Source organism: Acipenser ruthenus, unplaced genomic scaffold (genome assembly GCF_902713425.1).
Source record: "Acipenser ruthenus unplaced genomic scaffold, fAciRut3.2 maternal haplotype, whole genome shotgun sequence".
Lineage (NCBI taxonomy): Eukaryota > Metazoa > Chordata > Actinopteri > Acipenseriformes > Acipenseridae > Acipenser > Acipenser ruthenus.
Window position 1 is genome coordinate 1 of NW_026708459.1, and position 54,092 is coordinate 54,092.

General features: G+C 39.9%; 4 protein-coding genes, 1 long non-coding RNA gene and 1 pseudogene across 5 annotated transcripts; all 6 read right to left on the reverse strand.

Moving 5' to 3' along the window:
- Positions 1 to 13,398: 13,398 nt before the first annotated feature.
- LOC131733196 (olfactory receptor 6N1-like) lies at positions 13,399 to 14,431 on the reverse strand. Its single transcript, XM_059021158.1, has one exon. The coding sequence runs from the start codon at positions 14,429 to 14,431 to the stop codon at positions 13,517 to 13,519; it is 915 nt and encodes a 304-aa protein (XP_058877141.1). The 3' UTR covers positions 13,399 to 13,516.
- A 5,089-nt stretch (positions 14,432 to 19,520) lies between these two features.
- LOC117968335 (olfactory receptor 6N1-like) lies at positions 19,521 to 20,860 on the reverse strand. Its single transcript, XM_034915985.2, has one exon. It carries the CDS (start codon positions 20,835 to 20,837, stop codon positions 19,872 to 19,874), a length of 966 nt encoding a protein of 321 aa, XP_034771876.2. The 5' UTR covers positions 20,838 to 20,860; the 3' UTR covers positions 19,521 to 19,871.
- A 4,827-nt stretch (positions 20,861 to 25,687) lies between these two features.
- LOC117968334 (olfactory receptor 6N1-like) lies at positions 25,688 to 26,725 on the reverse strand. The gene has a single exon (XM_034915984.2). It carries the CDS (start codon positions 26,651 to 26,653, stop codon positions 25,688 to 25,690), a length of 966 nt encoding a protein of 321 aa, XP_034771875.1. The 5' UTR covers positions 26,654 to 26,725.
- A 1,297-nt stretch (positions 26,726 to 28,022) lies between these two features.
- On the reverse strand, positions 28,023 to 32,776 carry LOC117968361 (uncharacterized). Its single transcript, XR_009326103.1, has 4 exons — positions 32,705 to 32,776; positions 30,144 to 30,318; positions 29,174 to 29,412; positions 28,023 to 28,953 (listed from the first exon to the last, which is right to left on the reverse strand). It is a non-coding gene; the product is annotated as an uncharacterized LOC117968361 (long non-coding RNA).
- Positions 32,777 to 34,850: 2,074 nt separating this feature from the next.
- On the reverse strand, positions 34,851 to 35,943 carry LOC117972925 (olfactory receptor 6N1-like). Its single transcript, XM_059021157.1, has one exon. The coding sequence runs from the start codon at positions 35,941 to 35,943 to the stop codon at positions 34,978 to 34,980; it is 966 nt and encodes a 321-aa protein (XP_058877140.1). The 3' UTR covers positions 34,851 to 34,977.
- An 11,609-nt stretch (positions 35,944 to 47,552) lies between these two features.
- LOC131733195 (olfactory receptor 6N1-like) lies at positions 47,553 to 49,938 on the reverse strand (annotated as a pseudogene).
- Between the last annotated feature and the right edge of the window lie 4,154 nt (positions 49,939 to 54,092).

Sequence of the window (54,092 nt, forward strand, 5' to 3'; positions counted from 1 at the left end):
AAGATCACATTATACATTATTTCACATTATACAGATATCACTTTTTTTTTTCCATACAATTATCCATTTATACAGTTTTTTTTTTTACTGGAGCAATCTAGGTAAAGTACCTTGCTCAAGGGTACAGCAGCAGTGTCCCCCACCTGGGATTGAACCCACGACCCTCCGGTCAAGAGTCCAGAGCCCTAACCACTACTCCACAAATTCACTGCCTCTTGTCTGTTTCAAAGAGCTGAAAAATGGTCACCTGTGTTCTGGGGTCGCTATGGAAATTCTGTTCACTCTCTCGACTGTTCAAATCCCCTGTTACAGCTTTAGGGCAGAGGTAAATAAGATGCTGCTTGTATGCTTTCTGCTAGTCTCTAATCTCTCTCAGATTGTGTAAAAATACACATAAAAGAATGGATGCAATGGTTTGAATTGTTTAAAAAAACAAATCCATTGGAGACCAAGATTTGCACTGAATCTGTTGAGAATACCCAAAATAAATATAACATAAAAATAAATAATTATTTTAAATGATTAATTGCATTTGACACCGGGCCTTTTTCACAGTTTTAACTTAATATTAAAAATAAAAAGAAAAGATTTGTATCAATTCAATCAGGTTGATCTATTATGTACACAGAAACAAAACTGAGATAGCACTGAAACACATGCTGTGAAGAAAAGACTTCTTAATGTATTTGTCTAAATATAAACATGTTGCCTATGCCCATAGCCATGCTTTTACCATGTTCCACCTTTTTGTCTTTCTTAGAATTGTATCCAAAATGTCTTTGCATCACAGAAAATATTACTAGGGTTCACACTCGTTTGTTTAATATTTTTAAAAAGTCTGTGGTCAAGTGACCCAAAGGCTCTATTGACAGGGAAAGCATGCTTGCCAAGGCCACTCTGTCTGCCCAGGTGTGTTTCCCCTCTGTCACTTAGCAACTGGCAACATTTGAGAAGAACAATGCAGGGAATTGAACTGCAAGGGGGTGTGTTAGGATAGCTAATTAGTGCAGGACAACCATTACGCAAGACTACATCACTCTTACCACTTACTGACTACAGTGTCTACTTAGAATAATTGATATATTAAAAAGCTGGTATCATAAGTTTGAAATGTACTGACAGTCAAATCCAGCAGCTACTGTACCTAACTCTATTGTGTGTAATACATACACTCTTCTAATGATGTACAGCCTTACCAGTGTTCCATATTAAATTATGAAGAAGTGCCTGGCTTGTTGAATTCAGCATAATTACATCCAATATTTTGCCTCTAACTTTATATAACTTGATAATATCATGCACCCAAAATAGTCGTGTACTTACTGTCCCAGCAGGGGGTGCAATCCCCTGCTATGGGGATATCATGGGATCATAGGTAGGTAAGCACATATTTACGTCATGCTGTCCAATTCTGATGAAACTTTCTAAACACCTTCTTTAGCACAAGTTACTGAATGTAACATGCAACAGTTGTATCATTCATCCAGATAACTGCTTATCAAGTTATTAAAGTTAAAAAGGACATTCTTTACTAAATCTTATTCAGAGTATCAAGATCGGATGGGCGGGGGGGGCAGGTGATGGGGGGGGTTTATATAGTGGTCTCCCTGTCTGTATGTCAATACAGTATGTCTCAATTTATTTTTTACATATTATTATTCAATTGTCATTAAACACGGTTTGGCAATCTTTAGCACAAGGTGACGAGAGTATCAAGTTAATATAGTGTATCTGAGGCATCTGTCTGTCTGTCAATTTTAAATGCATATAGCTTATTTAGATCATGGTAATCTAAATGTTACTGATAGTCATCATTTTGTATTTTATTATTATTTATTTCTTAGTAGACACCCTTATCCAGGGCGACTTACAATTGTTACAAGATATCACATTATTATTATTATTATTTTTTACATACAATTCCATTATTTTTTTTTTACACATTATTTTTACATACAATTACCCATGTATACAGTTGGGTTTTTACTGGAGCAATCCAGGTAAAGTACCTTGCTCAAGGGTACAGCAGCAGTGTCCCCCACCTGGGATTGAACCCACGACTCTCCAGTCAAGAGTCCAGAGCCCTAACCACAACTCCACAAAATCACTGCCTCTTGTCTGTTTCAAAGAGCTGAAAAATGGTCACCTGTTTTCTGGGGTCGCTATGGAAATTCTGTTCACTCTCTCGACTGTTCAAATCCCCTGTTACAGCTTTAGGGCAGAGGTAAATAAGATGCTGCTTGTATGCTTTCTGCTAGTCTCTAATCTCTCTCAGATTGTGTAAAAATACACATAAAAGAATGGATGCAATGGTTTGAATTGTTTAAAAAAACAAATCCATTGGAGACCAAGATTTGCACTGAATCTGTTGAGAATACCCAAAATAAATATAACATAAAAATAAATAATTATTTTAAATGATTAATTGCATTTGACACCGGGCCTTTTTCACAGTTTTAACTTAATATTAAAAATAAAAAGAAAAGATTTGTATCAATTCAATCAGGTTGATCTATTGTGTACACAGAAACAAAACTGAGATAGCACTGAAACACATGCTGTGAAGAAAAGACTTCTTAATGTATTTGTCTAAATATAAACATGTCGCCTATGCCCATAGCCATGCTTTTACCATGTTCCACCTTTTTGTCTTTCTTAAAATTGTATCCAAAATGTCTTTGCATCACAGAAAATATTACTAGGGTTCACACTCGTTTGTTTAATATTTTTAAAAAGTCTGTGGTCAAGTGACCCAGAGGCTCTATTGACAGGGAAAGCATGCTTGCCAAGGCCACTCTGTCTGCCCAGGTGTGTTTCCCTCTGTCACTTAGCAACTGGCAACATCTGAGAAGAACAATGCAGGGAATTGAACTGCAAGGGGGTGTGTTAGGATAGCTAATTAGTGCAGGACAACCATTATGCAAGACTACATCACTCTTACCACTTACTGACTACAGTGTCTACTTAGAATAATTGCTATATTAAAAAGCTGGTATCATAAGTTTGAAATGTACTGACAGTCAAATCCAGCAGCTACTGTACCTAACTCTATTGTGTGTAATACATACACTCTTCTAATGATGTACAGCCTTATCAGTGTTCCATATTACATTATGAAGAAGTGCCTGGCTTGTTGAATTCAGCATAATTACATCTAATATTTTGCCTCTAACTTTATATAACTTGATAATATCATGCACCCAAAATAGTCGTTTACTTACTGTCCCAGAGTATCAAGATCGGATGGGCAGGGGGGCAGGTGATGGGGGGGTTTATATAGTGGTCTTCCTGTCTGTCTGTCAATAAAGTATCTCTTAATTTATTTTTTACATATTATTATTCAATTGTCATTAAACACGGTTTGGCAATCTTTAGCACAAGGTGACGAGGGTATCAAGTTAATATAGTGTATCTGAGGCATCTGCCTGTCTGTCAATTTTAAATGCATATAGCTTATTTAGATCATGGTAATCTAATTGTTACTGATAGTCATCATTTTGTATTTTATTATTATTTATTTCTTAGCAGACACCCTTATCCAGGGCGACTTACAATTGTTACAAGATATCACATTATTATTATTATTATTATTTTTTTTTACATACAATTCCATTATTTTTTTTTACACATTATTTTTATATACAATTCCCCATTTATACAGTTGGGTTTTTACTGGAGCAATCTAGGTAAAGTACCTTGCTCAAGGGTACAGCAGCAGTGTCCCCCACCTGGGATTGAACCCACGACTCTCCAGTCAAGAGTCCAGAGCCCTAACCACTACTCCACAAAATCACTGCCTCTTGTCTGTTTCAAAGAGCTGAAAATGGTCACCTGTTTTCTGGGGTCGCTATGGAAATTCCTTTCACTCTCTCGACTGTTCAAATCCCTGTTACAGCTTTAGGGCAGAGGTAAATAAGGGGTAGGACAGACATTATTTAGGAAGGCTTCACTTAATTGCTGGTGGAGGAAACATATAACAGATATTTAAATAAATGTTATGTTTTAGTTTATAAAAATGTTGTATTTCCAAAATCCTCAAGATACCCAGTATGAATCAAAAGCTACCTACTTGTTACTAATCAGCATGGGCACCAGAAAGGCTTGTCTGTTTTTTTTTTCTCTTTCATCTCTCATCTCTCAGAGGGGGCTGCCTGTGTCAGTTCTGTTGTGTGTGTGTGTGTGTTTGTCTCCCTCTTCTGGTTCCATGCATCATGTTTCACTATATATTTTGGACTTTATATCACAGTATCCTGACTTTAAAGATGTAGTGCTCAGATGTGTTTCTAGTAAAATGTTATCAGGTTTATACAAATGAGATACATTAAAAAATAAATACATTAAACAGTGCAACAGAGCCACAAGACAGCCTGGATCATTAAACAGAGCAGCAGAGCCACAGGACAGCCTGGGTCATTAAACAGTGCAACAGAGCCACAGGACAGCCTGAGTCATTAAACAGTGCAAGAGAGCCACCGGACAGCCTGGGTCATTAAACAGTGCAACAGAGCCACAGGACAGCCTGGGTCATCAGGAATTTCATCATTTGTAAATGATGAAAAATCTTCACAGTGCTTCCGGTTACTTTGGTCTGATTTCCATTGCCATTTTGTATCCTGTCAGCTTTTTTTATTTATTTATTTTTTAAACGTGTGTGTGTGGGCAGGCCCACCGAGAGTGCGGGGAGGACGGGGAAATTTCCCCGGAGCCCAACGCCTCTAAGGGGGCCCAAGGCCCGAAGGGGGGCCCTGATGAAGGGGGACTTTTTTTTTTTTTTTTTTAATATATATAAAATATTTTAAAACAACTAGCCCTGCACAACAAACAAGCCTTTGCGTTCCCACCGCCACATTAAAAAGAAAAACTCCCGTACTGCACACCGAGCCGATGTGCTTCTTTTGTGTAATGACCGTGTACTTCTAGGCATCGTTGACAGTTTCCTTCAAACCCATTATCAAAATACTGTATCGGTTGAAATGATCTTCCTCAGACACTGCTAAGATTGCAAGTATCATTGCTTGGTTTAGAAGCTTGGTTTAGACTACAGTATACTACAAAGTCGGATGAATGTAGTACCATGGGGGGCAGTGGGACATACCAATCCTTCTCCGGGGCCCATGACGGCTCTCGGCGGCCCTGTGTGTGGGCTGTGTATATAAGGATGTGGGGAAAATTACATGTCTTCAGTGTGAAACGTCAATGGAGTATCCGTTAAGAACAGTGGTTTCCAACCTGTGGTCCATGAGTAAACTCCAGGTGGTCTACAAATAACTCAAAAAATTCGGTTTCGCAATTCTTGCAAAAACCAATTTCTATACAATCACATGTTTTGCTACTAATATTACTATGCAATACAACAAATATCTTTAACCACATAATATATAATTATAAGATAAGTATGTAGTCTGCATTTTTCCCCTTTGTTTGCTTTTTTTTATTACGGGTGTGTTTTTAAATGAATATGTATTACGGCACCCTTTGATGCAACACCAAGCATCGCCTTCAAAGCCACCAATACTTTTGGGAAAGTATGTCAAAGCCGTCGTGTGAGTGGACAGCAGATGAGGGACGTCTCACTACCACCAAACTAATCTTTGTGGTGTGAGCGTGCAACCTCAAGGACCCTTGTGCCTAATGAAGGCATGGAGGGATCTACCACATTGAGTCGGTAGAACCTGGTGAATGTATGCGGAGTAGCCCAGCTAGCTGCAGTACAGATATCAGTCAATGTGGCACCTCTAAAGAGGGCCCATGACGTAGTCACTCCTCTGGCAGAGTTCGTGGCCACCTTCCCAGGTGGGGGTTGGCCAGCATCAGTATATGAAGTCGAAACTGTGTCCACAATCCAGTGGGACAGTCGCTGCTTAGAGAGGGCTTGACCCAGGGTCCTTTCACCATGACAGACAAACAGCTTGTCAGACTGACGCAGCACTGTCATCCTATCCATTCTATCCACATAACCAAGAAATAAATAATAATAATAATAATAAAAATACATAACATCTCAATGCCTGAACCGGGCAGAGGGAATTCAATCTCCAATCCTCTTCCGAAGAAAAAGGAGGGGGGTGGAAAGCCTCTAGTTCCACTGATTGATTCAAGTGGAAAGCCATAACCACCTTAGGGACCTTAGTGAGAGCCTCCAATACCACTTCTAGACTTCATTCAGAGAGAATGTCCTTCCTAGGAGGACGTAGCCGCCAAACACCCTGTAGAAAACGGGTAGCCAGAAAATGAGTGCCTGGGGAAACTGAGTCAATGGGGAAATGGCATGCAGATATAGCTGCTAGATACACGTTCAGTATAGAGGGGGGACCTGTCCACTTCCAGCAGATCTTGTAGGAACTGTAAAATAGTTTCCCCGTCCCTGCGGGTGGCCCCAGGTATTAGCTGTCGCGGGAGCCTGCAGGCGATGCCTCAGGTCACCACATGGCGCAGTGGGGATTGGGACTGTCAGGGTTACCATGGTTACGGGCAGACTTTATTGATCATGTAACGTGAGTGTGAATTGCGTGAACTGTCGCTAAAGGAATTTAATTGTTTTGCTAACTACAGTGGAACGTCGCATATCCGACCGTCGCATAACAGCCTTGATCAATTAACCGCCTCGCTAAATAAATAAATAAATAAATATTAAAAGTAGGCTACGAGAGTAATGGCATTGGCAGCAAATGCAGCTTCCGCAATCAGCCTTTTGGTGCGTTCCCCTTTAAGAGAGGCGGGCTGTGTGCATGTGTCAGTCAGCTGCGTGTAGCAGTGATGTTTCAGTACACCAGTTGAGAAAGCTTTTTTTGTGCAGTGTGTTTGTATGATGTTTGTTTAAGATAGCCGAAGCAATATTCAAACCGAGCTGCTTATCGGCTGTTGGCAAAGTACCGTGACAGAGATATTAAGAAAGCAGAACCAGGGAGGCAGGGACTTCTAGAGTTAAGAAAGAAGCCATCAGTTGCAGGTTACTGTACATTTACCGTTTGTTTTGTATTATTTATTTTTTTTAAAGCTTTGCATGGAGATGGCTTATAACAAACCGCATAGCAACACTGTGTATTTGTAGCCTAATTAATCTTGTTTACGTTTGCTTACTTTTAAAGCAAAAAATGTTTAAAGCAGTTTGCATGTTGTTTTTGTTCACTAACCGATTTATGGATGTGCAACTGCTTTTTCTATAGATGTTCACAAATCCGACTTTGACTTATCCGCCTATACCCCAGTCCACAGGGGGTCGATAGGCGATGTTGTCCTGTAGTTACTAAAAGCACACACCTGTCCAGGGGTGGGAGGATCGTTTCCATCAATTAGCTTGCTGATTTGCTGTATTTGTCTGATTGGCGCAGGATTGTGCGAAGCATGAAGAAATATTAGATAAATAGAAACTTAACCACAAGGTTAAACGAGAAAGAGTGTGGGTGAGTGCATAATTCTTTTGATAGCTATTGTTTACCATATAGAATTTCATGCAATACAATTAATACATGCTGTAATGCTCTCCTAATAGAATCACCACTGCAATTGATCAATTAAACACATTTATTGAAGCTGCTCACGCAATTCACTCAAATCGTATTCTCTTGTTATGCAAAAAATAACCATGTTTTTCTGCCTTCCGTTTCCGCTCATGATCTAAGTCCCACAAGGTGGCAGCTGTGAGTTGGCCTGCTCGCTCTGTTCCGTCAGGACTATTCATTTCTTCAGCTGCATGCCTTAGCTAAGTTTTAGACTGGAGATCTGTCGCACAGCGTCGCGTTGCCCGAGCAACGAGATGCAACTCGGGGCGTTGCATGCAGTGACATACTGGACACACACGATATGATTCTTCTTACATGCAAATATACACTACCGGTCAAAAGTTTTAGAACACCTCCATTTTTCCAGTTTTTATTGAAATTTACGCAGTTTAATGTCTCAATGTACTCTGAAATTAAAGCACAGAACAAATAAACAATTGGAGATAAAAAAAGAAATCATGGAATCGTTTTGTTTAACAAAATTTAATCTAAATTTTTGACTCATCAAAGTAGCCACCTTTTGCAGATATAACAGCCAAACACACTCGTGGCATTCTTTCTACAATGGAAATCAAATATTGTTCGTAAAGTTCTTCCCAACACTGTTGCAGAAGTTCCCACAAATGTGTTGCACTTGTAGGTTGCTTTGCTTTCAGCCCAGTTCATCCCAAACCAGCTCGATGGGGTTTAAGTCTGGAGACTGTGCTGGCCATTCCATGATTTGAAGCCTACCGTCTTGTTCTTTTCTTCTAAGGTAGTTCTGACATAGCCTGGAGGTATGTTTTGGGTCATTATCTTGCTGAAGGATGAACCCCTGACCAACTAGGCATATACCAGAGGGTATTGCATGGCGCTGCAAAATGCTGTGGTAGCAGTTTTGGTTCAGGGTGCCACTCTGTGCAAGTCGCCGACTCTGGATCCAGCAAAAGAGCCCCAGACCATCACGCTTCCTCCTCCATGTTTGACAGTTGGTGTCACACACCGAGGAACCATCCTTTCGCCTACTCGACGGTGTACAAAAACCCTGCGTGATGAACCAAAGATTTCAAATTTTGATTCATCGGTCCATAAGACCTTCTTCCAGTCTTCAGTAGTCCACTGATGGTGCTTCATGGCCCAGGCAAGCCTCTTTTTCTTATTTTGCCATCTTAGCAATGGCTTTCTTACTGCTACTCGACCTGTCAAACCTGCAGCTCGAAGTCTTTTCTTCACAGTTGAAACTGAGACTTGTTTACTTCGACCAGTGTTAAGCTGTGCTTGAAGCTGTTGTCCTGTGAGCCGCCTATCACGCAAGCTGTTGACTCTCAGAAACTTGTCTTCTGATTCTGTTGTGGCTTTGGGTCTGCCAGACCTCTTCCTGTCAGAGTTTCCTCCAGTTTCCAAGTGCCTTTTGATGGTGTAGGAAATTGTACTCACTGACACCTTGGCTTTCTTTTCAATTTCTCTAAAGGAAAGACCTACACTTTTAAGGGTTATAATGGTCTGTCTGTCTAACTTTGTTAATTGCCTTTTTCTCGCCATTATGAGAGCAATATACTACTTCCTGCAGTACAATACTGTCCAAATAATGCTTAAGAGGGTGTAGTAACACAGTCTGTTCCAACACTGCTTTTTATACAGACAGACATTTTAGACAGAGGGTTTGTAAGTAATCGACAAAAGTTGGGACACTTGTAGGAATTGTTAGCATCAACTTTCAAGGCTTAATTTACTTCCATTGCTGCAGAACAGCTGTAAGTTGTTAACCCATTACTTGTTCCCTGAAAAAAGGCCTTTTTGTATAACTCTGAAATGTACATTATTTTTCAGTTTTTGGTAACCTAAACTTTTTTTTTTAACCTCTGGCAGTTTACCGCTTACCTTTGTATTATTTCATGTTATTCACTGGACTTGAACTGCTTAAATTTCAATAAAAACTGGAAAAATGGGGGTGTTCTAAAACTTTTGACCGGTAGTGTATGTATATATATATATATATATATATATATATATATATATATATATATATATATATATATATATATATATATATATATATATTATACTAATTATAATATTATTGTTTAGATTTTATTTTTTTGTGTGAGGTATAGGGCATGCAATGCAGCCGTTGCATACATAGACAGCTCGCCACTGCCTTTGGTATACAATTTGCTTCTTAAAAAACAAAAGTATTACTAAGACCTGATATCAATTTCAGGGTAGCAAATTATATTTATCACGCAACATTGTTATCAAGAGGCTCAGCAAATATATAAAAAGCCCTAAAAGGAGGCTGTGTGGTTCAGTGGTTAAAGAAAAGGGCTTTTTACCAGAAGGTCCCCGGTTCAAATCCCGGCTCAGCCACTGACTCATTGTGTGACCCTGAGCAAGTCACTTAACCTCCTTGTGCTCCGTCTTTCAGGTGAGATGTAATTGTAAGTGACTCTGCAGCTGATGCAGAGTTCACACACCCTAGTCTCTGTAAGTTGCCTTGGATAAAGGCGTCTGCTAAATAAACAAATAATAAAAGGGAAACAAAAAAAATGAAAATAATTAAAGTCAACTGGTTATTTTATATCTAACTGTAACAGGGATGTTATGTTAGAGTGTGGGGATCCGCTGATAGATGAGAGAGACACAGAGGCTGACATTGAAACACTGCTCAGGCGTCCAGGTTTTATTAAGTTCACAGGCAATTGCAGTAAGTGGGGGCTGCCAATAGGATACCAGCAATGGTAGACCTAGTGCAGGAGGATATACACCCAAGTGTACAGGAGAATTATACAATACAAAAAGGCAAAAATGAAACACAGTGGAAAAACAGCTAACTGCTGGTATAAGAACTGTTGTCTGAGTAAATCAGATTTTTTTGACAGTGATCCATTTTATGTAATATAGGTGTTCTTGGTATTATTTATTTTTTAAATTAACATTAAGTTCTAAACCATGTGTTGTGTTTGTTTCTTAACAAAAGGCTCTAAATTCATAAAATCACTCAGGTGAAAGAATGTTTTGTATTTAAAAAAAAACCAAAAACACTATAACACTTTCACGTAGTGTTATAGGGTCCTTCACGTAACACAATACAATGTTTTTGTACATTTATCGCTTTGAAACCCCACAATATAATTTCAGTAGACATTTTAAAAATGTAGGTTTTTCAAAAATATCTGATTTTTTTTTTTTTTTACTTATTGGAGTGGGAAATCAGCAAAAGTACTTTTTATAGCTCCTATATTGTATAATATTCTCTAGAGTGTCCTAAACCAAAAAATACAATTTTCAATTCTACTACTAAAAATAGATGTTTTGATGAATTTCAAAGATAGAAAGGCAAAGTCAGCTAAAAATGTGTAAAAAAAAAAATAAAAAAATCATAAAATCACTCAGGTGAAACAATGTATTGTAGTTTGCCCAAACATTAATATTTTTCAGCAAAACTTCCAGGAATTGTTCTAAGGTCCCTCAGGTCATAGAATAACACGATTTTATACATGTATCTCTTTGAAAACACTAAGGGAAATACAGAATAAGTAAAATAAAAAACAACTAAATATAGTGTTGAAAAAGAAAAAAGTTTGTATGGTTTCTGAAGTACTTTATAATGTTCCCCAGAGTGTTCTGGAAAACTGACACCAATTCCAAGATGCTAATATAAAAAATAAAAAAATAAATTGTGAATTCTTATAGGAAGAGTCAAATACAGCCAAAAAAATGCGTGGCAGCCCTGCCATATCCAACAAAAACTTTATTTCCAAATTATACAAATGTTATTTACAAACCCAACAAAACACATTATGTACCTGTGCAGGGCCGCTGGCCTGCCACAATAACATAAACAACTTTTTTTATTGCTCATTATTTTTTATTTACTATTGGAATGAACAATATGAACTTACAATAATTTCAAATATACCCATCCCAACCGATCCCTTTTATATATTTTAGATTGTACTCTAATACATAAACGACATTAAAAAAGTAGCCTTAGTTATGATGTCATTTTACATACTGATAACGTGTTAGAACATAATACCATTATTGATTATTTATTTCACAATCATTTATCAAATTAAAAACATATCTTAAAAGCAGATAAGCAGTCACGAAAGCCAATCCATTTTCTATTAATCAATTGATTTTCGTCATCATTTTCGTCATCATTTTTCTGTGTTTCGGTTTGTTGTTGTTGAAAGATGCTGTCTGAGCTCCAGTCTGACTCTAGGCCTGGTAACTCCTCACCTTCATGCAGATGATACAATGCAGGTTCTTGTATATCTTTGGTCATCAAGGAACTGAACAGAGCTTCGTTGCTATTCCACAGTTCACTCAAGCTTATTTAATACAACAGCTTCAAGCAAGCGGCACTGGAACATGTAATAGAGTACAAATACCCGGGCATATGGTTGGAAAATGCTTTTACTTTCAGAACACATATTACTTCTGTTAAACAAAAAATCAAGGCTAAATTGGGTTTCTTGTATCATAATACAATTAATTTTACTCATTAGATTTGTAACCTGAGCGCCCTACCAAACCCATCACTGTGATGTGTATGAACTGCTACATTGGCATTCTTTAACTACTTGGCTTCTTAAAGCCTGTTAAATGTTTGTTTATATTACAATAACTGGTAAAGTGCTAGCCTATCTCTGGAATGTACTTACCTTTTCTACTTCAAACTATCAGCACTTTTGGTTTTTACTTTTGGTAGCACTTGTTTGAATTTTCAGCAGCAGATAGTTGGAATGTTTTACAGAGGGATTTGAAATTGACCGACCTTTTTAGTCATAAACTGATCCTTGCAATTGTTAAATCTGCATCGAAAGGGCTGGATTGTATTGTTTTATTTTACTTATTTTAGTGATGTGTTGTGATTTAATGTATGTATTGTTTTATTCTGTTACATCAGTATTGTTTTTAATTATTTTGTATGATGGATGTTAATTATATGTTGTCTTTGCTGCAGTTTGAGCCTTCTTGACCAGGTCACCATGGTAAATAACAACTTGTTCTCCACTGTTTTTTTTTGTTTTTTTTTACCTGGTTAAATAAAGGAATTACATTGAAAGAATTACAGGCTATTAATTGAGGAATGGTCTTGTATACCCTCAGAAATATTTCAAAAGCATGCAGACTCAATGCAGTTGCTCTACAACCAGTTGACAAATATACTTTTTTGTTCATGAAAAAAACACACATATTTTGTAGAAATAAAGCTTTAATGAACAGATTCATTTTTTTACACTAGCCCCTTAAATAAAGAAGGTATGTTCCAAGGAAAACAACTAGGAGGCTGTGTGGTCCAGTGGTTAAAGAAAAGGGCTTGTAACCAGGAGTTCCCCGGTTCAAATCCCACCTCAGCCACTGAAATTGTGTGACCCTGAGCAAGTCACTTAACCTCCTTGTGCTCCATCTTTCGGGTGAGACGTAATTGTAAGTAACTCTGCAGCTGATGCATAGTTCACACACCCTAGTCTCTGTAAGTCGTCTTGGATAAAGGCTTCTACTAAATAAACAAATAATAATAACTTAAAATATACAGTCATTTTTTATTTCTCTCATTCTGTGATAGCAGTTGGAAATCCCTGTGGCACATAGTGAATGTTACATACACTGCACATCTGTTTCTATCTATTTTCTGTCTCAGCCACGACTTTTTTCAAACACAACATGTTTCAGAATAAAATCCGAACTGTTGCCATATACGTTACAGTTTTCTGATAGGGTACCATGTTTTGTAATTATAACATACCTGTCATCATTATGCACTGAAAGTGAATAATAAGGCATTTCAATCTATTCACCTATTTGTTATGATTACCTGTAACTTCCAGTTGCATATTGGATTGTAGACTGCAGATGGAACGAAGTAGCAGCCGCAGTTTGATATGAGAATGAAATTAATTGAGTCTTGATTTCTGGGTCAATTTAAATTGAGCTCAAGGCCCAGCTTCCTTACACAGGTCAGTTGTCCTGACTCAAGAATCATGCATAGTTAAAATAAAACAAATGTACTAAATATTAACAAACTAGGTTTTGACAGTGTGTGGAATGTTACATAGTGCTCTAATTTGCTTTCTTTGGCGCATATTTACAACCCTTTTGCGTACCTCTGGCAGGTTAAGACCGTACATGAGTGGGTTCAAAAGCGGAGGAATTATTAGAAACTCTAATGACAAGGTGATAACAACAATTTGGGGTAAAGCCTTAGAGTCTAAACGGCTAAGAACTATTTCACAAAGCATGGTGATAGAATAGCTGATCAGTGTAGTTAAATGTGGGAGACATGTTTGGAGAGCTTTCCTTCTGAATTCCTTGGAGCTTTTCTGACAAACAATAAGAATTTGTACATAGGAAAACAATATAAAAAACAGAGGTGGAAAAATTGCACAAATAGTAACTACAAAACCAACAACATTGTTTAGAGTAGTTGGTACACAAGATAGTTTAACAACTGACCAGTTGGAACAATACAGTCTTTCAATGTGGTTTCCACACAAAGGCAGTCTTGAAGAAAACAAAAGAACAAGGGCCATGCTACAGAATGGAGATAGCCAGGCACCAAATAGTAATTTACAAACAACTCTATCTGTCATGATATTTGTATAGTGTAAAGGTTTACAAATGGCCACATATCTGTCATATGCCATCACTGTTAAAATGGTAAATTCAGCAATTGCATAACCATAGATAACAAATATTTGAATGAAACATCCAGCATGAGGAATCACTTGGGTCTCTGATAGAAGATCAGCCAGAAGTTTAGGATAGAAACCAGCAGTTCCATAAAGGGCGTTAACAGATAAACTACAGAGAAAGATATACATAGGCTCATGAAGGCTTCTTTCCAGAAATATTACTAAAACAAGAACTATGTTTACAAAGACTATCAAGAGGTACCCTATAAGAGCAAAGACAAAATATACATATTTTGTATTACCCATGTCCCCAAATCCAGTGAGTGTGAAAGTTTCAGTGTAAGACATGTTTTCCATTTCCGTTTCATGTGTTCAGAATGTCCCAGCCAAGGAGTCCTATTGATTAAAATACAGGTGGAAATATTGAGTCAGAACTCCTTGGTATGTATTCCAGGCAGGCAACCCTTTAAAATATTTTAAAAATCTGATCTCATAACACTGTGTTAAAACATTTATTTCAGCCACTAACCAACTTTTGAAAACACATGCCATAGTTGTTATGTTGCAATAACATGTATTACTTAATTGTAATGGGAGTGTCACACACTCACAGTTATTTTATTAAAAAACAAAACAAAACAAAAAAACCTTTGTATTATACAGTTTGTTTATACAGTTATCTTTTTATTAATGGACTGTAAACTACTATTTTTAATGACTACTAGAGTGACAAATCTTAAAAACATGCTATGATATGAACAGCTTTATAATTTGAATGAAACATTTACAGATTTTAATGTGACATTTTTCACATGCCAGTACAGTCAAATTAGTTGTCAGAATTACCTTCTAGACAGCATGCCAGTGGTTTTCAACCCTGGGCCTCCCGTAACCAACAGTCTGGATTTTTGTTTCAACCAGGAACTGCATTTTGTTTTAAACTGGCATTGTTTTCCAGTGCGCAGCAGCCTCTGCAGTGTTGAACAGTGTTTAGATACAGTGATTTCCATGATGCTAATGCTGCTTTCGATGTGTTTTTTCTGTATGTTTATGGCCCACAAATGCAGTTAGAGTTTTTGCAACATTGACATATAATGTAGATGAAAAGGTTAAATATAAAAATCTAGCAATTAACTTGCTACCGAAACATACGACCACAATAACACCTCTGTCTGTGGTTATATTGTATTGTCTGTGGTCTTTGTAACCACCTGCTTAATGTTTGAAATCATTTAAAAAAAATGTAAAATATAATTTACCTGTCTTCCAACAGCCTTAGTCCGAGCACTCTGCAACAGATAATACAGATGCAGTGTGTTGTCAAATAGAGCATTGTGCGGCTTTATATCCTTCACTCTGGGAGGTGCTGTGTTCAGTTTCCATGTTTAAAATATCCAGGAGTCAACAGGGATCAAAGCAGTTTGTGTCCAAAGGCCCTGAGCACTCGGCTGACTGGCTGGGGATATCATTAGCTAACTTTGTACCTATTATACATGTTTCCAGTAAGTTCACATTCAAGATATGCCTTACTTTACCTCCTTTGTATCCCATGCTGTCTGTATATATTATTTCAACCCAATCCCACTTGTTTTTATATTTATTCGTCTATCTTGGGCCCTATTCACAAAACTTTCAGGACTGTTTAAAGGAATGTTTTTTCTAAATATTTGATATGCCAGAATGTTTACAAACATTCTCCTAGGTTACATTTCTCAAGTTTTCCTCAGGATCAGATAACACTTTACATTAAGTGCATCTAATGACTGTGTATTTACATAGTAGTTACTTCATAAATATATGTGTCCTATTACATAATTTCAATATTATTATGCACAGTAACAGTGTACTTAATGTGTAAATATTTTTGCACGATATAACCCTCTGACACGATGGCTTGTGTGGTGACATCAGGCCAGGAAATAGACAAACAGTTTTGGTGATTGAATTGCGCTGTTGTGTAGCTCTCCTGTCCCAGTGTGTAGCTGCACGGTAGTGGGCTCCAGCCGGACTCCGGCGGGGAACACATCAGGACTGACCAGAGTCACTGTTGAACCGGTGTCCACTAGAGCAGTACATGGAACCTCCTTGACTTGAATGGGGACGTGGCAGAAGTCCCCTGCAGTGGTCCTCCCAACCACTATGGCCGGGCCTGTGCTGTCCCTCTATGCAGACCCCTTGGCGCTTGCCCTGCAGCTGCTGTGTGGGGGGGGGGGGGGGGCGGGGGGGTGTTTGGTACCGTCCGGTGCTTCTCTTTGCTGAATTGGCCCGGGCAGGCTTTGGATGGTGTGTGGTTGGACCCCTCAGAGGCACAGTCACACCCTACCTCCTCGAGCACAGCCTCGACTCATTCTGCATGAGCCATGGTGATCTCTAGGGAGGTTGGGCCAGCAGGCCGGACCTACTGACTCAGGGCAGTCAGGGTTAGTCCACGGACAAAGGCCTCCATGGCCAGATCCTCTTGCGTGGCTTGCGGATAATTGGGGTACCCTCTTCGGGCCACGTATCTGACGTCAGCCGCCAGTATTCCCATTTTCTCTCCTGGGCCTCGGATTCAGTTAGCCAGGCGTAGGCGCAGGCCGACTGCATGCTCCACTCCCCCGAAGCGACACTCTAGGGCTGTGGCTGACACCTCATACTGGACCATCTCTCTTGGACCCAGGTCCGGCAGAACCTGCAGCGCTTTCCCCTCCAGTGCAGCTGCCAGCTGTCCAGCCTTCTCGGTTACCATTCTGAACTTAGCGTGGTAAGCCTCCCACAGGGATTTCCCATCATAGCGGCCTGCCTTCACTGTCTGCCTGCTCGCTATTGGCATTATGTTACTCCCACTCTGCTCTCCCTCTCTCCCGCGAGCGGTGCGGGGGCATGTCGGGGCTTAACTCTACGCTCACCCACCAAACACACACTTAGCTCGGCTATCAGTGTTGCACTGGCAAAATCAGCTTTTTTTATACAGTGCAGAACTAATTTATTTTAACATATTGTTTAGGGACTTTGGAATACCTGCACGGTGGATAGTAGTATCTACACGTATCGACAATAACAATCCAAAGAAAATCTGCACCATTGTTAAAGATTTTCTAACAAGTCTGGCATAAACAATTTTTGGCTGCAACTTAATTAACCCCTTAGTTTACACTGCCTCAGATTTTCTGATCACATTGTAAATTCCAGATTTCCTAAATCCATTGATGGAAATGTCCGGTCTGCTTTTAATTTTTTAAGCAAATTGGCTTAATCACTTGCTGCCATTCTCATTTTGACATCCGACACATTATTTCCCTTTAACCTGTGCTCCATACCACCAGTCTGTCAGAGGGTGGAATTGCACACTGTATGCCACACTCTGATTGGTGGAAGTATTATTGGTGATCCAATCCAAACCGCCAATAAAACCAAAATAAATTCCACTCCAAAATGTCCCGTTATATGGCATGATAAAAAAAATATATATTAAAGGAAGGATGGTTGGTGTTTCTTATGCGTTTCACTTAAAACCGGACATTAGTGCGTCCGGGTTTGTTAATTCCAGCCACCCGGACACAGATGCCAATTCCCGGACAGGTGGCAACCATATTTATAATGCTCCCCAGAATGTTCTGAAAAAAGGACACCAATTCCAAGATGCTAATGTAAAAAAAATTAAATAAATAGATAAATAAATAAATAAATTGTGAATTCTTATAGGAAGAGTCAAATACGGCCAAAAAATGCCAGGCAGCCCTGCCATATCCAACAAAAACTTTATTGTTATTTACAAACCCAACGAAACACATGATGTACCTGTGCAGGGCCACAGGCCTGCCACAATAACATAAACCACTTTTTATTTCTTATTATTTTTCATTTACTATTGGAAGGAACAATAAAACATTTGTTTAAATAACTAAATGAAAAAGGTCAGTCATGTCCTCACCATTTTTGGCTTTAATTTACTGAATGTACAATCATTTCAAATACACCCGTCCCAACCGATCCCTTTTATATATTTTAGATTGTACTCTAATACATAAACAACATTAAAAAAGTAGCCTTAGTTATGATGTCATTTTACATACTGATAACGTGTTAGAACATAATACCATTATTGATTATTTATTTCACAATCATTTATCAAATTAAAAACATATCTTAAAAGCAGATAAGCAGTCACGAAAGCCAATTCATTTTCTATTAATCAATTGATTTTCGTCATCATTTTCGTCATCATTTTTCTGTGTTTCGGTTTGTTGTTGTTGAAAGATGCTGTCTGAGCTCCAGTCTGACTCTAGGCCTGGTAACTCCTCACCTTCATGCAGATGATACAATGTTGTACTCTGCAGGTTCTTGTATATCTTTGGTCATCAAGGAACTGAACAGAGCTTCGTTGCTATTCTGCAGTTCACTCAAGCTTATTTAATACAACAGCTTAAAGCAAGCGGCACTGGAACATGTAATAGAGTACAAATACCCGGGCATATGGTTGGAAACTGCTTTTACTTTCAGAACACATATTACTTCTGTTAAACAAAAAATCAAGGCTAAATTGGGTTTCTTGTATCATAATACAATTAATTTTACTCATTAGATTTGTAACCTGAGCGCCCTACCAAACCCATCACTGTGATGTGTATGAACTGCTACATTGGCATTCTTTAACTACTTGGCTTCTTAAAGCCTGTTAAATGTTTGTTTATATTACAATAACTGGTAAAGTGCTAGCCTATCTCTGGAATGTACTTACCTTTTCTACTTCAAACTATCAGCACTTTTGGTTTTTACTTTTGGTAGCACTTGTTTGAATTTTCAGCAGCAGATAGTTGGAATGTTTTACAGAGGGATTTGAAATTGACCGACCTTTTTAGTCATAAACTGATCCTTGCAATTGTTAAATCTGCATCGAAAGGGCTGGATTGTATTGTTTTATTTTACTTATTTTAGTGATGTGTTGTGATTTAATGTATGTATTGTTTTATTCGGTTACATCAGTATTGTTTTTAATTATTTTGTATGATGGATGTTAATTATATGTTGTCTTTGCTGCAGTTTGAGCCTTCTTGGCCAGGTCACCATGGTAAATAACAACTTCTTCTCCATGTTTTTTTTTTTCTTTTTACCTGGTTAAATAAAGGAATTACATTGAAAGAATTAGAGGCTATTTATTGAGGAATGGTCCTGTATACCCTCAGAAATATTTCAAAAGCATGCATACTCAATGCAGTTGCTCTACAACCAGTTGACAAATATGCTTTTTTGTTAATGAAAAAACACACATATTTTGTAGAAATAAAGTTTTATTGAACAAGATTGATTTTTTTTTTACACTGGCCTCTTAAATAAAGAAGGTATGTTCCTAAGAAAACAACTTAAAATATACAGTATTTTTTTTTTTATTTCTCTCATTCTGTGATAGCAGCTGTGACTTTATTCAAACACAACATGTTTCAGAATACAGTCTGAACTGTTGCCATATACGTTACAGTTTTCTGATAGGGGACCATGTTTTGTAATTATAACATACCTGTCATCATTATGCACTGAAAGTGAATAATAAGGCATTTCAATCTATTCGCCGTTGCATATTGGATTGTAGATTGCAGATGGAATGAAGCAGCAGCCCCAGTTTGATATGAGAATGAAATTAATTGAGTCTTGATTTCTGGGTCAATTTAAATTGAGCTCAAGGCCCAGCTTCCTTACACAGGTCAGTTGTCCTGACTCAAGAATCATGCATAGTTAAAATAAAACAAATGTACTAAATATTAACAAACTAGGTTTTGACAGTGTGTGGAATGTTACATAGTGCTCTAATTTGCTTTCTTTGGAGCATATTTCTAACCCTTTTGCGTACCTCTGGCAGGTTAAGACCATACATGAGTGGGTTCAAAAGCGGAGGAATTATTAGAAACTCTAATGACAAGGTGATAACAACAATTTGGGGTAAAGCCGTAGAGTCTAAACGGCTAAGAACTATTTCACAAAGCATGGTGATAGAATAGTTGATCAGTGTAGTTAAATGTGGGAGACATGTTTGGAGAGCTTTCCTTCTGAATTCCTTGGAGCTTTTCTGACAAACAATAAGTATATTTACATAGGAAAACAAGATAAAAAACAGAGGTGGAAAAATTGCACAAATAGTAATTACAAAACCAACAATATTGTTAAGAGTAGTTGGTACACAAGATAGTTTAACAACTGACCAGTTCAAACAATATAGTCTTTCAATGTGGTTTCCACACAAAGGCAGTCTTGAAGAAAACAAAAGAACAAGGGCCATGCTACAGAATGGAAATAGCCAGGCACCAAATAGTAATTTACAAACAACTCTATCTGTCATGATATTTGTATAGTGTAAAGGTTTACAAATGGCCACATATCTGTCATATGCCATCACTGTTAAAATGGTAAATTCAGCAATTGCATAACCATAGATAACAAATATTTGAATGAAACATCCAGCATGAGGAATCACTTGGTTCTCTGATAGAAGATCAGCCAGAAGTTTAGGATAGAAACCAGCAGTTCCATAAAGGGCGTTAACAGATAAACTACAGAGAAAGATATACATAGGCTCATGAAGGCTTCTTTCCAGAAATATTACTAAAACAAGAACTATGTTTACAAAGACTATCAAGAGGTACCCAATAAGAGCAAAGACAAAATATACATATTTTGTATTACCCATGTCCCCAAATCCAGTGAGTGTGAAAGTTTCAGTGTAAGACATGTTTTCCATTTCCGTTTCATGTGTTCAGAATATCCCAGCCAAGGAGTCCTATTGATTAAAATACAGGTGGAAATATCGAGTCAGAACTCCTTGGTATGTATTCCAGGCAGACAACACTTTAAAACATTTAAAAAATCTGATCTCATAACACTGTGTTAAAACATTTATTTCAGCCACTAACCAACGTTTGAAAAGACTTTTGCAATAAAAGGTACTACTTAATTGTAATGGGACTTACACATTGACAGTTGTTTTATTTAAAAAAAAAAAAACTAACAAAAAAACTTTCTATTATTCAGTTTGTTTATTTTTTTATTAATGCACAGTAAACTACTATTTCTAATGACTACTAGAGTGACAAATCTTAAAAACATGCTATGATATGAACTGCTTTATAATTTGAATGAAACATTTACAGCTTTTAATGTAACATTTTTCACATGCCAGTACAGTCAGAATTACCTTCTAGACAGCATGCCAGTGGTTTTCAACCCTGGGCCTCCCGTAACCAACAGTCTGGATTTTTGTTTCAACCAGGAACTACATTTTGTTTTAAACTGGCATTGTTTTCCAGTGCGCAGCAGCCTCTGCAGTGTTGAACAGTGTAGATACAGTAGATACAGTGATTTCCATGGTGCTGCTTAGGGTGTGTTTTTTTATGTTTATGGCCTATAAATGCATTTACATGTTTTGCAACATAGACATATACTGTACAGGAAAAGGTTAAATATATAGAATCTAGCAATCAACTTGCTACCGTAACATACAACCACAGTAAAACTTCTGTCTGTGGTTATATTGTATTCTGTGTGATCTTTGTAACCACCTGCTTAATGTTTGAAATAAGAAAAATATAAAATATAATTTACCTGTCTTCCAACAGCCTTAGTCAGAGCACCCTACAGCAGGTAATACAGATGCAATGTGTTGTCAAATAGAGCATTGTGCGGCTTTTTATCCTTCACTCTGGGAGGTGCTGTGTTCAGTTTCCATGTTTAAAATATCCAGGAGTCAACAGGGATCGAAGCAGTTTGTGTCCAAAGGCACTGAGCACTCGGCTGACTGGCTGGGGATATCATTAGCTAACTTTGTACCTATTATACATGTTTCCAGTAAGTTCACATTCAGTCATTGGGCCCTTTTTGGCCCTGGCAGACTTTGGGTGGTGTGTGGTCGGGCCGTCTCTTCCCCTCAGAGGCACGGTCGCACCCCCCCCCCCCCTCCACCTCGAGCACAGCCTCGACTCATTCTGCATGAGTCACGGTGAGCTCTAGGGAGGTTGGGGCAGTGAGCCAGACCTACTGACTCAGGGAAGTCAGGGTTAGTCCACAGACAAAGGCCTCCATGGCCAGATCCTCTTGCGTGGCTTGCGGATAATTGGGGTACCCTCTTCGGGTCACGTACCTGATGTCAGCCGCCAGTATTCCCAGTTTCTCTCCTGGGCCTCGGATTCAGTTAGCCAGGCGTAGGCGCAGGCCAACTGCATGCTCCACTCCCCCAAAGCGACCCTCTAGGTCTGTGGTTAACACCTCATACTGGACCATCTCTCCTGGGCCCAGGTCCGGCAGAACCTGCAGCGCTTTCCCCGCCAATGCAGCTGTCAGGTGTCCAACCTTCTCGGTAGGCCCCCAGCCATTAGTGAGTGCTACCATTCTGAAATAAGCGTGGTAAGCCTCCCTCAGGGATTTCCCATCAGAGCGGCCTGCCTTCACTGTCTGCCTGCTCGCTCTTGGCATTATGTTACTCCCACTCTGCTCTCCCTCTCTCCCGCGAGCGGTGCGGGGGCATGTCGGGGCTTAACTCTACGCTCACCCACCAAATACACACTTAGCTCGGCTATCAGTGTGGCACTGGCAAAATCAGCTTTTTTTATACAGTGCAGAACTAATTTATTTTAACATATTGTTTAGGGACTTTGGAATACCTACACGGTGGATAGTAGTATCTACACGTATTGACAATAACAATCCAAAGCAAATTTGCACCATTGTTACAGATTTTCTAACAAGTCTGGCATAAACAATTTTTGGCTGCAACTTAATTAACCCCTTGTAAAAATAAATAAATAAATAAATAATAACACAAAACTGCTTAACCTAAAAAAGAACAGTTGTACACGTTCCACAGTAGCAGGTGCAGTTTACACTGCCTCAGAGTTTCTGATCGCAGCGTAAATTCCAGATTTCCTAAATCCATTGATGGAAATGTCCGGTCTGCTTTTAATTTTTTAAGCAAATTGGCTTAATCACTCGCTGCCATTCTCATTTTGACATCCGACACATTATTTCTCTTTAACCTGTTCTGCATACCACAAGTCTGTCAGAGGGCGGGATTGCACACTGTATGCCACACTCTGATTGGTGGAAGTATTATTGGTGATCCAATCCAAACCTCCAATAAAACCAAAATAAATTCCACTCCAAAATGTCCTGTTATATGGCATGTCAAAAAAAAAAAAAAAATTAAATGAAGGATGGTTGGTGTTTCTCATGCGTTTCACTTAAAACCGGACATTAGTGCGTCCGGGTTTGTTAATTCCAGCCACCCGGACACAGATGCCAATTCCCGGACAGGTGGCAACCATATTTATAATGCTCCCCAGAATGTTCTGAAAAAAGGACACCAATTCCAAGATGCTAATGTTAAAAAAATTAAATAAATAAATAAATAAATAAATAAATAAATAAATTGTGAATTCTTATAGGAAGAGTCAAATACGGCCAAAAAATGCCAGGCAGCCCTGCCATATCCAACAAAAACTTGATTGTTATTTACAAAGCCAACAAAACACATTATGTACCTGTGCAGGGCCAAAGGCCTGCCACAGTAACATAAACCACTTTTTATTTCTTATTATTTTTCATTTACTATTGGAATGAACAATAAAACATTTGTTTAAATAACTAAATGAAAAAGGTCAGTCATGTCCTCACCATTTTTGGCTTTAATTTACTGAATGTACAATCATTTCAAATATACCCATCCCAACCAATCCCTTTTATATATTTTAGATTGTACTCTAATACATAAACAACATTAAAAAAGTTGCCTTAGTTATGATGTCATTTTACATACTGATAACGTGTTAGAACATAATACCATTATTGATTATTTATTTCACAATCATTTATCAAATTAAAAACATATCTTAAAAGCAGATAAGCAGTCATGAAAGCCAATCCATTTCCTATTAGTCAATTGATTTTCGTCATCATTTTCGTCATCATTTTTCTGTGTTTCGGTTTGTTGTTGTTGAAAGATGCTGTCTGAGCTCCAGTCTGACTCTAGGCCTGGTAACTCCTCACCTTCATGCAGATGATACAATGTTGTACTCTGTAGGTTCTTGTATATCTTTGGTCAAAGAACTGAACAGAGATTTGTTGGCATTCTGCAGTTCACTCAAGGTTAATATAACAACTTAATAAAACAACTTAAAGCAAGTGGCACTGGAACATGTAACAGAGTACAAATACCTGGGCATAATGGTGAAAACTGCTTTTACTTTCAGAACACATTTTTCTTCAGTTAAACAAAAAAAATCAAGGCTAAATTGGGTTTCTTGTATCATAATACAATTAATTTTACTCATTAGATTTGTAACCTGAGCGCCCTACCAAACCCATCACTGTGATGTGTATGAACTGCTACATTGGCATTCTTTGACTACTTGGCTTCTTAAACCCTGTTAAATGTTTGTTTATATTACAATAACTGGCAAAGTTCCAGCCTATCTCTGGAATGTACTTACCTTTTCTACTTCAAACTATCAGCACTTTTGGTTTTTACTTTTGGTAGCACTTGTTTGAATTTTCAGCAGCAGATAGTTGGAATGTTTTACAGAGGGATTTGAAATTGACCGACCTTTTCAGTCATAAACTGATCCTTGCAATTGTTAAATCTGCATCGAAAGGTCTGGATTGTATTGTTTTATTTTACTTATTTTAATGCTGTATTGTGATTTAATGTATGTATTGTTTTATTCTGTTACATCAGTATTGTTTTTAATTATTTTGTATGATGGATGTTAATTATATGGTGTCTTTGCTGCAGTTTGAGCATTCTTGGCCATGTCACCGTGGTAAATAACAACTTGTTCTCCACTGTTTTTTTTTACCTGGTTAAATAAAGGAATTACACTGAAAGAATTAGAGGCTATTTATTGAGGAATGGTCTTGTATACCCTCAGAAATATTTCAAAAGCATGCAGACTCAATGCAGTTTCTCTACAACCAGTTGACAAATATGTTTTTTTTTTTTCATGAAAAAACACACATATTTTGTAGAAATAAAGTTTTATTGAACAAGATTGATTTTTTTTTTACACTGGCCTCTTAAATAAAGAAGGTATGTTCCTAAGAAAACAACTTAAAATATACAATATGTTTTTATTTCTCTCATTCTGTGATTGGAAATCCCCGTGGCACATAGTGAATGTTACATACACTGAACATCTGTTTCTGTCTATTTTCTGTCTCAGCTGTGACTTTATTCAAACACAACATGTTTCAGAATACAGTCTGAACTGTTGCCATATGCGTTACAGTTTTCTGATAGGGTACCATATTTTGTAATTATAACATACCTGTCATCATTATGCACTGAAAGTGAATAATAAGGCATTTCAATCTATTCACCTATTTGTTATGATAACCTGTAACTTCCAGTTGCATATTGGATTGTAGACTGCAGATGGAACGAAGTAGCAGCCGCAGTTTGATATGAGAATGAAATTAATTGAGTCTTGATTTCTGGGTCAATTTAAACTGAGCTCAAGGCCCAGCTTCCTTACACAGGTCAGTTGTCCTGACTCAAGAATCATGCATAGTTAAAATAAAACAAATGTACTGAATATGAACAAACTAGGTTTTGACAGTGTGTGGAATGTTACATGGTGCTCTAACTTGCTTTCTTTGGCGCATATTTCTAACCCTTTTGCGTACCTCTGGCAGGTTAAGACCGTACATGAGTGGGTTCAAAAGCGGAGGAATTATTAGAAACTCTAATGACAAGGTGATAACAACAATTTGGGGTAAAGCCGTAGAGTCTAAACGGCTAAGAACTACTTCACAAAGCATGGTGATAGAATAGTTGATCAGTGTAGTTAAATGTGGGAGACATGTTTGGAGAGCTTTCCTTCTGAATTCCTTGGAGCTTTTCTGACAAACAATAAGTATATTTACATAGGAAAACAAGATAAAAAACAGAGGTGGAAAAATTGCACAAATAGTAATTGTAAAACCAACAATATTGTTAAGAGTAGTTGTTACACAAGATAGTTTAACAACTGACCAGTTGGAACAATACAGTCTTTCAATGTGGCTTCCACACAAAGGCAGTCTTGAAGAAAACAAAATACCAAGGGCCATGCTACAGAATGGAAATAGCCAGGCACCAAATAGTAATTTACAAACAACTCTATCTGTCATGATATTTGTATAGTGTAAAGGTTTACAAATGGCCACATATCTGTCATATGCCATCACTGTCAAATTGGTAAATTCAACAGCTGCATAACCATAGATAACAAACATTTGAATGAAACATCCAGCACGGGGAATCACTTGGGTCTCTGATAGAAGATCAGCCAGAAGTTTAGGATAGAAACCAGCAGTTCCATAAAGGGCGTTAACAGATAAACTACAGAGAAAGATATACATAGGCTCATGAAGGCTTCTTTCCAGAAATATTACTAACACAAGAACTATGTTTACAAAGATTATCAAGAGGTACCCAATAAGAGTAAAGACAAAATATACATATTTAGTTTTACCCATGTCCCCAAATCCAGTGAGTGTGAAAGTTTCAGTGTAAGACATGTTTTCCATTTCCGTTTCATGTGTTCAGAATGTCCCAGCCGAGGAGTCCTATTGATTAAAATACAGGTGGAAATATTGAGTCAGAACTCCTTGGTATGTATTCCAGGCAGGCAACCCTTTAAAATATTTTAAAAATCTGATCTCATAACACTGTGTTAAAACATTTATTTCAGCCACTAACCAACTTTTGAAAACACATGCCATAGTTGTTATGTTGCAATAACATGTATTACTTAATTGTAATGGGAGTGTCACACACTCACAGTTATTTTATTAAAAAACAAAACAAAACAAAAAAACCTTTGTATTATACAGTTTGTTTATACAGTTATCTTTTTATTAATGGACTGTAAACTACTATTTCTAATGACTACTAGAGTGACAAATCTTAAAAACATGCTATGATATGAACAGCTTTATAATTTGAATGAAACATTTACAGATTTTAATGTAACATTTTTCACATGCCAGTACAGTCAGAATTACCTTCTAGACAGCATGCCAGTGGTTTTCAACCCTGGGCCTCGCGTAACCAACAGTCTGGATTTTTGTTTCAACCAGGAACTGCATTTTGTTTTAAACTGGCATTGTTTTCCAGTGCGCAGCAGCCTCTGCAGTGTTGAACAGTGTTTAGATACAGTGATTTCCATGATGCTAATGCTGCTTTCGATGTGTTTTTTCTGTATGTTTATGGCCCAAAAATGCAGTTAGAGTTTTTGCAACATTGACATATAATGTAGATGAAAAGGTTAAATATAAAAATCTAGCAATTAACTTGCTACCGAAACATACGACCACAATAACACCTCTGTCTGTGGTTATATTGTATTGTGTGTGGTCTTTGTAACCACCTGCTTAATGTTTGAAATAAGAAACTTGCAGTAAAATATAATTTACCTGTCTTCCAACAGCCTTAGTCCGAGCACTCTGCAGCAGGTCATACAGATGCAATGTGTTGTCAAATAGAGCATTGTGCAGCTTTATATCCTTCATTCTGGGAGGTGCTGTGTTCAGTTTCCATGTTTAAAATATCCAGGAGTCAACAGGGATCGAAGCAGTTTGTGTCCAAAGGCCCTGAGCACTCGGCTGACTGGCTGGGGATATCATTAGCTAACTTTGTACCTATTATACATGTTTCCAGTAAGTTCACATTCAGTCATTGGGCCCTTTTCACTTGATCAAATTAAAGTGAGTGTTAAAGTTACAGAACAACCTGTACTGTTTACAAGATATGCCTTACTTTACCTTTTTTGTGCCCCATGCTGTCTGTATCACAGCAATACATTATTTCAACCCAATCCTTCTTGTTTTTATTATTATTATTATTATTATTATTATTATTATTATTTATTTCTTAGCAGACGCCCTTATCCAGGGCGACTTACAATTGTTACAAGATATCACATTATACATTATTTCACATTATACAGATATCACATTATTTTTACATACAATTACCCATTTTTTACAGTTGGGTTTTTACTGGAGCAATCTAGGTAAAGTACCTTGCTCAAGGGTACAACAGCAGTGTCCCCCACTGGGGATTGAACCCACAACCCTCCGGTCAAGAGTCCAGAGCTCTAACCACTACTCCACACTGCTGCCCTTTTATATGCTTTATGCATCTATCGTGCGCCCTATTCACAAAACTTTCAGGACTGTTTAAAGGAATGTTTTTTTCGAAATATTTGATTTGAAGAATGTTTACAAACATTCTCCTAGGTTACATTTCTCAAGTTTTCCTCAGGATCAGATAACACTTTACATTAACAGTGTCTAATGACTGTGTATTTACATAGTAGTTACTTATTAAATACATGTGTACTATTACATAATTTCAATGTTATTATGCATAGTTACAGTGTACTTAATGTGTAAATCTTTATGCATCATAAATATAAGGGCACAGTTGTATCACAAACGATATATCCCTGTGACACAATGCCTCATGTGGTGACATCAGCCCAGGAAATAGACAGACGGTTTTGGTGAGTGAAATGTGCTGTTGCGCCGGTTTATAATAAATAAAAAGATTTAAACACAAAACACTTTTTTTAAGCAAAACAAACGAACAAACAGATACAAAACAAGTACCATGCTGTTTCCACTCCACCATACGTAGCAATTGTTATGATTTTAATTGCTTAACCTCATTTAAAACCATAAATCCTTACCAATACGATCCTGAAGCAAGCGATAATTATAAAAGCAATTATAAACAATTGTAATAGCTGACTTTCAAAAACTATAAACTTTCTCTCCTCAGCTGTATTTGGGGGTTACAGATTTCTTCAGCAGCTTCTGAAGTTCTGCAAAATATGGAGATGAACGTACAATTAGAATGCTGAATTTGCTTTCATATTTATTTCAATATTATAGCATGTTATAACATCACTTGGATGACAAGTACATAATAAAATACTGGATGCAGCTACTACAGAAATAACTTTGGACAGGCATTATAAAAACGTGAAAATCAAGCACTGTGATTATGGAGGAAACTGATAAGTAAACAGGATGGTTTCTTACTCTGAACAATCAGATTGGTAGGTGTCAGGGTCAGATAATGGGTCCAGCTTGTTTTCATTTTCCTCAACTTCCTCACTTTGTATCAACATCTCATCTTGAACTGGTTTTAAGGATTGTTCTGCTTCTGATCGTCATCTCGTTCTGGAGATGTTGAGTTTGTGCAAGGTGAGCCAATTTCATCCGTTTGCACAGCTGCATCTTTGAAAGTTTTTTGGGTGTGCTATCATTCACCTGCACAGCTGCAGTAACAATTACAATGGTAGTATTATTTTACATGTAAAAGGTGGAATAAGAGCATCTTGATCTCACAGTGTTCTAATTAAAAGTAATGACGTATACATTTGTGATGCCGTTTTTCAGAATTATTCTGCACTTGACGGTAGTTAGCAGATTGCTTGTGAACTGCTAATCATAGTGTCATTGCTGTTCAGTTATACATTCTAACATAACCATTTACTGTAGGGAATGTAAGATTTACTTTACAGCTAGATTACTAGACTTTCTATCCATCTATCTATCTTCAGTCGCAGAAGAAAGTATTGTCATCCTTAAAGTGAAACAATGTTATTCACTAATTTATTTAGTTTATTATTATTATTATTATTATTATTTATTTCTTAGCAGACACCCTTATCCAGTTTAATACACCTTAGTCTCTGTAAGTCGCCTTGGATAAAGGCTTCTGCTAAATAAACCAATAATAATAATAATAATAATAATAATAATAATAATAATAATAATAATAATACATATTGTTAAACTATACTTATTTAACAGTGATATGTTTTTGAAGTTAATTAAACACTCATTCATCCTAGCAAGTACTATTAAAGATTGCAGGTCAGTTATCTGAGTTCAGACAGGGGGTGCCAAAACTTATATCTGCAGCTCAGGAAGTGCCCTGATTGTGAATTATGATGATATCTTGTTTTTATGAAAATGTTACTACTGTTTTAAATTGTACTCTTACCCACGCCTTTGTAAGGCAATCTCCATTTCGGTGTTTGGACTGCTGTCTGACAGCTTTCTACATCTACACCACACCCTGCTGGAGGAAATGATTCGGATTCACTAGTGTCCTCTACGCTGTCCTTTGCTGCACTGTCATTTATGCTTTCGTGATCTTTATGAGACTCTTGCAAGATCTGTTAAAAAATAAAATAATGTATAACAGGACTAACAATTAATCGCACACATTTGTTTGTAAAACCTGTGGATTTCCATTTACCCTGTAGGGAAGATGTAATGACCTGTACTATTAGTAATCCGATCATCTGATCTGTGTAGTCAGAAAAAAAATACAATAGACACATAGCGACAAGCTTCCATTTCACATTTCTGTAATAACAGCCAAGGTAATAAAAGGTAGAAGAAAAAAAATGACAATAAAAAGTGAAATACTTCATATACGATCGATTTCAAAGTGCTCTGCATCCATATGAAGTAGCACATTATTGGGACCCTTACCTCAGCTGTGTTACGCTTTCTTATTGCTCTGCGTTTCTTTTTCCTCAGAGGCTGGGGCACATCTGAGCACAGTGTAGACAACTCAGTTGCGCCATGCCAGTTTGCTCTTTTAAGTTTTATGCTTTTTTTGTTTCAGTTGGGAATTGAAACAGAGAACTCCTGTTTGGTGGGGTTTCCACATCTGGCAGCAATACCCCTTTTTGGCATTTTCCAAATCTGCCTCCCATACCGTTACAGTGTTACAAGGCAGCTGCGTTCCCCTTCACTTCCGCCGGCGTCTCCCGAGAGGAGTTTTCTAAACCAGGAAGTGGCTGGTTTTTTTTCTGATCGAATTAAAATGTAATCATATCCTGATGTAACTATCACTGACACTTATCTGCTCCCATATTGAATCGTATTTTGTCATATTCTTGTACTTACTAGAACTGAAGTCATTGTATTTTATCTTGCTCCTAATTGTATCGATACTTGTACTGTGATTCTTGAAATGTATTTTTTGTTTATGACTAAGTCGCCCTGGATAAGGGCGTCTGCTAAGAAATAAAGAAATAAAAATTACAGAAATAGGCTGAACAGAGCTCAATAAAAAATAACCAATTAAAAGTTTCAGTTACCAATAGTTTTATCATACTCTGGGACCCGTGGGGAACACATGGTGAAAGTAAAAAATATTTAGATTTTCGCTGGATAGACACTTTAATGGAGCCCTGGGCTCTCCTTTTGTAGAATGTGGCTGCTCCCAATTAGCACCAATTATTCTATTAAGGAGCAGCCACATTCTCACATGTTTTTGGCAGGGACAGGAATTAAGCCCATCCCTGCCAACCACCACCAAAACACAAACAAAACACCACAATATCTTGCTCTGATCATTCAGTGTTCTGTTTAGACCACAAGTATATATTTAAAATAAATAGCAATACAGTGTGTACGTTTTTTTTATTAATCGATTAATTCAGGGAGTATTTTACCCGGCAGATCTTTACTTTCATTGTCAACAGACTATGCTTTGACACAGATGCATTTCGAAACCTGTATATGGACTCTTCACAACCGTCTTTAGAAAGAACCTTGACCTCAGTCTGTTAACTTACATCCTCTGTGTTGTTTCCTACCTTTTCCAGTTTTAAATAAAGGGCTGCGGGCTGTTTGGATAAGTCAAACGCAGGCAGAGCGGAGACTGGCATTTATTGACTAAACTCATTCTCAAGGACTCCAAATCAAAACAACAATAGAAATCTGAAATTATTTCAGGCATTTTAAGGCATAGGTGTAGAAAGACGGGGTCAGGTTTTTCAGCGACGGGCCAGCTGAGAATTCGAGTACTGAGTTATGATTTAAATCTGTTCTTAACTCCAACACACACACACACACCTACCTTAACATTAGGGTTGGGGTTAGGACCATAGAAGAATCGCATTTATGGCAATTCATTTTGGTTTTCAACATTTAATATAGTTGGGGGAAAAAAAAAAACTATTAGCGGCAATCTCACTCACCATCAAAAACTTTCTCTGTATCGGTGGCCATAACAGAGAAGACAGGAGGATAAATTGTAAGCGGTGTGGTACAATGCCATGGTCTCGAGAACAAGCAATGGCTCATAGAGAACGTTCCATGTGTTCAAAAGAATGTCGTAGTTTTACATTGGCCCGTCTTTCTGCACCTATGCCTATTTTAAAGTTGATATAAAACACATATCACAGGCAGTATTGTTTGAACTACTGACACACAGCTCTATTCTGAACTTCAGCAGCACACCACTGGATTGGAATGTAAGCAAAGACACATTTCAAAACTAGTCCCAGTAAGCATGTTACCAAAAATATATATATACTGTATACATATAATTGTGAGAGATGGCCCTCTCTCTGGTTCTTTTTCAGCACTTTCGTGACCCAGATACACGACAAAAATAAACAAACAAAAAGCCTAGCTCCTCTTGGAGCCCTAAACTAAACTTTGCACAGAAACCTTGAACTGTGAAACGGGGCAGCTACTCTGCTTACCGGCTTAAAAAAACACTTTTCACAAACACTGATCAAAAAAAGGTTTTCTCACTACCTTTTCTTTCTCTTTCTACGGTTGCACACACTCCCAACCAGGCTCTTCACTCAGCAGCCCCCAATAGACTGACTGCCTTTCTTTTATGATCATCAGCTGGCAAACAATTAATCAATTTGAAAACACTTATACACTCCATTGTGGCATTCTGGGGAATGTAGTCCTGAACCTCCAGGACTATTTTCTTTCTCTTTCTCCCCATCCTGCCACTAATATATATATATATATATATATATATATATATATATATATATATATATATATATACACACACACATACAGAGACAATTATGACCATGATTTGTTATGAAACAATCATAAATAAACATAAATAATTGAATTGCGTATAATTGTTTATTTCTTAGCAGACGCCCTTATCCAGGGCAACTTACAATTGTTACAAAATATCACATTATTTTTACATACAATTACCCATTTATACAATTGGGTTTTTACTGGAGCAATCTAGGTAAAGTACCTTGCTCAAGGGTACAGCAGCGTCCCCCACCAGGATTTGAACCCACGACCCTCCGGTCAAGAGTCCAGAGCCCTAACCACTACTCCACACTGCTGCTCATCAGTAACGTGTATAACACATTAGTGATTAAACAGTTTTGTGATAAGTAAAACAAAATGGTTTTTTATTGTGTATTATTAGATGTATTACTCGAAGCGTTAGACATAATACTTATGGTAATGCAACGAACAAAAACAAAAACAGAACTGTAACTCTGAACTGTACACCCTACTCTTAAACTATGCAGCTTCTCCTTGTTCTTCAAGGATCTGAAACAGCGGGCCCTCATGCTGATTTCTGCTGTCACCTTGTCATTATTTGACACGACAAACACATAGCAGAGAAAATAATTGGATTAGTTTGGAGAGTACTTTTATAAACTGACTATGTGCTTATGCAATTATAATGACACACGAACACTATACATATGCCAACTGAAACTAATTACACTTTTTAAAAAGATAGGTACAATTTAAATAAATAAATAGAATTAAATGTAGTAACTCCTCTTCATAGTCACAGAGGGAGCTATTTCATGTACGTGCTGCATAAGCACCACTGGCTATCTGTTTTGCATTACTTTTGAGTAGTGCTGTGTTTGAAGGTTCGTTCGCTAGCCAGGAATTCGAAGGTAGTTTTAGCGGATGTCGTGCTTCAGTAAAATATGTACTGGATACCAAGTGTACAAGACAATATGAACTTTTGGTATTATAAATGAGATGTACTTTTAAAACATCAACAGCATAAAGAGCAATACACTTTCTTCAAACAATGTTCAATGTTTTTTTTTTTTTTTTTTTTTTAAACAATAAGAAATGTAGGCGTGCACACTATGATGTGGAACGCGCCTTTATTACCTTTATTGCTGCTCTGAAAAATATACTTTTATATGGAAAACAATTTTTTTTTTTTTTTTTTTACACATCATACTTTTTACACATCATGTAATTTCTGGAAGTGATTTATTTCAAAGTGTTTTAAATTTGATTAGAATATCAGTCAGAGATTTCCTTTGACTTGATTGGTCACTATCAGGTCTCTAATCTCTGGTAAAGGGCCTTGAATGTTCTTTCAAACTATGTTTAGTCTCTGTTCCAAATCAACTTGCCAGAAATTATGTAAATACAGCATACACTTACTTATATAATTTACCTTTTTTTCTGTTTCATGAAAGAAACTCTCTGTACACACCCTTTGAATGTTTTCTTTCAAAGTAGACAACACTATGATTCCTCACTGTCATATACATTCAATCTATCTATTTATATTATAGCAAATAAAGTAAAAAAATAAATTAAAAAAATAGAATAGTGTTTGCTGTCAGCTGCAGCACAGTAACCACAACTGAGATCTCTGGTTTTATTCCACATGATATATGAATAAAAATAAAATGTGGTTCAAAATAACATTGTACACCTGTTCTCAAATAAAACCAAGGAAAACAAAAAAGCCCCACAAGAAACACCTCCTTAAAAAGGGATTCCATTACTTTTGTTTAATTGAAACAAGAAGAGGAAGACTGAATTTAAACACACTGTGGCACAAAATGGCAGAAAAGAAGATTCCAAAAAACACAAAATACTCTGATAACACAAATACAACTTTCAAGAAATTATACAGTTGTGAGTTTTTTTCAGTGAAAAATGAAAATACTATTATTTGCAGTCATGCATATGCACAAACTGAAGGACTTTTGTTATTTAGTATAAAAGTACACAAACATAATCTTAACAAGAAAGTACATGATACATAATAGTTAGTATTTTGCAGCGTGTGAGCTGTCTAATATTGGTATAATTTGCTTTCTTCGGAGCATATTTATAATCCTTTTCCGTACCTCAGGCAAGTGGAATCCATACAAGAGAGGATTAAGAAGGGGAGGAATTATTAGACACTCCAATGACAGGATGGCAGCAACAATTTGGGGCATATCCTTTGAGTCTAATCGACCAAGTGCTATTTCACAAAAACCTGTTATTGAATAGTTGATCAGTGTAGTTAAATGTGGGAGACATGTTTGGAGAGCTTTCCTTCTGAATTCCTTGGAGCTTTTCTGACAAACAATAAGTATATTTACATAGGAAAACAATATAAAAAACAGAGGTGGAAACATTGCACAAATAGTAATTATAAAACCAACAACATTGTTTAGAGTAGTTGGTACACAAGATAGCTTCACTACTGACCAGTTGGAACAATACAGTCTTTCAATTTGGTTCCCACACAAAGGCAGTCTTGAAGAAAACAAAAGAATAAGGGCCATGCTACAGAATGGAAATAGCCAGGCACCAAATAGTAATTTACAAACAACTCTATCTGTCATGATATTTGTATAGTGTAAAGGTTTACAAATGGCCACATATCTGTCATATGCCATCACTGTTAAAATGGTAAATTCAGCAATTGCATAACCATAGATAACAAATATTTGAATGAAACATCCAGCATGAGGAATCACTTGGGTCTCTGATAGAAGATCAGCCAGAAGTTTAGGATAGAAACCAGCAGTTCCATAAAGGGCGTTAACAGATAAACTACAGAGAAAGATATACATAGGCTCATGAAGGCTTCTTTCCAGAAATATTACTAACACAAGAACTGTGTTTACAAAGATTATCAAGAGGTACCCAATAAGGGTAAGTAGAAAATATACATATTTAGTTTTACCCATGTCCCCAAATCCAGTGAGTGTGAAAGTTTCAGTGTAAGACATGTTTTCCATTTCCGTTTCATGTGTTCAGAATGTCCCAGCCAAGGAGACCTATTGATAAAAAAATAAAGCTGGAAATAAATCAGATCTCTATACCACTAACAAACTTTTGAAAATACATGCCATAGTTGTTATGTTGCAATAAAATGTATTACTTAATTGTAATGGGAGTGCTAAATACTGACAGTTGGTTTATTTAAAAAACTATCATATGAGTTTAGTCATTTTTAAACTGTCAGGTGAAACATTTTTGTATTAATGGACAGTAAACTATTATTTTTAATGACTACTAGAGTGACAAACCTTCATTAAAACACGCTATGATATGAACAGCTTTAAACCTTGAATGAAACAGTACAGCGAAGAAGAAAAAAGTCATATACAGTCTATTGATACATTTCAACTGTTCACTTGTACTTAATAATGATGTCTTAGTAATGTCTTATGTAATAGTGTGTAATTTACAGATTGTAATGTATTATTTTTCACATGCCAGTACAGTGACAAATTAGTTGCCAGAATTACCTTCTAGACAGCATGCCAGTGGTTTTCAACACTGGACCTCCCGTAACCAAGTCTGGATTTTTGTTTCAACCAGGAACTACATTTTCTTTTAAACTGGCACTGTTTTCCAGTGCACAGCAGCCTCTGCAGTGTTGAACAGTGTTTAGATACAGTGATTTCCCTAAAGCTAATGCTGCTTGCTGTGTGTTTTTTCTGTATGTTTATGGCCCACAAATGCAGTTAGTTTTTGCAACATTATATGCTGTACATGAAAAGGTTACATAAACTGAAGTTGGTATATTGTGAAATGTCTTTAAAATCTAGCAATTAATTTGCTACCATAACATAGGACCAAAATAACACATCTGTCTGTGTTTATATTGTATTGTCTGTGGCCTTTGTATCCACCTGCTTAATTTGTGAAATAAGAAACATGTAAAATATAATTTACCTGTCTTCCAACAGCCTTAGTCCGAGCACTCTGCAGCAGGTAATACAGATGCAGTGTGTTGTCAAATAGAGCATTGTGTGGCTTTATATCCTTCACTCTGGGAGGTGCTGTGTTCAGTTTCCATGTTTAAAATATCCAGGAGTCAACAGGGATCGAAGCAGTTTGTGTCCAAAGGCCCTGAGCACTCGGCTGACTGGCTGGGGATATCATTAGCTAACTTTGTACCTATTATACATGTTTCCAGTAAGTTCACATTCAGTCGTTGGGCCCTTTTCACTTGATCAAATTAAAGTCAGTGTTAAAGTTACAGAACAACCTGTACTGTTTACAAGATATGCCTTACTTTACCTTTTTTGTGTCCCATGCTGTCTGTATCACAGCAATACATTATTTCAACCCAATCCTTCTTGTTTTTATATGCTTTATGCATCTATCGTGCGCCCTATTCACAAAACTTTCAGGACTGTTAAAGGAATGTTTTTTTTGAAATATTTGATTTGAAGAATGTTTACAAACATTCTCCTAGGTTACATTTCTCAAGTTTTCCTCAGGATCAGATAACACTTTACATTAACAATGTCTAATGACTGTGTATTTACATAGTAGTTACTTATTAAATACATGTGTACTATTACATAATTTCAATGTTATTATGCATAGTTACAGTGTACTTGATGTGTAAATCTTTATGCATCATAAATATAAGGGCACAGTTGTATCACAAACGATATATCCCTGTGACACAATGCCTCATGTGGTGACGTCAGCCCAGGAAATAGACAGACGGTTTTGGTGAGTGAAATGTGCTGTTGCGCCGGTTTATAATAAATAAAAAGATTTAAACACAAAACACTTTTTTTAAGCAAAACAAACGAACAAACACATACAAAACAAGTACCATGCTGTTTCCACTCCACCATACGTAGCAATTGTTATGATTTTAATTGCTTAACCTCATTTAAAACCATAAATCCTTACCAATACGATCCTGAAGCAAGCGATTATTATAAAAGCAATTATAAACAATTGTAATAGCTGACTTTCAAAAACTATAAACTTTCTCTCCTCAGCTGTATTTGGGTGTTACAGATTTCTTCAGCAGCTTCTGAAGTTCTGCAAAATATGGAGATGAACGTACAATTAGAATGCTGAATTTGCTTTCATATTTATTTCAATATTATAGCATGTTATAACATCACTTGGATGACAATTACATAATAAAATACTGGATGCAGCTACTACAGAAATAACTTTGGACAGGCATTATAAAAACGTGAAAATCAAGCACTGTGATTATGGAGAAAACTGATAAGTAAACAGGATGGTTTCTTACTCTGAACAATCAGATTGGTAGGTGTCAGGGTAAAATAATGGGTCCAGCTTGTTTTCATTTTCCTCAACTTCCTCACTTTGTATCAACATCTCATCTTGAACTGGTTTTAAGGATTGTTCTGCTTCTGATTGTCATCTCGTTCTGGAGATGTTGAGTTTGTGCAAGGTGAGCCAATTTCATCCGTTTGCACAGCTGCATCTTTGAAAGTTTTTTGGGTGTGCTATCATTCACCTGCACAGCTGCAGTAACAATTACAATGGTAGTATTATTTTACATGTAAAAGGTGGAATAAGAGCATCTTGATCTCACAGTGTTCTAATTAAAAGTAATGACGTATACATTTGTGATTCCATTTCAGAATTATTCTGCAGTTGACGGTAGTTCCCTTTCAAGTCGAAAATAACCATCAAGGTATGGGATATTGCCGTCAGGCAGTAGCGATTGGCTGAGCTTTTATAGCAAAGCTGCCGATAGGCCTCTGCGCGAGCTGCCACGTAAGCCCGCCCCCTTGGGAGCTTACTATACGCAGCGCGCAGAGACTCACTTCCTCTTTTGTCTTCAGCATTGGTAGCGGTAGGTATTAGAGCCCGTAGCTGATTGTACTCAATAAGCTTAAAGCTTGAGAAGCTGGTTATTGCCCCTTCTCGGAGTTGATTTCAGTTACACTCTTCAGAGTCGTTATTATTATTATTTAAGGATTTATATAATTGTGTATTTTTTTTATATATTTTATATATTTCCTTCACGCTTTGCTTTGCATCGCGTTGTCTCGTGGTCTCCCGTCTTTCCTTTTATAATTAATTTTGATTATTAGTGTTGTGTTTTGGGTTGCATTAAAATATATATTTCTGTGTGTATTTGTATATTTTGTGTCACACGTTGCGTTGGCCTTGGCCGCGCGCGTGTCTGCAGCCCCTGTCTTGCCTTGGCTAGACCGCGTGTGTGGAGCCTCGCTGTCTCCCACGTACTGCCTGCGGTGTAAAAAAAAAAAAAAAAAACGCGTGGTAGTTGTACTGTGCCCACATATATTGTGTCCCAGTCACATAATCACCACCAGCAGTACTGCTGCAGTGAAGAAAAAAAAAAAAAAAAAAAAATCCCATTCACTACACAGAGGAAGACGACCACTAAGCCTCAATCCCCAGCACCAACAGGTAAGTAGTGCACAGCACCCAGGACACTGTACCAGCACTTAGCGTCTCCGCTCTGCGGGTCAGCTGACGCTTAGGCGTCTGTGCTAGCGTTCTACGCTCGGTACTCACGCTCCGGCGTGCTGCGCTTAGGCGCTTGGTGTCGGCACTTTGCCACTTGGTGCAGCGCTTCGGCGCTTTGTGCAGCGCATCAGCGCTTGGTGCTAGCGCGTCTGCGCTTGGGGACTTCGGCGCATCGATGCTCGGTGCACGCACCTCGACGCTCGACGCTTCGGCGCTCGACGCTCGGCGCGTTGACGCCTCGACGCTCGGTGCACGCACCTCGACGCTCGACGCTTCGGCGCTCGACGCTCGGTGCACGCACCTCGACGCTCGACGCTCGGCGCGTCGACGCCTCGACGCTCGGTGCACGCACCTCGACGCTCGACGCTCGGTGCACGCACCTCGACGCTCGACGCTTCGGCGCTCGACGCTCAGCGTTTCGACGCGTCGACGCTCGGTGCACGCACCTCGACGCTCGACGCTCAGTGCACGCACCTCGACGCTCGACGCTCGGTGCACGCACCTCGACGCTCGGCGCTTCGACGCCTTGACGCTCGGTGCACGCACCTCGACGCTCGACGCTTCGGCGCTCGACGCTCGGCGCATCGACGCCTTAACGATCAGTGCACGTCCACGCTTCGGCAACCATGTCCGGGTTCCACCTTTCCTTTTATAATTAATTTTGATTATTAGTGTTGTGTTTTGGGTTGCATTAAAATATATATTTCTGTGTGTATTTGTATATTTTGTGTCGCATGTTGCGTTGGCCTTGGCCGCGCGCGTGTCTGCAGCCCCGGTCTTGCCTTGGCTAGACCGCGTGTGTGGAGCCTGCTCTGCTGTCTCCCACGTACTGCCTGCGGTGTAAAAAAAAAAAAAAAAAAAAAAAAAAAAAACAAACCGCGTGGTAGTTGTACTGTGCCCACATATATTGTGTCCCAGTCACATAATCACCACCAGCAGTACTGCTGCAGTGAAAAAAAAAAAAAAAAAAAAAATCCCATTCACTACACAGAGGAAGACGACCACTAAGCCTCAATCCCCAGCACCAACAGGTAAGTAGTGCACAGCACCCAGGACACTGTACCAGCACTTAGCGTCTCCGCTCTGCGGGTCACCTGACGCTTAGGCGTCTGTGCTAGCGTTCTACGCTCGGTACTCACGCTCCGGCGTGCTGCGCTTAGGCGCTTGGTGTCGGCACTTTGCCACTTGGTGCAGCGCTTCGGCGCTTTGTGCAGCGCATCAGCGCTTGGTGCTAGCGCGTCTGCGCTTGGGGACTTCGGCGCATCGATGCTCGGTGCACGCACCTCGACGCTCGACGCTTCGGCGCTCGACGCTCGGCGCGTTGACGCCTCGACGCTCGGTGCACGCACCTCGACGCTCGACGCTTCGGCGCTCGACGCTCGGTGCACGCACCTCGACGCTCGACGCTTCGGCGCTCGACGCTCGGCGCGTCGACGCCTCGACGCTCGGTGCACGCACCTCGACGCTCGACGCTCGGTGCACGCACCTCGACGCTCGACGCTTCGGCGCTCGACGCTCAGCGTTTCGACGCGTCGACGCTCGGTGCACGCACCTCGACGCTCGACGCTCAGTGCACGCACCTCGACGCTCGACGCTCGGTGCACGCACCTCGACGCTCGGCGCTTCGACGCCTTGACGCTCGGTGCACGCACCTCGACGCTCGGTGCACGCACTTCGGCGCTCGCTCGGTGCACGCACCTCGACGCTCGACGCTTCGACGCCTTGACGCTCGGTGCACGCACCTCGACGCTCGACGCTTCGGTGCTCGACGCTCGGCGCATCGACGCCTTAACGATCAGTGCACGTCCACGCTTCGGCAACCATGTCCGGGTTCCACCGTTGCGTCACCTGCCAGGCAAAATTGCCAGCGAGCGATCCCCATGAGGACTGTGTGGCGTGTCTGGGGCCAGAGCACGCCGCATCCGCGTTGGCGGATAGGGCTTTTTGCCATCTTTGTGCTGGTTTCCAGACACGCACCCTCCGCCAAAGGGCGAAGAAAGCAGTGGGTGGGCGCTCTCCTTCCACTGGATCGTCCCACACCATTTCTGCCCCGCCGTCATCTACGGCGACGCCGCCAGGGCGGCTGCAGCTCTCCAGGAGCCCGTCCTCCCAGCTAACGGCTGGTCAGAGGTCCCCCACCAGACGCGCTCGGGAGCGCAGCCCCTCCCCTCGTAGGGTACGCCCCCCGTCGGGAGTCTAGGTCGCACTCCAGATCGCCTCGACGGAGAGCACGCTCTCGTTCCCCTCGTCGGGACAGGCGATACAGAGACAGGTCGGGGGTGGCAGAGCTAACCTCCAAAATGTCTCAATTCATAGAGGTTATGATGGGGCAGCAGTCCATCCTCATGTCCCTAGCAAATGTGGTGCCTCCAGTCCCAGGACAACCGACTGGGCCCATTGCTAGTCAGCCAGTGGCCCCTCCACAACCTGCACCGGTCGTCGCTCTTCCAGTGCAGTCTCAAGGGGAGTGGGATATCGATGCGCTGTCTAGAGACGCATCTGACATCCTAGAGGGGGACAGTACAGAGGCTGAGGTAGCCTCCCAGCACTCTGAGGACGAGCCCCACGTGCTAGACACCAATGACCCTACGTGGTCTGTGGTGGACAGAGCAACCCGCCACTTGGGCGTCGAGTGGCCGATGGCGGAACCACCTCGGCGCTCCTTGTTTGAGTCGCCTTCAGCCCAGTCCAGTCAGTCCAGGATGCTTCTGGCATTCCCAGACTTTATTAAGGAGGTACAGTCCACCTGGGGGGCTCCGGCCTCTGCCCCTGCGACTTCTCGCAAGGCCTCGGCCTTTAACATGCAGGGGGCAAGTGAGGCTGGGTTGGCGTCCTTCCCACCTGTGGACGCTGCGTTCGCCGCGTTGGTGAAGACGCCAACATTATCGGGGCTGACGAAAGATCCTGCATGCCCCAATAAGCAGTGCAGGACCACTGAGGTACACCTCAAGAAGGGGTACGCTGCGGCCACAGAGGCGGTCAAGCTCTCTAATGTGGCCAGCTTGCTGACGGTCTACCAAGCGGCACTAATCAAAGACCTGCCTGAGTGCCCTTCGGCGGCCCTCAGAAGCGAGTTGGGGACCGTCAGTCAACTGCTGGTGAAGCTGGCCCAGCTCAACGCGCGGGCTCAGGGCAGGAGCATCGCGTCTCTGGTGGTGGCCAGAAGGCAGCTCTGGCTCTCACAGGCGAGAGTGCAGGAACCTGATAAGGCCCCGTTGCTGGATGCCCCAATTACACCGGGACACACATTTGGTCCAGCGGTGGAGGAGATGCTGCAACGCTCCGCCAAGGCGCGGGAGGCGTCACAGCAAATGGCGAAAATGTGGCCAAAACCGTCGTTCCAGCCGAAGCGGCCTCAGGAACATCAGTGGCGTAGGACACCACCGCAGCACCAGCCACGGCCAGGGGGTACTAAGACCTCTCCCTCAAGCACAGCAGCGCGCGGTCAACCTCCTTTTTCAAGACCGCAGCGCGGAGGGTGGCGCCCTAGAGGTGGTGCCAAGCCACGCCCTCGGGGCTTTGGCCAGGCCCCTCGCAAATGAGCCCAGCCCAAACAGCCCTGAGAACACCAGGCAGCTGTTAACCCTCCCCTACACTGTCTCCCAGCTCCAGTTCTGGCAACAATGCACCAACGACATCTGGGTGCACAAAACTATATCCACCGGGTACACCCTTCAGTTCCAGTTAAAACCTCCCCCCTTTCGGGGAGTGGTCGTAACTGCAGTGAAGGACTTGGTTCAGTCCTCAGCTCTGAATGTGGAAATACAAGCATTGCTCAGCAAGCGTGCCATTCAACAAGTAGACCCTGCTCTGATCGACCAGGGGTTCTATTCCAAATACTTCCTGGTGCCCAAGAAGGACGGCGGGCTCCGTCCTATTTTAGATCTGCGTGTACTGAACAAATACCTGCGGGTGTTATCGTTCAGGATGCTTACGCACAGGCACATCATCCAGTCTGTCCGACACGGCGACTGGTTCACCACCGTGGACCTGACAGATGCGTACTTTCACGTTCCCATCTGCCCGGGTCACAGGAAGTATCTGCGTTTCGCATTCCAGAGCAGGGTATACGAGTTTTGTGTCCTTCCATTCGGTCTGTCACTAGCTCCTCGAACCTTTTCGAAATGTATGGATGCCATTCTAGCTCCCTTGCGGGCTCAAGGTGTCCGACTGCTGAATTATCTGGACGACTGGCTCGTCTACGCGCAGTCCAAGGAGCAGGTGGCACAGCACACAGTGATGGTTACAGACCATCTTCGGCAGCTAGGTCTGAAGATCAATTCAGAAAAGAGCCGCCTAGTGCCGAGCCAACAGACCGAATTCTTGGGTCTGCATCTGGACTCAGTGTCCATGGAAGCGACCCTGTCGACACAAAGAGTTGCCTCAATAGAGCGGTGTCTTTCCCTATTCAGGTTGAGACAAACAGTCAGCATGGAGCTGTGTCAGCGCATGCTGGGGTTGATGGCTGCCGCCTCACAAGCCCTTCCTTTGGGCTTACTACACCAGAGACCTCTGCAGGCCTGGTTCAATGCCTTCGCGTTGCATCCGCGGAGAGACAAACACCGCAGGCTAAGGGTATCCCAAGCCTGCTGGGAAGCGCTACGCTGGTGGAAAGTTCCGTCAAACCTCCGCCAAGGCGTACGCTTGGGTCCCATTTTCAGAAGGCAGGTCATCACGACCGACGCTTCCAACCACGGTTGGGGAGCAGTCTGGAACGGGACAGGGACCCGTGGAGTGTGGTCAGGACCCTGGAGGTCAGCCCACATCAACGCTCTGGAGCTCAGAGCGGTGGACCTCGCCCTCCGGCACTTCTTGCCAGTGCTTCTAGACAAGCACGTGCTAGTGCGGTCAGACAACACCACAGTAGTGGCGTATATCAATCGCCAGGGCGGATTGCGGTCCCCCGGTCTTCACCGGATGGTAACGCGGCTGTTGCTCTGGGCTCAACCGCATTTAGCCTCTCTGCGTGCAGTTCATCTGCCGGGCAGAGTCAATTACGCAGCGGATCTCCTGTCCAGAGGAGGTCCTCTTGCGGGCGAATGGCGTCTCCACCCTCAAGTGGTAGAGCGCATCTGGGAATGGTTCGGCACAGTGCAGGTCGATCTCTTCGCTTCGCGAGAGACCACGCACTGTCCCCTATGGTTCTCGGTGAAGGACCTCGACAGCCCCCTGGGGGTGGATGCACTGGCTCACGAATGGCCGCCAGGGCTCCTGTATGCCTTTCCACCGATTCCGATGCTCCCCGCCTTCTTGGAGAAGGTCAGGGTAGAGCGAGCGACAGTGATTCTGATCGCTCCTCGGTGGCCTCGGAGAATATGGTTCCCGAGTCTAGTGCAGTTACTGCACGGTCGCCCGAGGGAACTCCCTCTGCGAGCGGACTTGTTGTCCCAAGCTCAAGGAGAGCTTTGGCATCCGAACCCCAAACTCATGCAGTTGTGGGCTTGGCCCCTGAGCGGGAGCGCCTGTCAGCCTTAGGGCTTTCGACTGCAGTTATATCGACCATCCAGAGTGCGAGAGCGCCCTCTACTAGGTCGCAGTATGCGTATAAGTGGCAGTTGTTTCAGAGTTGGTGTCTGGCTGAGAGCCACGACCCAGTCTCCTGTCCTATGGCAGTAATATTGCAGTTTCTGCAGAAACTGCTGGATGAAGGGAAATCTCCTTCTACACTTAAAGTGTATTTAGCTGCCATTTCGGCTTGTCATGTACGCATTGACGGTTTATCACCTGGTTGCCATTTTTTGGCATCTCAGTTTCTGAAAGGCGCAAGACGCTTGCGGCCTCCAAGAACTACCAGTTTGCCGTCGTGGAGCCTTGATGTGGTGCTAGAAGCCCTTACCAAGGCACCGTTTGAGCCTCTCCACAGCGTGGATATGAAGCTCATATCTATTAAGACTGCTTTTTTGCTGGCTGTGGTATCAGCAAAACGCGTGAGCGAGTTACATGCACTTTCAGTGCATCCTTCTTGTACTCGTTTTGCAGGAGACGGTTCTAAGGTCTCCATGCGCCCTAATCCGGCCTTTTTACCAAAGGTCATATCCCCGTTCCACATGAACCAGTCTGTCGAGTTGATGGCGTTCCATCCTCCTCCTTTTTCTTCCCCAGAGGAAGAGCGGTTACACATGCTCTGCCCCGTGAGGGCATTGAGGTGTTATATTGACCGTACAAAGACTGTGAGGCAGACAGAACAGTTGTTCATATGCCATGGTTCTAGACCTTTGGGTCAGCCGCTGTCTAAACAGCGCCTTTCCCACTGGATAGTGGATGCTATTAAATTAGCGTATGAATCTGCAGGCCTTCCACCACCAGGGCAGTTGAAGGCGCATTCTACCAGGGGTATGGCGACATCCTGGGCCCTCTTTCGAGGGGTGCCGGTGTCTGATATTTGCGCGGCAGCCAGTTGGGCTACGCCGCATACTTTCATGAGGTTTTACAGGTTAAATGTACTGGATTCCTCTGCTCCACTGTTTGGAGCATCTGTTTTACACTCTACGACGCCTCAGGATGCGGACGTATAGAGTGGTTGATAGCATGGTGTTGACTGTTCCACCTTTAAGACAGGTGTCATTACGAGCATAGACGCTGAGGCGCAGCTCTGCATATGCCTAGATGTACTGCCTACGCAGTTGCGTTATGACGTAAGTCTGTCCTACTGCCGAAAATCCTCCCTCGCGACGGCTTGGGTACACTGTTCCCATACCTTGATGGTTATTTTCGACTTGAAAGGGAACGATAGGTTGCGGATGCAACCCCGGTTCCCTGAAAGAGAAAATAACCATCAAGCCGCGTGGTCGCTTCAGAAGCCTTCACGGCCTGAAGAGCAAAAGAGGAAGTGAGTCTCTGCGCGCTGCGTATAGTAAGCTCCCAAGGGGGCGGGCTTACGTGGCAGCTCACGCAGAGGCCTATCGGCAGCTTTGCTATAAAAGCTCAGCCAATCGCTACTGCCTGACGGCAATATCCCATACCTTGATGGTTATTTTCTCTTTCAGGGAACCGGGGTTGCATCCGCAACCTATCGTTAGCAGATTGCTTGTGAACTGCTAATCATAGTGTCATTGCTGTTCAGTTATACATTCTAACATAACCATTTACTGTAGGGAATGTAAGATTTACTTTACAGCTAGATTACTAGACTTTCTATCCATCCATCTATCTTCAGTTGCAGAAGAAAGTATTGTCATCCTTAAAGTGAAACAATGTTATTCACTAATTTATTTAGTTTATTATTATTATTATTATTATTTATTTCTTAGCAGACGCCCTTATCCAGTTTAATACACCTTAGTCTCTGTAAGTCGCCTTGGATAAAGGCGTCTGCTAAATAAACAAATAATAATAATAATAATTATAATAATACATATTGTTAAACTATACTTATTTAACAGTGATATGTTTTTGAAGTTTATTAAACACTCATTCATCCTAGCAAGTACTATTAAAGATTGCAGGTCAGTTATCTGAGTTCAGACAGGGGGTGCCAAAACTTATATCTGCAGCTCAGGAAGTGCCCTGATTGTGAATTATGATGATATCTTGTTTTTATGAAAATGTTACTACTGTTTTAAATTGTACTCTTACCCACGCCTTTGTAAGACAATCTCCATTTCGGTGTTTGGACTGCTGTCTGACAGCTTTCTACATCTACACCACACCCTGCTGGAGGAAATGATTCGGATTCACTAGTGTCCTCTACGCTGTCCTTTGCTGCACTGTCATTTATGCTTTCGTGATCTTTATGAGACTCTTGCAAGATCTGTTAAAAAATAAAATAATGTATAACAGGACTAACAATTAATCGCACACATTTGTTTGTAAAACCTGTGGATTTCCATTTACCCTGTAGGGAAGATGTAATGACCTGTACTATTAGTAATCCGATCATCTGATCTTCTGTGTAGTCAGAAAAAAAATACAATAGACACATAGCGACAAGCTTCCATTTCACATTTCTGTAATAACAGCCAAGGTAATAAAAGGTAGAAGAAAAAAAATGACAATAAAAAGTGAAATACTTCATATACGATCGATTTCAAAGTGCTCTGCATCCATATGAAGTAGCACATTATTGGGACCCTTACCTCAGCTGTGTTACGCTTTCTTATTGCTCTGCGTTTCTTTTTCCTCAGAGGCTGGGGCACATCTGAGCACAGTGTAGACAACTCAGTTGCGCCATGCCAATTTGCTCTTTTAAGTTTTATGCTTTTTTTGTTTCAGTTGGGAATTGAAACAGAGACCTCCTGTTTGGTGGGGTTTCCACATCTGGCAGCAATACCCCTTTTTGGCATTTTCCAAATCTGCCTCCCATACCGTTACAGTGTTACGAGGCAGCTGCGTTCCCCTTCACTTCCGCCGGCGTCTCCCGAGAGGAGTTTTCTAAACCAGGAAGTGGCTGGTTTTTTTTCTGATCGAATTAAAATGTAATCATATCCTGATGTAACTATCACTGACACTTATCTGCTCCCATATTGAATCGTATTTTGTCATATTCTTGTACTTACTAGAACTGAAGTCATTGTATTTTATCTTGCTCCTAATTGTATCGATACTTGTACTGTGATTCTTGAAATGTATTTTTTGTTTATGACTAAGTCGCCCTGGATAAGGGCGTCTGCTAAGAAATAAAGAAATAAAAATTACAGAAATCGGCTGAACAGAGCTCAATAAAAAATAACCAATTAAAAGTTTCAGTTACCAATAGTTTTATCATACTCTGGGACCCGCGGGGAACACATGGTGAAAGTAAAAAATATTTAGATTTTCGCTGGATAGACACTTTAATGGAGCCCTGGGCTCTCCTTTTGTAGAATGTGGCTGCTCCCAATTAGCACCAATTATTCTATTAAGGAGCAGTCACATTCTCACATGTTTTTGGCAGGGACAGGAATTAAGCCCATCCCTGCCAACCACCACCAAAACACAAACAAAACACCACAATATCTTGCTCTGATCATTCAGTGTTCTGTTTAGACCACAAGTATATATTTATAATAAATAGCAATACAGTGTGTACGTTTTTTATATTAATCAATTAATTCAGGGAGTATTTTACCCGGCAGATCTTTACTTTCATTGTCAACAGACTATGCTTTGACACGGATGCATTTCGAAACCTGTATATGGACTCTTCACAACCGTCTTTAGAAAGAACCTTGACCTCAGTCTGTTAACTTACATCCTCTGTGTTGTTTCCTACCTTTTCCAGTTTTAAATAAAGGGCTGCGGGCTGTTTGGATAAGTCAAACGCAGGCAGAGCGGAGACTGGCATTTATTGACTAAACTCATTCTCAAGGACTCCAAATCAAAACAACAATAGAAATCTGAAATTATTTCAGGCATTTTAAGGCATAGGTGTAGAAAGATAGGTCAGGTTTTTCAGCAACGGGCCAGCTGAGAATTCGAGTACTGAGTTATGATTTAAATCTGTTCTTAACTCCAACACACACACACACACCTACCTTAACATTAGGGTTGGGGTTAGGACCATAGAAGAATTGCATTTATGGCAATTCATTTAGTTTTTCAACATTTAATATAGTTGGGGGAAAAAAAAAACCTATTAGCAATCTCACTCACCATCAAAAACTTTCTCTGTATCGGTGGCCATAACAGAGCAGACAGGAGGATAAATTGTAAGCGGTGTGGTCTTCTGAGCATATTTATAATCCTTTTCCGTACCTCAGGCAAGTGGAATCCATACAAGAGAGGATTAAGAAGGGGAGGAATTATTAGAAACTCCAATGACAGGATGGCAGCAACAATTTGGGGCATATCCTTTGAGTCTAATCGACTAAGAGCTATTTCACAAAAACTTGTTATTGAATAGTTGATAAATGTTGTTAAATGCGGGAGACATGTTTGTAGTGCTTTGCTTCTGAATTCCTTGGAGCTTTTCTGACAAACAATAAGAATGTGTACATAGGAAAACAATATAAAAAACAGAGGTGGAAACATTGCACAAATAGTAATTATAAAACCAACAACATTGTTCAGAGTAGTTGGTACACAAGATAGCTTCACTACTGACCAGTTGGAACAATACAGTCTTTCAATTTGGTTTCCACACAAAGGCAGTCTTGAAGAAAACAAAAGAATAAGGGCCATGCTACAGAATGGAAATAGCCAGGCACCAAATAGTAATTTACAAACAACTCTATCTGTCATGATATTTGTATAGTGTAAAGGTTTACAAATGGCCACATATCTGTCATATGCCATCACTGTTAATATTGAAAATTCAGAAGCTGCATACCCATAGATAACAAATATTTGAATGAAACATCCAGCATGAGAATCACTTGGGTCTCTGATAGAAGATCAGCCAGAAGTTTAGGATAGAAACCAGCAGTTCCATAAAGGGCGTTAACAGATAAACTACAGAGAAAGATATACATAGGCTCATGAAGGCTTCTTTCCAGAAATATTACTAACACAAGAACTGTGTTTACAAAGATTATCAAGAGGTACCCAATAAGGGTAAGTAGAAAATATACATATTTAGTTTTACCCATGTCCCCCAAATCCAGTGAGTGTGAAAGTTTCAGTGTAAGACATGTTTTCCATTCCTGTTCTCATGAGATCAGAATGTCCCAGCCAAGGAGACCTATTGATAAAAAAATACAGCTGGAAATAAATCAGATCTCTATACCACTAACAAACTTTTGAAAATACATGCCATAGTTGTTATGTTGCAATAAAATGTATTACTTAATTGTAATGGGAGTGCTAAATACTGACAGTTGGTTTATTTAAAAAACTATCATATGAGTTTAGTCATTTTTAAACTGTCAGGTGATACAGTTTTGTATTAATGGACAGTAAACTATTATTTTTAATGACTACTAGAGTGACAAACCTTCATTAAAACACGCTATGATATGAACAGCTTTAAACCTTGAATGACACAGTACAGCGAAGAAGAAAAAAGTCATATACAGTCTATTGATACATTTCAACTGTTCACTTGTACTTAATAATGATGTCTTAGTAATGTCTTATGTAATAGGGTGTAATTTACAGATTGTAATGTATTATTTTTCACATGCCAGTACAGTCAAATTAGTTGCCAGAATTACCTTCTAGACAGCATGCCAGTGGTTTTCAACACTGGACCTCCCGTAACCAAGTCTGGATTTTTGTTTCAACCAGGAACTACATTTTCTTTTAAACTGGCATTGTTTTCCAGTGCACAGCAGCCTCTGCAGTGTTGAACAGTGTTTAGATACAGTGATTTCCCTAAAGCTAATGTTGCTTGCTGTGTGTTTTTTCTGTATGTTTATGGCCCACAAATGCAGTTAGTTTTTGCAACATTATATGCTGTACATTAAAAGGTTACATAAACTGAAGTTGGTATATTGTGAAATGTCTTTAAAATCTAGCAATTAATTTGCTACCATAACATAGGACCAAAATAACACATCTGTCTGTGTTTATATTGTATTGTCTGTGGCCTTTGTATCCACCTGCTTAATTGTGAAATAAGAAACATATACATAATACATATTGTTAAACTATACTTATTTAACAGTGATATGTTTTGAAGTTTATTAAACACTCATTCATCCTAGCAAGTACTATTAAAGATTGCAGGTCAATTATCGGAGTTCAGACAGGGGGTGCCAAAACTTATATCTGCAACTCAGGAAGTGCCCTGATTGTGAATTATGATGATATCTTGTTTTTATGAAAATGTTACTACTGTTTTAAATTGTACTCTTACCCACGCCTTTGTAAGGCAATCTCCATTTCGGTGTTTGGACTGCTGTCTGACAGCTTTCTACATCTACACCACACCCTGCTGGAGGAAATGATTCGGATTCACTAGTGTCCTCTACGCTGTCCTTTGCTGCACTGTCATTTATGCTTTCGTGATCTTTATGAGACTCTTGCAAGATCTGTTAAAAAATAAAATAATGTATAACAGGACTAACAATTAATCGCACACATTTGTTTGTAAAACCTGTGGATTTCCATTTACCCTGTAGGGAAGATGTAATGACCTGTACTATTAGTAATCCGATCATCTGATCTTCTGTGTAGTCAGAAAAAAATTACAATAAACACATAGCGACAAACTTCCATTTCACATTTCTGTAATAACAGCCAAGGTAATAAAAGGTAGAAGAAAAAAAATGACAATAAAAACTTTTTTAAAGTGAAATACTTCATATACGATCGATTTCAAAGTGCTCTGCATCCATATGAAGTAACACATTATTGGGACCCTTACCCTCAGCTGTGTTACGCTTTCTTATTGCTCTGCGTTTCTTTTTCCTCAGAGGCTGGGACACATCTGAGCACAGTGTAGACACTCAGTTGCGCCATGCCAATTTGCACTTTTATGTTTTATGCTTTTTTGTTTCAGTTGGGAATTGAAACAGAGACCTCCTGTTTGGTGGGGTTTCCACATCTGGCAACAATCCCCCTTTTTGGCATTTTCCAAATCTGCCTCCCATACCGTTACAGTGTTACGAGGCAGCTGCGTTCCCCTTCACTTCCGCCGGCGTCTCCCGAGAGGAGTTTTCTAAACCTGGAAGTGGCTGTTTTTTTTTCTGATCGAATTAAAATGTAATCGTATCCTGATGTAACTATCACTGACACTTATCTGCTCCCATATTGAATCGTATTTTGTCATATTCTTGTACTTACTAGAACTGAAGTCATTGTATTTTATCTTGCTCCTAATTGTATCGATACTTGTACTGTGATTCTTGAAATGTATTTTTTGTTTATGACTAAGTCGCCCTGGATAAGGGCGTCTGCTAAGAAATAAAGAAATAAAAATTACAGAAATCGGCTGAACAGAGCTCAATAAAAAATAACCAATTAAAAGTTTCAGTTACCATTAGTTTTATCATACTCTGGGACCCGCGGGAAACACATGGTGAAAGTAAAAAATATTTAGATTTTCGCTGGATAGACACTAATGGAGCCCTGGGCTCTCCTTTTGTAGAATGTGGCTGCTCCCAATTAGCACCAATTATTCTATTAAGGAGCAGCCACATTCTCACATGTTTTTGGCAGGGACAGGAATTAAGCCCATCCCTGCCAACCACCACCAAAACACAAACAAAACACCACAATATCTTGCTCTGATCATTCAGTGTTCTGTTTAGACCACAAGTATATATTTAAATAAATAGCAATACAGTGTGTACGTTTTTTTTATTAATCGATTAATTCAGGGAGTATTTTACCCCGGCAGATCTTTACTTTCATTGTCAACAGACTATGCTTTGACACGGATGCATTTCGAAACCTGTATATGGACTCTTCACAACCGTCTTTAGAAAGAACCTTGACCTCAGTATGTTAACTTACATTCTCTCTGTTGTTTCCCACCTTTTCCAGTTTTAAATAAAGGGCTGCGGGCTGTTTGGATAAGTCAAACGCTGGCAGAGCGGAGACTGGCATTTATTGACTAAACTCATTCTCAAGGACTCCAAATCAAACAACAATAGAAATCTGAAATTATTTCAGACATTTTAAGGCATAGGTGTAGAAAGACGGGTCAGGTTTTTCAGCGACGGGCCAGCTGAGGAATTCGAGTACTGAGTTATGATTTAAATCTGTTCTTAACTACAACACACACACCCACACCTACCTTAACATTAGGGTTGGGGTTAGGACCATAGAAGAATCGCATTTATGGCAATTCATTTAGGTTTTCAACATTTAATATAGTTGGGGAAAAAAAAAAAAACTATTAGCGGCAATCTCACTCACCATCAAAAACTTTCTCTGTATCGGTGGCCATAACAGAGCAGACAGGAGGATAAATTGTAAGCGGTGTGGTACAATGCCATGGTCTCGAGAACAAGCAGTGGCTCATAGAGAACGTTTCATGTGTTCAAAAGAATGTCGTAGTTTTTACATTGGCCCGTCTTTCTGCACCTATGCCTATTTTAAAGTTGATATAAAACACATATCACAGGCAGTATTGTTTGAACTACTGACACACAGCTCTATTCTGAACTTCAGCAGCACACCACTGGATTGGAATGTAAGCAAAGACACATTTCAAAACTAGTCCCAGTAAGCATGTTACCAAAAATATATATATACTGTATACTGTATACGTTCTTTTTCAGCACTTTCGTGACCCAGATACACAACAAAAATAAACAAACAAAAAGCCTAGCTCCCCTTGCAGCACTAAACTAATCTTTGCACAGTAACCTTGATCTGTAAAACGGGGGCAGCTACTCTGCTTGCCAGATTAAAAAAATACTTTTCACAAACACTGATCAAAAAAAGGTTTTCCTCACTACCTTTTCTTTCTCTTTCTACGGTTGCACACACTCCCAACCAGGCTCTTCACTCAGCAGCCCCCAATAGACTGCCTGCCTGCCTTTCTTTATGATCACCAGCTGGCAAACAATTAAATCAATTTGAAAACAGTTATACACTCCATTGTGGCATTCTGGGGAATGTAGTCCTGAACCCCCAGGACTATATTTTCTTTCTCTTTCTCCCCATCCTGCCGACTAATATATATATATATATATATATATATATTTATATATATATATATATATATATATATATACACACACACACATATACACACACATACAGAGACAATTTCAGACAATTATGACCATGATTTATTATCAAACAATCATAAATAAACATAAATAATTAAATTGCGTATAACACATTAGTG

Coding starts and splice junctions, on each gene's coding strand:
- LOC131733196 (XM_059021158.1), bottom strand. CDS start 14,431: ATGGGTAATACAAAATATGTATATTTTGTCTTTGCTCTTATAGGGTAC.
- LOC117972925 (XM_059021157.1), bottom strand. CDS start 35,943: ATGGAAAACATGTCTTACACTGAAACTTTCACACTCACTGGATTTGGG.
- LOC117968335 (XM_034915985.2), bottom strand. CDS start 20,837: ATGGAAAACATGTCTTACACTGAAACTTTCACACTCACTGGATTTGGG.
- LOC117968334 (XM_034915984.2), bottom strand. CDS start 26,653: ATGGAAAACATGTCTTACACTGAAACTTTCACACTCACTGGATTTGGG.